We start from the raw sequence: 72,089 nt of genomic DNA, 5'->3' as shown, positions 1-72,089 counted from the left end.
TTTGGTAAGAAGAAATAGAGGCTCAATTTTCCCTACTTGTACTCTAATTCATTAATTTGTGATCACAAAAGATGGATGGTTGTCCTTGTATAAATTCTTGGATCCATACAAAATGGCTATGTCTCATCCTCATTTTTGTGATTCTGAGGGATTTTACAATAATATTTTTAAATCAAGGGCTAAAGTTGGTACCATAAATAATGAGCCTTATTTCCCTAAAGATATAATAAGGAATGAGTTCTCCTTGCAAGAGTAGGAGATTAAAAAGGAAAAATGGAGAGTTTTCTCTAGAGTATTGGAATTTATTCATTATTTTGATAAAGATTATGAACCTCTAGGTAATGAAAAAGCTAAGGTAGGCAAAATAAATAAACACATGGCTAATTTTTCTACAACCATGGAAGTAATGAATGAGAAAAAACAAAGTTTAATCAATTCTTTTCCAGACAAAGCCAGACAAATCATGAGGAGATTGGCATTCACTCCTATAGTTGGAATAGAGGAGTTGATTGTCTGAAAAAGACCTAGCTATAATGTAATTTAGAATAAGGTAGCCACTATTGACAAAGGAAAACAAATAGTAGAGTCAACTAGTGTTGTCCTAGAAGAGAGACTTGATGAACCTTCTCCCAAGAGGTAAAGAATAATAAGAGAATAGACTCCTCACATTGAGCAATATTCAAATATTCACCTAACCAATTCCCATTACAAATTGGAGATGAGAAGCTCACCAAGGAGTAGATAGAGCAATTAGGATCCCAAGGGGGAGTATTCATTACCCAAGGAGAGTTAGATGAGGGAAATTCTTAGGAGCCTCCAATGCCAAGCCTTGAATTGACTGTGAAAAATTATAGAAAAAGCAAATTACACTCTATAATGGAGCAAGCCTACCATGATTTCATATTTGATGATGATTTTATTAAATCTAAAGCCTTTCATCAGTTTTTTTAGAGAAAAAACATGGAAATTTTTGAAGAAAGATGTAATAAATTGAAAGTAGAGCATCTGGAGATGGAAGACGTAGATGCACAGAGTCAGATCAAAGAAGAAATGACATAGGAATTCAAGAACATGACCCCTAAGGAGGGGAGACAAATGATAAAGCATCTAGTTTTTTTCTACTATCAAATTGAGATATAGTAGATGCCTTAGTTTTTAATTCTATTTTAGGAAAATTAAATATAGAGGATCAGTGGAATAAAGAAATAAAAGGTGCCAAATTCAATGAGGACCAAGCCACATTAGTCATTTGGTCAGTAAGGAAAGGATATAGGACTAGGTTCTCCCAGCTTAATAATACTAGATTAATAGGTAGCCTAATTGTGAAAAGGGTGGAGGATACTGCTAATGTAGAATTTGCACATCTGGTTAAGGAAGTATCTGGTTTGAATTTAGCCAGAGCTGAAAGAGAAGAAAAAAAATGTTTGAATTGCAAAATAAATATGAAAAGGTTCTGGAAGCCTATAATAAAGAAGTTCAAAGGAGAATTGAACTTGAGAGTAAGATAATGGGACAGTCTACTAGGCCAAGGATCACATAATCTTGCCCACTAGTGGAGCCTTTTAAATCCACTCCTGTTATTGAGGTTCCTGATACACCGTAGAGGCCACAGTATTGTACAACTAAAGATTTTGAAGAGAAGAGTAAATTGTACATATAGAGTTAAATGTACAATATGAGATAAATTGAGAAAAGATCTCATGTATTTGGTTGATTAGATTGAATGACCTTTGTTTTATGATCAACTAGTAAAGACAGTGAACATATGGGATGAAATAAAGGCAAGTGATGAAGCTTTGAGGCCAATTGTTAATAAGTGGAATAAGAGGAGAAAAAGGTCACCATTTTATCTTTTTCTATCATCAATTTGTTACATGATTATATAGAAAAAACTTATGATGTCATTAATGACCTCTCAGAGTTTGATGATAAAAGAGTTGAGCTACAGAGGAGAATTGTTAGCTACCTAAAAAAATACATGAGTGTTAATTTTGGCTTATTTCTGCATGCTTTAGATAAGAAGAATAAATTGAAAAATAGAGAAGAATAGGCCAAAGAATTAGATGACTTATTTTGTCTAAGGATGAATAGAGTCATAAATGAAAATGGAAATGCATGTTGGTCAACCACTACCAAGGAAATTGTAAAAGCCCAATTATTCTTTGATTCTTTAAAGCAAGATTTTATTAAAATTGACAGTTGAATATGTGATTAAGAAACAACGTGATATTTTGTAGTTCAATTGGCTAGATGACACACTTTTTGACAAGTGGATGGAAAATATTGCTCCTAGTGAACAGTTAGAAAATGTTGAAACTAATAATGATGAGGAGATGGAACAAGATGATATATAGATAATTGATGCACCATCCATAGATCAAAAGGAGGAAGAGAAAAAAGGTGAGAAACAAATTACAATTGTAGGAATAGAGGCCCAAATTGATGACATGGCAATAGAGGAAGAGAAAATAACTATTACTTTAATAGTACATGATGATACAAGTGAAGATTCTAGAGTTGAGGTGAACTTGCAAAGATTAGAGCTAGATACATCACTAGCACACCTAATGGCCACATATTTCGAGGATTTGGAATAGCAAAAAGGCCAATCAACAGCTTTCTTTAGGCAAAGAAAGCATATCACTAGGTGGAATAGAAAAAAAGTCCCACAAAGGAATGTTATGATACAAAATCTTTTCTATTGCACAAAATTTTTTCCTTTATGATAGTATCAAAATGTAGAAATTTTTTTGTCTAAGGATAGCTGTTAGTTCTCTATACCTAAAGCTTGTTGCATCTCACCCTATATAAGTGAGATCCCAAGGTTAGAGAAGGGTCCAAAAATTTGTATAATTTTTCTTTTTGTTTAGGAAAAGTATTGTTAGTCCACTTATGTGTGGTTGTTTTAGAGTTTACTTTCACATTTGGTACTCTCTGATGATATATATCAATGACAGAATTAGCAAGATATTCTAAGTTTCATTGAATTTCTATTACTTATTGTATTAGTCTATTCAAAGGATAATACAAAAGGGTACTTACACTATATCTGTATTATCAGTTTCTATCTCCAATTTATGAGTTTGTTTACTTTGAGATCAATTAAATAAGGATTAATTGATTGAATGTGATTTGGATGCATTGTATACTAATTTTATTATTGCATTTCATTTAAGGAATTAAGGAAGTGATTCAATAAATCAATAGGGTTTGTGAGTTTATAAAAAGAATATTTCATAAGAATAGGAATTGGTGATTACAATTGACAAATTCATTTACAAGTTATTTGAATTAGATTCCCTACTAATAGTTGACTCTATGTAACAATGGACAAGGCACTGGTCATATAAATTAGAGATAAATTGAAGTAAATTCTACTACAACCTACCCAATCTATATTCAAATCTAAATCAGTCAAATATTGTATCCAATGTATAAGGGTGGTCATCATCTATTTGTGGAAGTTCATGAGGTATTGTTAGCCACTATAGTTCATGATTGGTTTCACATATATTAGAGAAATTGGACCATATTTGTAATGTTAGGGATTAAGGGTAAGAGTCAAGAAAATATTGGAATCCCTAAGGTACTCCCACCTTGGTCTTGTAGAGCCAAAAGTGCAAAAATCATTTATACTTTGTGAAGTTGGCCCAAAGACATGATTTATTATGCTAAATATGAGTATTAGCTATCTTTAGGTGTAATGAATTTTTGTCTCTATTGGTGATAATAATCATTGTTAAATCAAGAGCCAAAACCCCCAACCTTTGAATCTAATTCATACTCCAAGGAAAAAGTACCTAAGTCAGCATGGAGAGAAAAATCATCTTCAATTTTGGGCTACTCAATTATTAACTCATTATTATTGAGCTACTTGTATCTATTCATTTCTAGGTAGGATTCTGATGGGGACACAACAGGAAAAGGAAAATTGTATTAACTATGAAAATAAGCTAGTACATTCAGTACAGAGATAATAGACTTCAAAACATGCCCTAAGGGCTTACAATAGCACAAAATTGGAGATAATTTTCTCCTTTTGATACCTCCTCTCAAACTCCACTCCGAATTGCCTTTTACAATGCCAGTAATGTCCTTAAATAGACCCTAGAGGGTTAAGGACTAGGAGTACATTCTAGAAAGTGCTAGTAGGTATCCACCAACCAAGTAGAAGGCTCCAAAAGCTATGTTATAAGTTGGTGCAAATCTAGAAGAATCCAAAAATGGTAACCAAACTTTCAGGAGGCATAACTTTTGAACCATAGCTCCAATTGATGAACCGTTTACATTTTCGAAAAGATCTCGAAGTGCTCTATAGCCCTATGGATGAGCTTTGCTCATCCCCCATTTTTCAGCCCTTTTCAAGGTCATTTAATGCCCCTAACTTGACTTTGAAGCATTCTTAGGAGGTCTCCAAAAAATGAAAAACTGCGATAACCTTCAAACCATGGGGCCTTTTGACCTGATTCTTTTTCTAGAATGCTTAAATTGCAATTAGATTCATCTGGCCAATTTACACCTCCTAGTTCACCAAAATGATGGCTCAATTACATACTCCTATTTTTTTGGCATTTACATGTATCCCAAGGTGTTCAAATACTCTATCCTAGAACACTGATAGTAGAACTATGAGAGTTGGAACCTTTATTTGACCCAAATGGGTATCCAAAAATGAAAACACATGAAATAGAAACTAAGTCTAAGTACATTTTTTTGGGTGACACAAGATTGCCCTTATACCTATGGATGCTCCTACATCAGATTCACCATCACAATCTTCCCTAAGGTGAAATATGCACACATATTTTTCTTCTTGGGAGTTTCCCCAATAGCAAGCTTTTGCTGAGTAGATGGTAATTGCAATAATTTTCCTTCATGTTGCCTTTGGGGAGTGTCTTGATATGGATGTTGGAATGAGGGAACAGTCTTTCCCATTTTCCTTTTCATGGAAATCATTTCATTTGATATATTATGAGGCACTACTTCACTCTTTTTAGTTCTACCAGTGGAAGAGCTTCTTGAAGCTCCACTTTGAATCTCTCTTTTCCATTTCCTATGCTATGAGATCATCTTCCAACTCTATTACTAGGGTTTGAGAAATCTAGAGATTAGCTACATTTACTCATCTAATTTGAAAACTAATGTCAAGGGCATGGAGCTAATGAAGAACATTTTTTGATTGTTCATTGTAGGTCTACTTGCTATAGGGATCTTGTTGACCAACATGCTAAACTTTGCAATAAAGTCTCTCATAGAAACATTGGGTTCTTTCTCTATTTGGGTGAGTTGAGTCAATAGATAGTTTTCATCTTCTGTACTCTTGTAGCATGCTTCAAGTCAATTCCACATGTCATCCTAGGTCATGAAACATCCCACTAGAAGATGTTGAAACTAGTCAGCTACATTCTCAAAAAAGGTTTCCAGAAACATCCTCACTGTGACATCTTCATGCTAAGGAAAATTAGTATTGCATGCAACAAAGAAAGTTGTGATGTTCTCATTAGTCGAGAGCTTCCCATCACCATTAAATTTTGGAAAATTATTGTGGGAAGCTATATGTAGCTCACTATTGGCAACAAGCCAAAAAGGGCCAATAACACTACCCTAGGGCACAACCATTGAAGCAAGAAGAATTGCTGATATGGGCTAATAAGTGACATCAGTAGGGGAAACTATGTTGTAAAGAGTGAGTGCATTACATAATGATGAGATTTGAGTGTGGAAAATAGGAGGAGAAGAGGAATGACTTCATATCTAGGAGATAGGCTAGGGTGGCAAAAATAGAGCTCCACAAATACCTTGAAACACTAGATCCTGTGAGTGAGCTCTTCCTCTTCTTAGAGGATCTTCTAATATAGGAAACTCAACTTTCTTTAGTTCTTCAAACATTGGGTCAATTTTCCCTTTTATATGAGCACTTTAGGCATATTTAAGATCTATGGTGAACTTTCTTATTTTACAATGAGTTCTCTTCTCTTAACCTTCTTTCCCATAAAACTCCCTCCCAATATTCAACATTGGCATCTTCACTTTTGAGGGTGAAGTTCATTCTTCTGTATTGGTCAAGGGACTTTCAGCTATTTTAGGAAAACGTATTAGATTAATTTATAATGTCCTCTTATTCATCCTAATGACCAAGATTAGGTTGTACTACAGGGATTTGTCCCTCATGAGGAAACACCATTTCTCCTTATGAGTTGTTATGCTCAAGTCAACAAATTGAGTGCTATAGAGATAAGCTCTAAGTTATTAAGTAAATCCATACACAAACTTACTAAGAAAACTTAGGATATATGAGTTCATTCCCCACCAGAGTCACCAAAAAATTTTTGTTAACAATTTGTCTCCCTTATCTTTTTTCTTTTTATCTAGACTCTTAAATTGCCCAATGGCTTACGGAGAACAAAGAAGTTAACAATAGAATGGGTTAGTTTTGTAATCTATCAAAGACCCCTAAATTTAAAGGTACAACAACCTTTTGAATACAATATTTACAATGAATTTTTTTTTTTTGGATTTTTGGGGTATATTCTTAGCCAGAGAGTAGAAGAGGAAAATACTAGATTGCTTAATACTTTAAACAACCTATGCAAGTGAAAATTGGGACTAACTCATGAAATGTAATATATTTAGATCTAAATGCAAAATATAAAAACATGCATGATTGACTATGACAAAGAGAGAGTAGGAAGGATGGTAGAATGGATAAATCCTAGATTACAAATTTAATTGATATTTTGATAGTACCCTGATTATCTATCTTTTAGCTACTTCATTAGTTAGTTTTTAGCCCTCTCATGCAATGAACTACAGTACACACATGAGCTATGGTGTATAGTAAAAAGAAAAAATATATACTTATGCTAAAGAAATAGTCTATTGAAAGAAGTAAATAAAAACAAATTCATTTGCATTGATTCAATTTTCAACAATAGCACATTCATTCCACATACTATACTGAAACTAAATGAACACCTAAATAAAAAATGGACTCAAAATCACACACAGTAGTCCTAGCTATAGGGGTTTTCCCAAAACTAATTTTACTGATGTTATTAACTTCTCAAAAATTTACATATATAGGCCTTCTCAAAATGGCCAACTACAATAGATAATTGTATCACAGAGCATCTCTGAATGGAATAAACTAAAAATAGGACACGATTGAATCATTGTCCATTACAGAGATTGGTAGAATGCCATTAATGGTTAGAAAAAGAAGGAAAGAAAGAGAGAATGATATATGTCTAGAAGAATGCCAAAGCATCATGCCTTCTTAGAAGTAATTACCTTACCTCTATAAACTTCCATTGCATCAGTTACTTTGTGCAATTCCTGGATAGCTGGGATGATGATATTGTCAGCTCGAATCATTCAATAGTCATGCATTTCTGTGAGATCATCCACTCTGGCATCCTTTGACTAGAATTTTTTCTATGCCCTCCTTATGATAGATTTTTTTGATCAGAGCTCTTGAATCTTTGACATCTAGAAATTTAATGGATCGAAAAATTCATCAACAAATGCCAAAAACTTTGACTTCATCCTCTCAACATCCACAAGTTTTCCATTAGCAAACACATAGGACTCTATATGTATCACTTTAAGATATTAAAATAACTTTTCAACAACCTAGTGTACCACACCATCCATGTCCTTTAGCTCATTCATGGAGCTCATAGAGCTTACCACTATAAATTCCAAGGATTATTTCCAATGAAAAAATGGCTCTTTTCTTGTTTTGAGGATCATGTGAGAGATGGAAACATTGGTCTTCATGTTGATGATCTCTTGCAACAAGGCCATCTACTCTATTAAGTTATATGTTTCCTTCTGCATGGTCAAATGATGGCTGGAAGTGGCTTCCCTCAACTTGTCAATATTCAACAGAAGACCTCCCAAGTTTTCAATTAATGGGGGACCTTGAGCCTTCATTTGATCTACCCATGTTCAACCAATCTACTCAAATTACCTCTCTTATTGTAGCCTTAGATGTAGATTTTTTTTCTCCTTTTCATTTAGGTCAAATTGGCTGGTTGAGGTGCTCTCAAGTGCAAATCTAATATATTCCATCAACTCTCTATTTGAGACCTTGAGGAGCACCTTCTCCACTCTTAGCTCTTCTAGACTATCCATAATCTTCTCATTGGTGGACTTTCATATATTCACCATGAGTCATGAACAGGGATATCAAGATCTAGCATTCTAATCTAGAAGTCATCTGTAGAAAGCTCATGGAATTTTCCCTCTTTTTGTGGCTTTGCAATCTCTACCAACATGTGGCCAATAGAGGTATCAATGGCCAATCTTGCAATTGATTTCTTCTTTGTTGTCTTCTTGGAGAATTTTTGAGAAGAGGTGACTTGTATGGAAAAATATTTTGATAAAGAATCCTCTTCATATCTTATCTTCTCCCTATCAATGGTCAACTCAAGCCATGAATTAGTAGAGATGACATTGGTAGAAAACTGTATGGTAGTAGGATCAAACAACTTCTTGGGTACTAGCAAAATTTTCTTTCTCTACGAAGTACTAGAGAAGGAAAAAATTTTAGTCACTAAGAGGCCCAAGGTATCCCCTTACTAAGATGTGTCTTTTTTATCCATGGGGTTTGTGTCACCATCTAGGTTGATGACTTCAATAGGATAGGTTGGCTTGGCAAGTGACTTCTCTTATTCTTTCTCCTTTACTTTTTCCTTATCCCCTTCCTTCTCCTCAAATTTTCTAGTGTTTGGAAGAGAGCCACCTCTACAAGTAGGAGTGACTGGCACATTTTTCTAGAGGTCAGTCTCTACCTTGTCTAACAAATTGTGATAGGACTATATATGTTGAAGTAGCAGCTATGTTAGTGGCTGCTCCAATTGACTAGGCATCTCCATAAGATACTCCACCCATAGAAATAGTGCTCCCCATCCTCTTCTTCATTGCTCAAGGCCACTCTACCCATTTTTATTGTCTCTTGATTATTCCATCTATGAGTACCTCCATGCTTTCTATGATGGGATCTAGAGGTGGGGTAGACATAATAGGAGTGCCTTTGATCTTCTCATAAGATGAGGGATACATGTTGGGACCATCATTTGCAAGGTCAAAAACATCAACAGAATCATTATATAGCTTAATTTCATCAATAGTTAATTGGGACCAAAACTTCTCCTAAGTGTGGTATTCATTAAGACACCCAACCCAATAATCTTTGGCATTTGGAACCTATCTATAAGCATATCCTAGCTTTATATGGTCCCTTACAAATTTCCCTAGATCATATGAAGGCCTGAGAACCTTGTAATCAACCAATTTCATTTTCTCTCAAACCACTTCCCTAGATTTTGAGCATCAGATCTAGAAGCACACAAATAGGGTCTGTTGGAGTTTGAAAACACTAAAAGGTTTTCAATTATCCCACTGAGAAAATGATATATCTAGGGGCAACTAATTCCCATTTTCAACATGCCATTTCTGACAACAAGCCAACTATAAGGCATGACCCTTCTTCTACTTCAAGCTCTGCTAAACCTAGGCAGGTAGACCTTAGATTCAATTGATATGGTACTAGTGCAAAAACATATTTTTGAATCTATTAAGTAGATATAAACCCCTTATATTTCCTAATGACTAGTGAAATGACATGGACCTATAGTAGCTAAATGCAAATCTATGACATTCATAAGCTAAGTGAGGGCATCACATTTAAGTTTTTCAACATGAAAGGAGAAAACACATTTGATTAATAATGTTGATTCAACAAAATCTCAAATATGCAGCAGTAAGACCTAATGATCCTATAGCTAACCAGTGCCTAATCCATTGGGAAAATCCATGAATCACATGCATACATATGGATACCTGATACTTATTTATATATTCAGATATATGATCTATCCATTTAGCTTGCAAGTAGACATCTATGCTCAATCTAAACCTCATTCTTACATGATATCCCCATTAGTAAACTTACAACCCTATTGATTTCCCTAAAGCATTTACATAACCCTTTGAGTCATAGGCAACAATGAAATAAAATGCAGCCTTAAGGGACTACAACTACAACCTAAGCTCTTTGTTCAAACATTTTAAAACATTGAAGATCACTGATAAAGGAGACAAGATTCAAGATGAAACTCAACCTGTTGTTCTTTGTATTAATTTCCTTGAAATAATACATTCATATGCATGAAATGAAAACATGAAAAAACCTAACAAATTTGAACTATCTATATTATCTCTCTTACTACTATTTGCATGAGAGAATTATGCTAAACAAAATGGTGTCTTAGTATTGGGAATACATAAAGACTGGAACCAAAACTTGGTATCACATTAATGTGCACATTTTCTCCAAAAAACTAGAACCTCTATAATGAGAAAGAATGAGAAAGATATAGGATGCAGGAATTCTTGAATCTAATTAGGAGATGACAAGTGTCCCTTCATAATTCCTTGCCAAGAAGTAGAAAAAACCTCCCTCTAGTCTCTATCTTCAACTGCTAGAATCAAATCCATTTATTTTAACTCCCAAAGGCATCAAATATCTCAAAAATTTGATTCATCATCATAACTGATTTTTGATGTTAAAATGAACACAAGGTAAAAGTAAAAATTAGTTCAATATGACTTCAAGAAGCCAATATAACCTTTTCTTGGTTATTTTTTCCACATTCAAGCTTAAAAAGGTCTTCAAATCTACCCCATAACCAACTCTGATGCTCAATGATCAAATCTACTCATTCCATTGAGAAGGCCCTGGGAATCAAAAATTGGCTTATAGCACAAACTGGTGAAGGCCTATGCACAAACTAAGTTCAAAAATTAAAAAAAATCAGCTCATTCTAGTTCTGGTGGTATATTGAAGCGTCCATTTTAGATAAAAATAGCTCTTGTTATGGCCTTCTGAAGATTGGAACTCTATTCATGGCTTTGGCAAATAAAAGAATAATATTAAAAAATTTAAAACATTCTATAGTTTAAACTATAGAAATTTATCATTTTAAATCAAAATTTTCATTTTAAGCATGAATGTGTAGGGACAAGATTTTTTAATACCTGAAATCTTCACTTTCCTCCTTTGACCAATTTGACAATGCCACTTGTTAATCTCTAATTAACTCTGACCATCAAACTACACCACAGGCCACTTTGTGATTTGCCATTGGTATCTGAGTGGGACCCACTGGCAAGTCATGTTGATTATCTCATGAGCACCTTTGCTTGGCAAGATAACAAGGACCATCTAATTTTCCAAGTGTCACGATCTAAGCACATCCTTTTTTTTCAGTGTCATGTCAGCTCTCTTGAATTTTTGTCTAAAATTATCCTCAATTTGTGTGCTAGCTAGACGTCCACATCAAGTGGGGCTCTTTACAAGACACTTGCCTCTTTTAAAAGATGTGTCTTTTAAGACATGATGAATAGTGCTTGTTCTTGTATTTAAGATATTAAACAAACTCTCCCATGGTGAATATGGGAGAAATGAGTTTTGCTTCAAACCTTCTCTCTTGCATAGATTTTCTTTGTCGACCGTGCGCTTGGTGTCTAAACATACCTTTTTCTATTCACATTTTCCTACTTGCTTGTTGGGTCTTCATAATGAGTGGGCTAGGTCTTCCCTTGAGTGCGTTGTTTTATATGCAAGGTCTTTCTCATACATTACCAAATACTCTATTGCTTGTTTTCTATGGATTCATGCCTCTTACTTGCGGATTGCATGAGAGCTCCCTCTTGCAAGGCCTTTTCCCTTCATTGATTTGTGAGCTGAGTTTGGCTATGGCTCCTCCCTAGCCTTTTAACTCTATTTTCCTACACATGGTCCCCATTTTTCCTTCACTCTCTTTGGATGTGTGGGGTTTCTTGTTAATGTGTGTGGATCTCTTTATTCCTTTGTCATACATAGAAGCTCTTGAAACTATCCTCTACTCCATTTGCTCATGGCTTTGATGTTTATTACAAGTGTGAATGTTTCTTTGCATGTCTTTGACTTAGGTAGCTATTCCTTGTGTTGGCTAGTAGCTTATTCTTTTTCCTATGCATAAGCTTTTATGCCAGCTTCCTTCTCTATTTTTGTGAGTTCAGTCCATATGCTATGCATGAGTTCCTTTTAAAAAGGTATGGATGGTGTTGCTTAATTCTTGACGTTGCCCTATTCTTTTCTCTCAGTGGCTTCTCCCTTTTTAGCTTGGATAATCTCTTTTGTGCTTCACGTGAATGTTCCTCTTTTATCACGTGGGCTCTCTAACATGGCAGCTTGTATGTTGCTTGGTATTGACTGGATTTTAAGAGACACCCCTATTCAAAAGAAAGTGTAGGTTCCCCTTTTTAATAACTTTCTCTTCTTAAGTCTATCATTGGATTTCAAGGCATGATTTCCTTCATTTGATTGAAGCCAAGGGTTTCTCTCCTTTGATTTACTTTGGCATGGAGTGCATTCTTCAAAACTTTTGAAGCTCCCTTATTTAAAACCCGCAGGCTCCCTATTCATCTTTTATAGACATCTTCCTTTTTAGCTGTGTGAGTTGTTTTCCATACGTGTTGGTGGATTTTTTTTATATGCTGATCCTCTTTTGTCAAACCATGGGTTGTTTCCCTTAACATGGATGCCCCCTTTGTTGCATCTCTTTCATTAACTTATCTCCATCGCCATTAGATGTAATTCTCCCTATAGGAGAATCTAAGCCAGCTTTAGATCGATTTCATTCATATAGAACCATATAAGTGCTATTAAGTTTATCATATTCTTGCAGATCATTTGTTTTGAGGAAGTTATCATACACATCCATGGTATACTTTCCTCCAAAACAATCCCTTTCTAAATCTTTCAGATCATATGGCTGTACTTGCTTATCATCAAATGGCATCCACACTAATAGCTACAAATGCTTCTTCTTTCTCACTTTTATGAGGACATTCATGAAAGATCATCTGCTAATTGGCAAACAGAGTACTCTAATATCCATGGTCAACTGGGTCAAAATTACAACTTGTCAAATAGGGCTTCTCAAAATTTTGTGCAATGTGCATCAACATAAAAATAGTAAATGACCACCTTTGAGGGGTTCGAAACCTAGTCAAAGAAATTTGAAACAACTCAAAATGTGAAACATATACCCTCAAGTATGGACACTGGACACTCCCAAAGTAGAAAGTCATGAAATATATCTGGGTGCAAGATATTTAGATGCAAACATGGCCTTGTGTTAATTTTTGACACTTAGGGTAAAATGCAGATTTGAAACTTGGTTTAAATGGGACTTCATGAACTAGCTTAGAAAGGCAATTTAACTTCATGAAATAGGTAGACACATTAAATGAAAGGTGTTAGAAACATTAAACACCTTAGGGGCTCAAAGGTATAGCCATGTACAATCTCATTTATGGGGCTTGATTTGACTCAAAATTTGAAATAGATGCTCAAAATGAGAATGCAATTTTGGGTGCCAACAGGGTCCAACCACTATGTACAGGGAAATCTTGACTATTATTTTCATGTCTAAACAAAAAGTGTTCACTTCAAGAATTTTTCAATATAATTCAACTAGATCAACCTCATCCTCTAGGTACCTAAGTAGTCTCTTGTGATAACCATCAAAGGAACCTATCCTCATGTATGAGAAGCTTAGAAATTAGATGAATGAGCATCTATCAAAAACATCCTCTTAGGGAATCCTTGTGATTCCCTACATAGCCTCATTTTGAAGGCATCATTTACTACCACATACTCCTCGAAGATTCTTTATAGCTACAAATGAGGGTAAAACTCATATATCTTAGTATGCTCATCATAATTTTGGATGCTAGGAATTTTAGGCAATAAGTAGTGAGTAGCCTAGGCATAAACTAGATAGGAGGACATGTTTAAATGTTTAAATTCTTTGGCCAAATTCATCCATGAGGTGACCTCATCACAAATAATTTGTGCCTAGTCAATTTGGATACTTTTGGCATAGATAGGTTGCACCAGGAAGAAATGGTGGTCAATGAACTCAAGAATCTCCTCTTTTCCCTTTAGTCTAAGTAGAAAAGCAATAATATCTATGATCTCCCTCTTCAAATTAGTATCAAACAAGGTCTTTGGCATTTTTCTCATTTTCAAGTGAGGAGTCTAAAACTATGTCCTCTACATGTCTTCCCTTTTGAGGGTCTTCTTTTCTTAAGTATTGATGTGGAAGAGCCAAAATCAATATCACAATACTCCTCCTTCACAAGAATGTTGAACACAAACTGCATTAAGGATTTGTTGATCGAGAGGAGGATGGATTGATCAAGAAATAAAATTTTCTTTGTTTATGGTTCATATCTCTAGATACATTTCCTTACAAGCTCTAGTGCTTGTACTACCATGGGAAAGCCAATTGCTTCTATCAATCCACTCTCTTTTATCTTTTGAGTGATGGGGTGAATAGGCTGAGAGTTCAATATTCTATAGAGATCACCCAAATCATAAAATTTGAATGACATATTTGTTAACTCTTTCAATTCACTCTCTAGGAAAATTAACTTATCATAACCCATAGCTCTAATTGTCATTTTCTATGATTGCACAAGATGCAGTTCTTGATAAACAGTCACTATAAAATACTTAGGGAAACAAATTTTGAGAAATTCCAATGAAATAGGCATAGGAATCTGAATGGTGGCACCGCATGAATGAAATTAAGTCTTTTCAATGATTATAATGACAAGATTTGCATTTAATTCCATAATCAAGAAATATTTAAATTTGTCATTTTCTTACACATGAAAATATATAAACCCATAAGCTTTTTCACTTCATTTAAAGTAAATTCTTATTACTAAAAGTCACTTACCAAAACAAGTGCTTTAATTTTATAGAAAGTACCTTATTTAACTTTAGAATCTAGATCCCAGATATATTTGATGACTTAACATATGTGGAGGAGAGAGAAACTTAACTTTTTCTATAAGCCCACTTTCCTTAGATTCAAAATCATAGTGCAGGGGCTAATCCTTTGATAGCTAGGGCATTTTTTTCTTGCACTTTTTTCCCTAAGCATTTAACACCTTCTTTCCATTATGTTGAGGTTGCATCTCCACCACTGAATTTTTTGAAAGTTTCTCTTAAGCATTCTGGAGAATATTCACACTTTTAAAGTCACGTATCTTTCCATTTTCAAAGCCTTCAAAAAAGTTGTTTTTCTGATTTCCCAAGGACAAAAAACCCCTTACTAAGAAATATTTTTGGGATGATGTAAAATCAACAACACCTTACCCTTTAATCTCAAACTAATGGCTATAAGGTTAGATCCTTAGCATACCTTACTAATTATGAGCCCGAAATAGTTCATTCAACATCCTACTCACCTTATTTGTACATGATGACTTAGATTTGGCATTATCCATATTAGCTTCCAATGCAGGGTAGAATCCCTTTGCTTCCATTACTAAGTAGCTAAAGACCCATAGACCTACTTCTCGTAAAATTGGACCTTTATCTCTACAACTTGAATGTAATTCTTCTTGGCTTCAATTTTCAACTTTGTGGGTCTCTCCATCATGACATAATTAGTTTCATATCTTGTTGATCATTTCTATGACTTTTCTCCTTGGGAACGAAATTGATGAATTTCTCCAAAGTGGAAAACTAACTCGATTACTCAGAATCTATAGGAAATAGAATGTTGGTGCAATATAGAAGTCATTAAAATATATAAAACTTACTTATTATTAGGAAGATTCCAAAACACATCCCAACCATACATAAGTCATCTAGACCTCAAACACGTTAGAAAATTAGAAAACCTACATGAAAGAATTAGGTAAAGGAAATACAAGGAAGACCCAGAAAACATAAGAAATGAGATACTCAAGAAAGATGAGAAGTAAGTAACCTAAAGGATACGTAGACATCAACTTTGGATAGAGACTCATACAAATACTAGTCACTTGAACTTGACAAGGGAATAACTAAAATCTAGCAACAATCATCATTACCTTTACATTCAATGTTAGTTTCTTCTCCAATAATATAACAAGATTTCTTAACTTTTTCATCCTTGTTCTTCTTGTAATCTTGGCCATGTCTTCTTCCTTTGTACTTTCTTTCCTTTCTTTCATCCTTGTCTTCCTTTTTAGGACATCTTACAGCTATATAACCAACCTTGTTTCATGAAAAATAAATAACAGGTAATTTACCCTTGTATTTACCTCTACCTCTTCCAAATCCTTTTTCAATAAGTGGTTCAAGCTCATCCTCATAAATGTCACTATCACTTTTCACATGTTTTCATTTCCTTTTGCTAAGAACCAATTGTGACTTAAAAGGAGATTTAATAGTAGCAGGTGTACAATTATCAAAGTTAGACATCTCATGAAAAGCAATAAGTCTACCAATTACACCTTTTAGAGTCAAAGTGTTACCTAGAGTGCATCTCAACTCTTGTATTGAAAAAACTCTAATGACATATATAGCGAGTAGATTCCTCAATACCTTTCTTATCACTATTTCATCTTTGATTTCTCCATTTGCACCTCAAATAGTATAGACAAATTCTTTGATTCTTGTATAATATTGTACTATGTTCACACCTTCCATAATTCTAATTTCATCAAATTCACCCCTTAGGCTTTCTGATTTATCTCTCAAGACATTGGCATCTCCTCCTTATATGGTCTTTATTTTGTCCCACATCTTTTTTACACTATCATATTCTTTTATATTATCAAACTTGACATAGCTTAGGGCCAAGGAAATCTCCAACATTGCTTGATTATGTTATTTTTTTTCTTTTAGTTGTTGAGCAGTCAAAGAAACACTTGTTAGCTTCACATATCCATTGTCCACAAATTTTATTTCAGTATCACAAATAATAGATATATGCAAGATCACCAATGTTTTCCATCTAGGAAAGTTCTTCCTATTCAGCTTTGGTACCTCCCTTTTGTGAGTCATGAAATTTAGCATTAAGTACCTTCAAACTTCTCTTTATAAGTCTAGACACCCTAAAATTGGCAAAGACCTAAAACAACATAAATTTTCATCAAACAAAAAAATTAAAGACAAAAATAGATAAATGAGGAAATTAAACGACTTCAAATAAATTGCAACATCAAATCATTTGAGTGGTTGATTAGTTAGTCACCTATCAAATTCAAAAAGGACAAAAGTCACTATTAAAGTGGAAAAAAAATTCATAAAATGAAATAAAAAAGGAAAAAGGAAAAAGGTAAAACAGTAGTTGAAAAAAAAATGCAATATTGAATAAATCAACAAAAAGACATTTATCCTCCCAAAAGTGAAATTCACCTTTTCAAAATTTTAAAGAATTGAAAATTCCTATTTATCCTCACAAACCAAGTCTGTTGCAGTGTTCCTCTTGGGGTCTTATGAGATATTTTCAATTTCACCATTACCCCCAGTAAAAGGTAAAATTTAGATTCTTACCCCAACCCTCTTCTAAAATCCTATAAATAGAAGGGAAAATCAAGAGCAAAGAGATATGCATCCATAATATAGGCATGTTAGAGCTATCATTTTGATCATCCATTTAGCATCATTTTTGTAGAGATTTAATTTCATTTTAGTGCCATTCTAGTACTCATTAGCATTACTTAACATTGTTTAGTCTCATGCATGCACTTATTTTAGCATTTTCATATAGATGTCATATATACATTCATAGATTTGCATCAATATCATACTCCTATTCTAGAACCATCACTAAGATGTTGATCTAAGAATAATTTTAGTAGTTACAGTTAGGAAAACATGAAATTTTTGTAGATTCATTATTTGACAAAATTTTATTGGGTCTAGATTAGTTCATTTTAATTCTAATTGCACTCTACACCAAGGTATCATGAATACACAATTCCACTATGTACAAACTAGTGCCCACCGTGGGGATAAGTTCTAAAGCCTCATTATTCTTTAATCTTTCATTCTAATCTTTGAATCCCCTTGTAGGTCTATGTGTTGCTCTTATTTATTGTGAAGATATAACTAATTGTAAGATTAATAGCATTTGAGAAGACTCATAACTAGAGATGGAACCTTTCAAAGATGTTTTCAAATGCACAAATATTATGTTTGAAATTTATCTAACATTCTAGCTGATCTGATTAGGATCTAGGACTATTACAGAGGAATGCTTAACATTATTTCATAAAGTAAAATTTCATAGCATTAATTAGAAAATTAACACAACTTAAATGCTTAAATGAACAAAGCATAAAAAGGTAATCACTGAAAGAAAGAGAGTAGAGACATAAGACAAAACACGATTGATAACAGAGTTCGTCCAAGAAGGACTACGTCTCCGAGTCCAGCTCCAATAGGGGGACCAATCTGATTTGATCCAAAATCAATTACAAGTGTTCAAGATCTTCCCTTCAAGCACTTGACTCTACAAAGCTAGATCCTACTACCATTGGTATTGCTAGAAACTATTCAAAAGATAGCTTGATACTTCATCATAACTTGGTCTAAAACAAATTCTTCATCACAACATGAAAGAACAAAAGTATTAAATGGTTTTTTATTTATCTCTCATGCCATTGTGTAAAATTAGTGCATGCACTAAACAAAAGGAACCACAAAGATTGTCCATATGAGTAAGTGTCAAAATAGTAAAGAAAACAATAAAATCTACACAATCCTCGAGAACCATTAATCCTATAACACCCACTGACTTCTTGTTAGCCACCATTTCCAAAGAACCACCCTTGTTCAAACACTAGACACCATAACTTGCTAAAAAGATGAGTTCATCCCATATCTGGGATGAGAACACCCTTGACTCAAAGATTGAATATTTTCAACAAAACTTAGAACTTGTTGGTATCGTGAAGAAACTATTAGAAAAACATAAAGAATGTTACTTTTTATCATTGGCACAATAAGGTACAAAAATTTCTAGAAATTTTGATATATCTAACCTTAGAAGGGATTAGGAAGATTCACCCTTAGAGGTTGTTACCAAAAGCTCCAAGACCTACAAATAGAAATGGAAAAGATGAAATGAGGGAAAGTCCAACTAGTCATATTTAATCTAAAGAGGATATTTCATCTCCCCTTTGATTGAAGTGTCATCTCGACACCTTTTCCCCAAAATATGAAAATACCAAAATATCAAAAATATTTTGGTACATCTAATCCCCAAGATCATCTTTGCCAATTCTATACTTTAAGTATGAAGTTCATGCATGATAGAACCTACCTTATGTTGAAAATTCGCTAATGAGGATATGTAATTATTATCATTTATGGAAACACATTATGTACATGCTTATAGGAAACCTCAAAGATAAAGATACTTAGCTTTTGGTACTTAGAAAATTGTTTAAGTACGAATTTGGTATACAACAATGTATTATTTTGTTTGTAACATGTTGCTAATGTCATATTATGACTAGGAAAGTTAGATGGAGATAGTATACATGTTGATGATGATGATCTATATAACCTCAAAAGTTAGTATAGATTGTATAGAAAAGAGATATTTGTGCTTTAATAAAATAGGACAATGAAATTAAAGGAAATGAATTATTTTGTTTACAAAATAACTACTTGTCTAATTAGGGCCGACATCCTAGATGGTTACTCTAAGTTGCAAAATTGTGTAAAGGCATGGTATTTATGCAAATGACATCTTGTGAATTCAAGTGTCCTATCTTGGATAAATTGTGTTGAGAACTTTTGTGATAACAATATATGCAAAGTTTGTGAAGCTATTTTGTGATCCAAGATCGAATTGAGAAAGAGTCTATATTTTAGAAGTCTGATTACTTGTTTGGGTAGTGAGCTCTTCTTGTAATAGGAAGTGCATGTTTAGACAATGGGCTCATCTTGCATCTACTCTACTACAACTCCTAATAGGGTTGGAATCTCCTAACAAGAATTCAAAGTCCCCTAACAGGGACTCTCTATACTAAATTTTCTCATTGACTTCTAACAAGGTTCATCATCTAATAAGGAACCTACATATTAGTATATTATCTAGTGGAAGTCATCCCTACTAGGGTTTTCCCTTGGCGAGGATTTTCCCAATTAACAAAATATGGTGTTATGAGTTGTCTTTGTGCATGGTTACTATTACTATTTACCATTAATTTATTATTTTTCTATGTATGGTTTAAAGCAAGAAATAATATATAGTTGGTGATTAAATTTTATAGATTATTGATTCAGCCCACTCCCCCCAATAATCCCTATTTCTAAAACCTTATGTGTTAATTCCCTAGAAGTTTGGGAGGACAAGCCATGGAGTGATTCTCAAAGCTTCCCTCCAATATTAAATCATTTGATCAAATAGCATCTATCTTCATTACACATTACTCATATAAAATTGAGAGAGAGGTCACTATGATTGACTTATACAACACAAAACAACTCCCAAGGGATACTTTGAAGGTTTTCTTACAAAGATGGAGGCATACCTTTGCCAAATACCATCAAGATATCCTAGAAAAATAAAAAAATTTGATATCTTCATCAATAGCCTCTTTGAACCTATGAATTGTTGTCTACAACTCCAAGGTCCTAAATATTTTAAAACCACATTGAAAAATGTAGAAAAAGTGGAAGAAACCTTGCTAAGAAATGATATCATTAAACTATCAAAAGATGGAAAAGGTTTCTCCAACAACTTCCCACAACCACACAATTCATCTGATCAATCAAACAATAAACATAAATCATGGTGGAGGAATAATAATAAAAACATGGTAAATGATGGGATAGTAGAAGCAAATAATGGTAAACCATAGCTTTATCCCTCCCCAAATAAACAATATCCAACTATTAACAACATCAATACGCTTTCTTGCCAGGACACACAAAGGCAAGACCATACTCAACCATTCTATCAATAGAACACAACTACTCCTCGAACATAGAATATCCCCAACTAACAAGTGGCATATAACTAAGCTATTAGCATGAATGTTGATGTTGATGTTAATTCTATGTTAATGTTGATTAGATTCAAAGTCTCCTAACAAGGACAATTTGTACTAAGTGTTGTAATAGACTCCTCATAGGGTCCATCCTCTAACAAGGAACATTCAGATTAGTACATTATTTTGTGGGCATCATTCCCATAGGATTTTTCCCTCTAATAAAGGGTTTCCCTAGTCAACATATCTAGTGTAATTGTGCATGTGCATTTCTTTATGGTTGTCATTTCCTTTGGTTCAATGATTAAGAATTGTTTAACAGGTTTAATTTTTAGATTACTATATAACTGATTCACCCCCCCTCTTAGATATACTAGTGGACTACTATTTCTAAAAATTGGTATCAAAGAATCAAGTTCTTGAAGGGAAGTTTAACAACTTTGGGAGATTCATGGAGAACATGTTCAAGAAGCAAAGTCCTAGATTTGATGGCACAAACTATGATAGTTGGAAAGACAAAATGAAGATTCATCTCTTGTGCATGGGTCTAGGTTATTGGCTTGTAACCAAGACATCTAAGAACATTACAGAAGAAGACAATCTTGAAACCTACACTAAGGAACATAGAGAAGTGTTTATGTGCAACATAGGGGTAAGAGAAGCAATATTGTTAGCATTAGCTAAAAGTGAGTACAGTCAAGTAAAACAACTTAAAATATCTCATCAAATTTGAAAAACTTTAGAGGCTAACTATGAAGGTGATACACATGCAAAGAGGGTTAGATTGCAAAATCTATATTGTGCATTCCAAGATGCTAAAATGATGGAAGATGAATCTATAAGAAGTTATGTTGGCATAATATCTAAGATTGTTGCAGGAATCAAATCTCTCGATGGAAAGAAATCTGATGATGAAGTAAAATGGAAGATCTTGAACAGTCTAACCCCACCCTTCAAGATAGTAACATAGATTATTTGAGTAATGTTACCTTGCACCACTAACTTCACCAAAGAAAAATCTCTTGGGAGATTGGAAGCTAAAGAATTTGATCTAAAATAATTCAGAGAATTAGCAAAGGTTGAGACAACATTCAGTGCATTAAACATCAAACCTAGTTTAGCAAGGAACACAAATGCATAGGTAGACATTGCCAACAATAGCAAGTCCATTGAGGAAAAGATCCAAGAGGGAGTAGCTCTTCTTTTGGAAAGAGAAAAAGATGGTAAGAATATCTTCAAATGTTAGACATGTAATGAATATGGTCATTATGCATCTAAGTGTCCTAAAAGAGAAAGAAAGTTTAAGGGAAGGTTCAAGTCAAGAAGATCCAAAAATTGCTTATATGCTAATGAAGAAGAAGAAGACAAAGAAGAGGAATCTGATCAAAACATGAATGAAGATGAATTAGGGTTCATAGCTATAAAGGAGTATGATCTTGACAAAGAAATTAGAGAACAAAGTGCACTAATCTCACAAGTTGAGAATAAATATTGGATCATTGATAGTGGTTGTTCACATCACATTACTGGCAATATGAGCAAATTTGTCAAATTCAAAAAATATGATGGAGGAATTTTTAGAGTAGGGAACAATGTAACCTATCACATTATGAGAATTAGATCTATCACTCTCAATGGTAAAACATACATTGACGATGTTTACTTTGTTGATGGACTAAAGAATAACTTGTTAAGTGTTGGATAGCTTATGGACAAGGGCTATCAATTGCAGTTCAGTAATGACACATGCATTATCAAAAATAATGAAGGAAGACTACTTGGTAGTGGCACAAAAACTAGAGATAATGTATTTCAGTTAAATTCCACTGAAATAACATGTTTAGTAGCAAAGATTGACAATAGTTGGTTATGGCATTAGAAGATTTTGTCACATTAACTTTGATAACATTGTAAAGGCTAGTAATACACTTGTTGTAAGAGATTTACCCAAGATCACTAAGCCCACTAACACTATTTGTAAGGAATGTATTTTGGCTAAGTAGAAGAGAGTCTCATTTCGTAGTAAGCAATTTTGTACTACATAAAAGCTAGAATTGGTTTATACAGATCTGAGTGGTCCTACAAGAACAAGAGGATTTTATGGAGAAAGGTACTTTATTATTTTTGTTGATGATTTCACTGGGTAGCTTTTCTTAAAGAAAAATCAAAGTCATTTGAGAAATTCAAGATATTTAAGTACAAAGTTGAGAATGAATCTAGAGTTAAAATCAACAGTTTAAGATTAGATAGAGGAGGAGAATTCACCTCTAGAGGATTCTATATCTATTGTAAAGAGCATGGCATCAAAAGACAACTATCCTCACCCCATACACCTAAGCAAAATGGAATTACTGAAAGAAGAAGAAAATTAATTGTTGAAGTAGCAAGAGAAATATTATTTGAGAATGATGTACCAAAGACCTTTTGGAGAGAAGTAGTCAATACAGTAGTATACATACTGAACAAAGTGTAGATTAGGAAAGGCATTGACAAAACACCCTATCAATTATGGTTTGGTCACTCACTATCAATCAAGTACTTCAAGATATTTGGAAGAAAATGTTACATCAAAAGAGATGATGATATTGGTAAGTTTGATCCAGGGAGCGATGAAGGTATGTTTCTTGGCTATTCATTAAAAAGAAAAGCCTATAGATTTTACAATTACAGAACAAACACTATAGTAGAGTGCACAAATGTTAAAATTGATGAAAATTTTGGCACTAAGGAATTGATAATGGATTATAACTCTAATGGAGATGATTACTCTGGAATGACTAATAGAAGTAATGAGTTATTTCTCAAGACTAACAATGACTTGTAGAATAATGTGCAAGTTGAAGATGTGAGAGAAGAATAGAGTGTAGTACCAAAAATAAGATTTGAAGTGGCAACTCCTACCCCAAATAGGAACTTGATAAGAAATCATCCTACTGATTAGATAATAGGAAGCAAGGAAAAAGGAGTAACGACAAGGAGCAAAATTAATGAAGAACTATGTTTGATATCTCAAGTAGAACCAAGAAGCATAGATGAAGAAATCAAAGATGCTCATTGGATAAAGGCAATGAAGGAAAAACTCTAGTAGATAATTAAAAATGACACATGGGAATTGGTTCCTAAACCTAAGAAAAAAAATGCGATTGGCACAAAGTGGGTATTCAGAAATAAAATGAATGAAAAGGGAAAAGTAATAAGGAACAAATCAAGACTTGTATGCAAAGGTTACTCTCAGCACAAAGGAATTGATTATGAAGAAACATATGCACCTCTAGCAAGAATGGAAGTAGTTAGAATGTTCCTAGCATATGCGGCAAATAAGGATTTTAAAGTATATCAAATGGATGTTAAGTTAGCATTCTTGAATGGAGAACTTGAAGAAGAAGTTTACATTGAACAACTAGAAGATTTTCCTTTAATAGAAGAGAAAGATATGGTTTGTAGAATAAAGAAAGAATTGTATGGATTAAAGAAAGCACCAAGAACTTGGTATGAAAGGTTGGACAAATGAAAAGCTTGGATTTGCTACAGGAACAATAGATAGTAACTTGTACTTGAAGAAATTTGGAGATGATTTGCTAATAATCATTGTATTTGTTGATGACATCATTTTTGGTGGTAATAATGAAGCCAGTAAAAAATTCTCAAAAGAAATGAAGAATGAGTTTGATATGAGCATGATAGGAGAAATGAAATTCTTCTTAGGATTGCAGATTGTTTAGAACAAAGAAGGTATCTTTATCTCTTAGACCAAGTACTTAAAAGATTTGGTTTAGAAAATTGTGAACTTGTTGGAACTCCTATGGTAATTGGTCATAAGTTATCAAGTAAAGATGAGACCTCTATTATTGAAAAAAAGAAGTAAAGTTTTATGATTGGAGGATTGTAGTATCTGACTCATAGCAAACTAGATATAGCTAATGTAGTTGGAATGGTGGTAAGATTTCAAGTTGATCCTAAAGAATATCACTATGCAACAGTAAATAGGATATTTGGATATCTAAAAGGAACATCAGATTATGGCATTTGGTATGATAGAAGCAATGACTTCACTCTTTGTACTTATATAGATGTTGATTGGGTTGGAGATAGGGATGATAGAAAAGTACTAGTGGAGGAGTATTTTTCCTTGAAGGAAGACTAGTTTCTTGGCTCAACAAGAAGCAATATTGTACCTCACAAAGTATTGCAGAAGCATAATATGTTACAACAACAAACAAGTGTAATCAAGTCATATGGATGAAGTAGATGATGAAGGATATTGGAATTACATTCATAGAACCTATTATCATTTACTATGATAACACAAGTATTGTTGATATGTCTAAGAATCATATTTTGCACTCCAAAACTAAGCACATAGAAATAAAATATCATATTTTGAAAGAGAAAGTCATAGAAAAAGAAATCAGACTAGAGTACATTAACACTAAGGAATAGATTGCAGACATTTTCAAAAAGGCCTTGCCAAAGGATACCTTTGAGTACCTGAGAGGAATGCTTGGGGTTACGCCCCTACCTAGCTCAGAGTAGAAGATGCAAAAGTGCATTAGTCCAAGGTACATAGCACCATTATTAGACTAGACTGAATGCTAATGCTTCCTCTATGGGGGAGTATCTATGATAAAAAAAGTCAACAAGGACTCTTGGTAAATGATAATTGGTGTACAATAGTGTCTTTAGACAATTGTTTGTTTATAGAATTATATGCAAAAGTTGTAAAGCAATAGACTAGCTTGTGGTTGTGCTGATAGATTGTTATATGTTCAATTTTTGTACTGCCTTTGATATTGATGTCAATGGGGGAGAGAGTGACATGAAAAACATTAGAAAGAGTTTGTACTATGGGGGAGAATTGGTGCAATAAAAGATTTGGATTAATATTTGAGTGATGAAGAAAAATTGTTAGTATTCTTAGAACTAGATGTTTTTCATCTATGTTTCCATCAATGCCAAAGGGGGAGATTGTTAGCATGAATGTTGATGTTGATGCTATGGGGGAGCATTGTAGAATATAAGATCGTATAAGACTATCAGAGTAGCTAACTAAGACTTATGTATTACAGAAATCACATTGCATATCTACCTATACACAGTTACCAACATATACTACAACATGTATTTGACATGTGGGAAAGTGTGTAGAACCTAAATTGATAGTGTACGAGAGATATTGATAATTTATAGAGAACCACAGGAAAATAAAGCAATGGAAAAATAATTTATATTGTATGACCAATATAGAGCATTGTATTTGGAATTAAGGGTTACATAGTTAACTGAAGGTAGCACACTAACTACTAATGATGTCAGCAAGTGTGTAGGTACAGAAGTTGCACATGTAAAATTTTGTGTATAACTATTAGCCAACAACATTAGTTAAATGTGTATATCATTTAATTAACTTATAATAAATTATGGATCCAACTCAAGGAATTAATATTGAGCATGGTATAAAGGAAATTTGTTTTCCAAGTTTTAATTATCAAGATTGTGATCAAGAAGCAAAGAGAACTTACAAATTGCAAAGTAGAGGAGCAGAGCAATCTACTAATACATGTAAGTGACTTTAAGGGTTACTATTAATATATACATAGTTCCAGATCTAATCGCATGATCTGAAGGTGAAGTAGTCTGACATAATGGGTTAGAAAAAGAGTATCACACACCTATTATTTTGAAAGGAATAGTACTGAGATCAATTGGATAGTGAGTTTATTGGTCTAATCCTGAAGCTATTTGGATAGTGGGTATAGTTGCCTTCCACAACTCCTAACAAGGTTGGGATCTCCTAACAAAGATTCAAAGTCTCCTAAAAAGTACTCTTTGTACTAAGTGTTGTAATAGACTCTTCATAGGGTTCATCCTCTAAGAAGGAATATTTAGATTAGTACATTATTTTGTGGGCATCATTCCCACTAGGGTTTTCCCTTTGATCAAGGGTTTACCTAGTCAACATATCTAGTGTAATTATGTATGCACATTTCTTTATGATTGCCATTTTCTTTGGTTGAATGATTAAGAATTGTTTAAGAGGTTTAATTTTTAGATTACTATATAACTTATTCTCCCCCCCCCCCCACCTCTTAGTTATACTGGTGGACTACTATTTCTAACACAAGCTCCTCCACCAAAAGGATATAAGTTTTTTAACACACCTAAAGTATACACTCCTATAGGTGAAACATTTAAAAGATTATTGCAGTATATGAGTTTATTGTATTACTAAAAGACAAACCCTATGAAGCACAAGTTAAACCTCCATGGTGGAGTGACAAAAAAAGTTGTGCCTTCCATCAAAATAGGGGACATCTTACCAACAATTGCTACACCCTTAAGGGAGCCATTCAAAAATTAATCAATAATGGGACCATTGAGGTACATAATCTTCATAACAACAAGGACCATGTGACCTTTAAAAATCCCTTCATGAGCCATGAAAAGGGTGAATCTTCCAAAAACAACTAGACCACATCCTCCAATTACAAGGTCAATTATACCCACAATTATGACAATATAATCAACATGAACTTGGGATTTCATGACATTGTTAATGTCATCTTTATCAAAGACAAGCACAAGAAACAACCCTTGAATTCCATTACCCAGAGTCAAGCCCCTAAAGTGTTTCTATTGGGGGTAACCACTAGTTTAGAACAAGAAACCACAAGCTCCACCATATCCAAATATATATTGGTTAATCAGCTATTAAAAAATCTTGTCCATATCTCAATCTTTGAATTTTTAAAAATATCTCTATAGCACAAAGAGATCTTACCCAAAGCCTTAGTGCCAAATGATCTTGATGTTAGTAGATTTCAAAATATGGTAAGAAACTTTGTTGCACCTTATTCTGTATCCTTCTTAGTAAAATATGTCATTTCCTTCACTCATCCACAAAATTACCCATTACATTTTGAAGTCTTTATACACAGAAATAGAGTAAAGAGAGCTTTGGTTGATGGTAGGGCCAATCTAAACATCTGCACTTGAAAACTAGTAAAAGCTCTAGGGTATATAGAAGATTTTTTTGACTCGCAAGAAAAAATTACAATTAAGGATTATGATGATGAGGAAAGGTCCTCTAAGGGTATGGTCATTTTACCAATAAGGGTTGGCTTGGTCATGAAAGAAATCATCTATTGAATTCTAGACCTAAAACTAACATACAACATCCTATTAGGTAGGTTGTGCATCCATGACATGCAAGTGGTTCCCTCCACTTATCAACAATGTTTCAATTTTCCATATATGGATCAAGAGATAACCATACATAGGGACCAAAACTACATTCAATATTGTAGTTCCCTTATTCCTCGTAAAAAAGAAGAAATCACCACCCTGAAAAGTAATTCCATCCAATCTATACTAGTAGAAACTTCAAACTCCACCAGCCAAGACAACAACCTCTTTTCCACAATGACTAAGGGAAAAGAGAAAGTGGGTTGTTCCAATTCTTCTACCTTATCACCACTACTACCAGAAGACTCCAAATAGAAACAAAAATGAGTTGTTTAATAAAAGAGTTTGAAATAAAGTGCAAAATGAAATGCAAAGGGGTATGGGAGTATTCAATTTCTTTGTTCAACCAACCACTATCTCCTAAATCTCATGGCAAACCAACTTCAACTACTCTCCCTAGACCCTACAATGAACATTTTGTTAAAGGAAGTGATATACCTCTAAATATCAAAGAAGAGGAAAACAAGAGGATTTGGTAAGGGTTATGACCTAATGAAGAAAATGGGTTATCTTGGAGAAGGCCATTTGGGAAGAGGCAAAAGTACTGTTGAGCCACTAGAAGCATAGTTTAGACCTATTAAACTAAAGATAGAAGAAGGCTATTCAGAACAAGAAAATGAAGGTTTTCCACTTTATCCTAAGCTAGCACACCTTGATAAGTCACTACCTAGATATGGAGTTTCCTCCTCCTCTACTTTGGCTTGGGTACCAAAAGAGAAAGACATTGTAGATTAGAGCACATCCCATCTAAAGAATGTAAACCTATCTATACTTAATCTACATGTTGTGAAAGAAACATTCATTGATGTCATTAATGATAGAGATGACGACGACTCTACCAAATGAGAATTTGATTCTCTATTTGAGGAATATGATAGCCCTTATTTTCACCATGCTAAAAATTTGAATTTTTTTATGAAAATACTTTTAACTATGTTTCATTGTTAGGACTTGTGCTTTATTTGTTATTAATTTCCAAAAGCAACCCTAACCTAGTTAATTTTTCCCTAGCCCAATCTTGAAAATCTTGCCCTAGTGGAATAATGTGATATCCTAAGGTTGTGTCTTCACCATTTTCATAAAAAACTCATTAAAATCCAATTTCATGTTTACCCTTACCCTAGTTTTTATTTCAAGTGGGAGATTATATGTCATTCAAATCATGTGATACAATCTTACAATCAAGATTTAGGCATCTATTCATAATCTTAAAATCTCCCTCTCCCAATTTTATGATGTAAGTCTTAGCAGAGAATTGTAGTGGTAATTTTTTGAGTCTCCCAATCTTAAGATATGTTATGGTTGTAGCATCACAAGTGTTCAAAAAGAAGTCTCTAATCTTATGACTCCCCTTCTATCATATCATCTTAAGTGTTTGATAAAAGGGTTTAAAAATCAAGGTGTACAATGTTACGACAAATAGGTGATTGTGGGATCGTAAAGGTAGAAATGGAGGCTCTAGACCATGGAATAAAGTGGTGGTCATAAGATTGCAAGGACATAAAAGTGAAAATGGTTGTGGAGAGTTCTAATCTTTCAATAAAAGTGGAGATCAAGACATCATCAAAGCATTCAAGGAGACCTCTAAAGATAAAAAAAAGCTTATGATTGCAAGAGAAAAATATGAGGTGTTTGATAACATGATAAAGTATAAATAATACGATTGTAAGTATCAAATGATAAAGCAAGGTGGGGTAAGGTGCATTTACATAAAGTTTTGGGACACATGGTAGTTCATATCTTCTGATGCTATGAGAGGCAATAGATCATAAGATCTCAAGGGAAAGTCAAGAGTCTTCAAAAGCTACAAAGTAGTGTCTCATGAGATCGTGATGATAAAAATTGATGCTTCCAAGGCTAAGATTAAAAAAAAAGGATAATCATTATCATATCATCATATGTCAATGATGGCAGCTAAAGGTAACCTCTAATGTTATGAAGTCAATTTAGAGATTGTGATCAAGAGGTCACAAGTAACTAAAAGTTGAGACATGATGTTACACCAAAGTTGTGCTCGTAACATCGTAAGGGTGTGAAAGATAACTACTTAAGTTATGAAAAGGTCTAGTTATCGATGATTGTAAGATCGTAAGGCAAGTGAAGGAAAGATAAGATACTATGGCGAGGCTTATAAAATGTGTCTTGTGAGGTTGTAAGAGATTTAAGGGTAAGTTATAAGGACATGATAAATGGTATATCATAGGATCATAAAAGCCATTTTCAAGTCTTAAAATAATGAGATAAAGGTTTCATTTCAAAGGATCATAAGATCATAGAGTCAAATTTCCCCACGTAAGATGATATTAAGAGCTCATCTTTATAAGTGTATCATAAGATCATAAACCTTGGTTTGACATGAAAAAGTAAAATTTACTTTTATGAGCTAGAATAATGATAGAATGCCCATTACCAATGAAATTTGATTAAATTAAAAAGGTTCCTGAGTTGGATAGTTATGTGGACAGTCCATCTAAAGTGATCAAAAAAACTAAATTTAAAGCTTGAGCATGCATAATATCTATGCATAGAGAAGGTTGTTGAAAGTACACACAACATAAAATATTCCATAATCAAGTAATCTATTACCATTTGTAGAGCTAATAGATTTCATAGCACTTGCATAAATTTTAGTGTGAGAAGATTATTGTTTTTTAGAGCTATGTGCAAAATTTTTCTAGTTTTTCAGTCTACTCTCAAGATGTCTAACAAAGAAGTAGAAGAGATACAAGCTTCAAACATGGAAGTTACACAAACTTCAACATCCAAGGGAGGTGAAACCAGGTAGAAAAAACCTAATAGGTCTATTGAAGAATGGATCAACTTATTTCCTAAATCCTCTAATGCTATCAATGAAAAATGACCATGATTTTAGAGACCCTTCAGAGATGATACATTCCTTAGAGTCACTAGTTATGAATTATTTAGATATTTCTACTGTAACTGAGATGAGAAGATCCCCATTTGCGATCCCTGGAAGAAGAATCTAGCAAAACTTATCTTTCTAGAGATTTTTGTAGACATTGACTTGGTAAAGGCCCTAATCAAATCATACAACTTGGTCACCAAGTCATTCCACAAGTAGGATGGAACCATTCTATGCACACTGGATTGTGCCTTTTTTATTGAAACATTTGGATTGGATGGTACTATGAGCAAATCAATAAACCTATTTGAACTGCAAGAGAAATTTGAAACAAACACCAAATCTTACATAGGGAAATTTATGCTACAACATATTCCCATGGACCTAAAGAAATTGGGTGATTACCCTAAAAAGATGAACAAGAAGATGCCTTTGGACAAGTTCAAGAACTATTTCATGAAAAAAGTATATGGTGTACATAAGGTAGCTGACATAGATGGAACTAAGATGGTGTATGGAGCTCAATTTATCATTTTCAAACATGTGCAAGGCTCCTACAATAGTGGAGAATATGACTATGTTGAGTATATTCTAGAGAAAATGAAGGATAATATTGGACTAACATAGAGTGGAGATATGAGAAACTTCAAATTCCATCATTACTCATTGTTGATGCACCTGATCTTGTACAAGAATGTGGGCTATATAAGCCAAGATTTCATTGATCACATTTTTGATGCAAATGGAGATTTGCTAGTTCAACTGCGGACATAGGTATGGGATAGTTCCTATCATTACTCTAATTCTATTTCATTTTTTAATAATTTCAGTTAGTTATAATGAAAATGTTAGACTTGGGATATTTTAGGGCCCGTAAGATTTTGAAGAGTCTTTTAAGACCAACCCTACTTCCAAAAAATAAAAGATTAGGTCACAATTGGGGAGATATCTCTCTGTTTCCAACCTTTTCCATTATGAGAGTTTATGCTTATCCACAACCACTCCATATATTGCCAAAATTCATTCCTCCTAGATTGGCTATCATTAAATTCATGTGGGAATTTTTTATGGTAAAATAAGGAGTATATAGGACCAAAGGTGCATAGAGGCACATTCTTAAGTAGATGCTTTAGGGTAGGGGATCTCTCAATTGGAAAAGAATTCCTAGATCAAATTCATTCTTTCCTCCAACATTATAATCTATCAATTAGCCCACATAGGATGTATGACCATGATAACTAGATGAGGAAGACCATTAAGGAAATTAGAAACTATGTATTACCAAGTACCAAAGAATTGCCCCATGAAAACCTCATTCCCAATATTGTTGCTAAGGCAGAGGTAGCTGACAAACTATCCAAATTTGATGATGTGTTGAGGGTAGAAAGGAAATTGAAGAGAATAGATCCCAACTTCAAAGTTTTTTACCTAGATGTCCCTTACCCACACAGGATAAGGAAAATGGTTGTCAACCATGCTGAAATTATGGTAAACAAGGAGTATATAGGACCAAAGGTGCATAGAGGCACATTCTTAAGTAGATGCTTTAGGGTAGGGGATCTCTCAATTGGAAAAGAATCGCTAGATAAAATTCATTCTTTCCTCCAACATTATAATCTATCAATTAGCCTACATAGGATGTATGACCCTAATAACTAGATGAGGAAGACCATTAAGGAAATTAGAAACTATGTATTACCAAGTACCAAAGAATTGCCTCATTAAACCTCATTCCCAATATTGTTGCTAAGGTAGAGGTAGCTCAAAAACTATCCAAATTTGATGATGTCTTGAGAGTAGAAAGGAAATTGAAGAGAATAGATCCCAACTTCAAATTTTTTTACCTAGATGTCCCTTACCCACATAGGATAAGGGAGATGGTTGTCAACCATGTTGAAATTATGGTACAAATGCTAGAGGTTCCAATAGGAGAAGAAGAGAGGGTGAACCCTGATAGCCCTAAACCATATGTGACTTTAGAAATAGAGGAGGATGAGCCTATTGAGGCATCATGGGTCACCAAGGGAAATAAGAGGTAGAAGGTTGTGGACATCCTTGAGAAAGTAAAACAAAAAACTCTGCAGATCTTGCCCAGTAAAAGTCAGTATTTTGCTGACTTAAGATAGAGTTACATCCAAGATAGAGTTACTACAATAGAGAACACATTGGCTGACTTAGAAATATCAGTAGCAAGATTGGATGATAGGATCATCCAAGCCCAACAATTCACGGAAGATGATAATTTTATCAAATCTGCTAAATTTAAGAGCTTCTTGTATAAAATTAAATAGAGTAGACTAGTATTAAAGATGAAACCAAGGGAATTAGATGAAAAGAAGTGGGAATTAATTGAGAAACTACATGCTTATGATCTAGAAAGTGAAGTAATGACTCTTGAGGAGGAAAGGGATCTAGTGTAGAGGAGTAAAATTCTATTGGTGCCTAGTTGGGATTTAGAATAGTTATTTATGCTTGACCAAATTAGAAGAAAAGACAATGCCATCTCATATGAGGTATATGGTAAAGGTGGACTGCAAAGACGATCTAAATTTAACATTGAAACCAAGTCTCTAGCAATTGGAGCATGGCTCCTATAACCAAAAAGCCCAAACTAATGGATGTGTAGAGCATAGATCAGGGCAACATGAGAGTATGGACATTACAAGGTACCTCAGGTACAAAGATCTCCAAGGCTATAAAACACTTCTCATTTATGAATGAGGCTAAGGTAGAGTACATAGAGACAAAGTTATCCAAAGGATTCTATGACTACATTGATGTTAGGAAGCTCTATGAGGATGAGATCAAGAAGAGCCATATTTACAAGGAGAAGATAGAAGAGCTTGAGGCTAAGATTCAAGCATTATAACCTAAAGTTGCATCTCTCAGAGAGAAACTATCAAATGTAGAGCAAATGGCCACTATAGAATAGATCATGAAATAGGATGTTCAAGAACAATCAACGAGGGTCATGATAGAGACAACAACACAGATAGATGAGCTAGAGGTAGAGGATACACAACCTAGAAGAATGAGCATTGATGCTCTACCAACAGAGCAATGTAATGAGGTAAGGACAACTATCCTTAGATGTATGATAGACCATAGAGTTGAAACTCTAAAGAATATCTCTTAACTAGCCCATACATTCTATATTTCTTTAAAGGATGCTAAGAACTTTTGCAATGAAGCACTTGCATGGATATCACCCGCATTCAATCTTTGGGTGCCATACATTCAATTCTTAGAGAGGCTTATTATATTGATAGCTAAAAGGATAGATTTTCCTAATAAGATTATTATAGTAAAGGAGGGCTTAGAGATGGTGAAGGAATTAATTGGCTTCTTTGTTGGAAAAATGAAAATAATAAAAGAAAAATTAAAAGTTTCATCTCTGGGAATTGAGCTCTATATTCTACCCATTTTGGATGCAAATAGTAAGTTGAGAGATTAGCAAGAGTGGTCCGATTCCTTAAATACAACATTAACTCTGGAAGCCACATCAGCAATTTTTGAAGATAATAGTGATGTCCCATTCAAAAATTTGATTGACTCCTTGTTCAAAGTTGAAATAGATTTAAATAAGTTTTCCATGGATTCAAAATCCATAACAAATGCTAGGTGGATTAAAGCCACAAAGGAATTAGAAGAAGTTAAATGAACCAAGTGGTCCACTAAAAGGGAGATCTATGTTTGGGAAGTGGTGGGAGATATTAAAGCTCTATCTGTAGGAGGTAGTTGAATATTTACTCACTAATGATAGTAGAAGACAAAAGGATTAAAGTAAAGCTCCAACAATAAATAGTCACCTACTAACTTTACAACTACTTCCTATTTTTGGTTCAAGCATAGAGGAATGTTTTAACTATAACTTTTTGTACATGTCTTGCCACCTTTCTCTTCCATTATGGTTTTGACTTGTGTCCTCCTCCCATATGAAACTTTTTGCAATCCTCTTATATAAGGATTTCCAAGATGTCGAGTAGAGGTCGAAAGTCTGTAGAATTTTCAATTTTTATGCCATTTATAGTTTTTCCAATTTTGTTAATTGTATGAATGCATTTAATCTTGTAAACTTGAAGATATAGTGAATATGAATGATCAAGTTGTCAAGTTTTGAGTTTTATTTTGAATATATATCAATATTGTGTTCATTTTCGAAGAGAATTAATACAAAAGGAAGTCTTTCATATATGTGTATCTAAGTTTTATCTCCTTTCTTTGTATATCTATGATCTTGGGATTGAAGTGAATAAAGTTCTTTTAGTTTAATACAATTTGGATGAATTGTATGTCTCTTATTGATTGCTTTTAATTCAGAGAGTTAAGTAATTTCTTTCATTAATTGATAGGGTTTAGGGTATATGAGAGGGATATGATAAGAATGAAATTCAGAGTTAACTATTGACAAATTTAATTGCAAGACAATTAAATAGGTCTAAAGTTTCTGGTCTTGACTCTATAAAACAATGGATAAGGTGTTGATTAATTAATTATGGTTGTAAATTGATGGTTCATATGGTTGCAAAATACATATATAAATCAAAAATCAATTTTTTGGATTTATGTAATGAAGAAATAAAGTTGCTAGTTTGTTAGAGTAAATAATTAATAATTATTTATTTATTCTATTTACTTAAGCTTACTTAGGTTAATGCATTTATTTAATATTTATTATTATAATTGTAGTGGTTAGTTGTTGACAACATGGGAGTTTGTTCCCTTCTAGCATGTTCCACCTTTTTGTGGAAGTGTGCTTAGTTGTCAACCTTATCTTCTACCTCCTTCTAGCTTGTTCTACAAGCTTCCATGAGGCCTTTATATTTGGTCTCTCTCATTGTAAATTCATCTATTCACATAGCAATTTTATTTTCCTATTGTGAAATATTTTCTCTTGCTTTGTTTCCTTTAAGCTCTTGCTCCTTAGGTTTCTCTTTGGCAAGCTATTTGCACTGCAAGTGATCTTGGCAACTATGGAGTTCAATTTCATCAACTCCTACATGGTATTAGGGCCTACTTACTACTTCTTGGTTGAAAGATTTTTGAAGTTGCGATTTGGAGAAACAAACCCTAGTTTGTTTGTGATTTTGTCTTCAATCGAGAGGAAGAGCATTTTTTTAGTATTTGGAGAAAAATGAGAAAGATGGTTTGACATAACATATCTATCATTTTTTGGGCTTTTTTCTTTATTTTTTGGAGGTGTGATGGCAGCAATTCAAAAAAAATAACTATAGAGGTGATTTCAAACAGTGATATCTCCCTCATATGAACTCATTTTTTTGAGCAATTATTTTTGTTTTAGGGTAGAATTTTGTGATCTACACATTGGTGCAGGTGGTTTGACATTTATGTTCCTAAATTTTTCTGTAACTCACAAATCTTAATTGCTACCACTTTAAATGCTTTTTATGGGCTCATCTGGACACAAATTAGGTTCCATTTTTTTGAAAGTGCATTTTTTTTGTCTACTTTCTAGATCTACAATTAGATTATAGGTTCTGCGGACAAAAATATTACTTTTAGAAATAGGCCCTTAATTGGTTATTATAGTCACACTAAGTATAGACTTCCCAAATCATACATTGGGAGCATAAATTTATCTCTTTTTCATTTTGGGGGACCATTTTATTTTCTATAATTTTCTTCAAATAAGACCCTTCTACTTTTGTCTTTTTCTTTCTCTTAATGGCAGATCCATCTGTGACTCATCTACCACACAACTACCACACCTGGAAGGCAGAAATGAGTATGCTTCTCATGTCAACAGGCTTATGGTCTTGTCTGGATTATAACCAACATGCTCTTACATGCCCTTTTGAGGTTCTATGGCATAGGAACAAAATGGATGCCTTGGGTGACAAACATAGTATGCCTTCATTTGAGTTCTTTTGTGATCGATTAACTTGTGAATAGTCCAAGATCAATCATATGGACTAACTTTCATATTCACAACTACAAGCTTTGCTTACCAAGGATATACAAGAGCAGAAGCTAAAGTAGATATCAAATTCCTCTGGCTCATCATCTTCTAGGAAGAAGGAGAAAAAGAAGATTGAGACTCCTATCCATCCCTATTGTAAGAAGGGACCTCATGATGAGTCATGTTTTTTTCAAAATAAATTTGACGGCTATGAGAAATAGATTGCAGATTTGCAAGCTCTCCTTCAGAAGAGCACTATTTCCTCTTCATCCTCTTCTACTTCGTAGGGGTCTACTTTTCAGTCTTCTACATCTTTGACATCTACACATGATCTTGGACAAGGTCATGCATTACAGGCATCCTTAGCATCCCCTTTATAGGTCCCTTGGATACTGGATTCAAGTGCTTCTCACCATATGACATCTTCTCAAGGTGTCTTCTCTACTCTTGCGGCTTCTCCTATTCCTCATATTCTCATGGGGAATAATGTTGCTCTACCAGTCTATGGGAAAGGTTTAGTTTGCATCCATGATGGTATATTCAATGATGTATTGTATGTTCCATCTCTTTTTGCTAACCTTCTCTCAATTTCTCATATTATAAGTAGTGTATTAAGGAAGATAGTTGAGTTCACTATTGATTTAGTATTCATTCGAGATCGTGTCATAAGAGGTCTTATTGCTATAGGGATAGTTGATTCTTCCACCTATCTCTACACCTTCAAGCACTTTTTCCCATCATCTCCATTTTTAGAGCATGGCTCTCCTCTTTTGTAGGAGCATCATGTGGTGTAGTTAGGATACTTGAACCTTTGTATTGTTCCTGAGATCCCTATTTTGACTGCCACACAACATCCAATTGAGGGCTTTTCTCTTCTATAGGATTTTGCTTCCACTTTTCTTGATCCTCCAACTTCATTCATCAAGCCTCTAGATGCACTTGTTGTAGATACACCTTCCTTGGGGGTTCCCTTTCTGATTCCTCATACATTCTCCTCTAGGCATCAACTAGGCTTTCTAGTTTCACCTCTCATTCAGGGATTCACTTGTTATGTACCCTTGTTTCTTCCACATTGTAGTTGCATTGGTTTGATCCCTCCTTTAGGGGATCCTTTATTTTGGAGAGGCTTTAGTATCTCTCATGGGGGGGCTACTTGTACTTATGGTTCTTAGCAAGTCTCTTGACTCTTTTTCGGTGGAAGTTGTCCTTGGGGGGATTGTTTGAGGCCTTCCTTCCTTCCTTCACTTCATGGTTTTTTTTAGTATGTTGTTTTTACCTCTTTTTGGGGGAGGGTTTTTTCCACGTGGTTTTCTCTCTTTCCACATTTGTAGAGATTACATTTTCTTGCATTGTACATGGGTACCTAACATGGCCTTGTTACTAGGACCCATTCTGCATTTCATCTTAGTTTTGTGAGCTTAAGGCATTCCCCTAAGTTGCACTTAAGGGGTGTGTTAGAGTAAATAATTAATGATTATTTATTTATTCTATTTACTTAAGCTTACTTATGTTAATTCATTTATTTAATGTTTAGTATTTAATAGTTGTAGTGGTTAGTTTTTGACAACACATGAGTTTGTTCCCTTCTAGCATCTTCCACCTTTTTGTGGAAGTGTGCTTGGTTTTCAACCTTATCTTCTACCTCCTTCCAACATTTTCTACAAGCTTCCGTGAGGATTTTATATTTGGTCTCTCTCTCATTGTAAATACATCCATTCACATAGCAATTTTATTTTCTTATTGTGAAATATTTTCTCTTGCTTTGTTTCCTTCAAGCTCTTGCTCCTTAGGTTTCTCTTTGGCAAGCTATTTGCACTGCAGGTGATCTTGGCGACTACGGAGTTGGATTTCATCAACTCCTACATGGTCAACACTTATTTTTGATAGTTTTTGTTTTTGTTATAAATTGCTATTGTAATCATGGAATCTATTACAAATCTAAGAATAAATTGTGACCAATATATATTGTAGGGGATAGTTTTGAAAGAATAAGCATTAGTGAGAAAGTTTCTAAAGAAAAAATCAAAATAACTAGCCACATTCATATTCCCAAGGTGCACCTGCCTTGGCCCTATAGAGCCTAAAGCATACAGAGTCTAGTGTACTGTATTGAATTTAGTTTAGAGGTGAAATTAATCTTGTTAAGTATGGGACCTAGCTATTCCTTAGGCTTATTTTCATCTTTTTCCTTTGATATTGAGTTTAGAGAAACTTGGTAGTCTAAGAAACACCAATAGAATCTACTCATGATAAAGAATGTAATGTAATCTAGATTTCTACATAGAACACTAGCATAGTACAATAATTTTCCTCTAGCTCAAACTCCCCTTTATTATGCTCTCTATAAGAACATCCTTCAACTTTTTGTCTTGGTTATTCCACCTTTTAAGTATTAAAAAACATGTTAGACTCATAAATGAACTAAAGCTACCTTTAATATAGTTCAAGAAATGGATGAAAAGGAAAAATATTCTACCAATGATATGAAATCAAAATAGTGGCTTGGGATTTTAGTTAGGATATGATGTTCCACCAGGTATGCAGGGTGGGCCTGAATATTTGCAAACACTCATCACTGAGTTTTTTCCAAAAAAAATCATTCCCTACAAAAGAATCATGGGATCATTAGTCAATGAAGAGTGATCAAAAACTAAATTACTATTATATCACTATAGAATAATAATAACTTTAAAGTACCTGGAACTTTGGCTACTTTTAATGGAATGCCTTCATCATCGCTAACGATCAATATGACATGCTTCACCGTTCCCATGCTAGGAACATAGGAACATCCAGGAAATGATGTTGTAGCTCCTATTACAAAAAGTTTCATAAGTCTTTGTCACGAAGTATGAAAGAACAAATGATAATTGATGTTAAAAAGTTGTAAAAAAAAAAATTGTTTGTTGTTGTCATAAGACAATTATGAAGGGTAGTTGGCATCTAAGGAGTCTTTGTTCAGTTTGATGAGTTAGTTAGATGGGAAAAAAGCTTGAAAAGCACGGTCTTTATAAGACACAAGTGTTGTAGTCGAGAAAATGGGTGTGTGTGTGTATGAAGAAAAGATATAAATAAAAGAATTCTGCACTTCACTGTCACAGCGACAATTTTCTAATTTGCAAGATTCAGACTAGTAACTCAATAAGGTTCTTGCCATTCAAAAGATACTATTTTGCTTCTTGAAGAGATTTTCATGTTTGGTTAACTTTGTGCAAGGGTTTTGTAAGTTATTCTCAAGCAAAACTACTTTTTAGATCTCTACTGTCATAGGAAATGTGACAGTCTGTCACTATTTTGAAGTAATTTGGGAAAATGTGCCTCTCCCACTTTCTATGATTAAAATGTAACTTGTGGGAGAGGTACTAAGGCTTGTAAATATGATGAATTTAACATGATTTAGATATAGGTGATAGTGAACAAAGAAAGGAATGACAGGGTGACCGTTGAACCAAATAGTGAAGGTGCATTTGCTAGGCAGCACACGGTGAATATGATGATCTGAGGGTTGGAATGACTAAATACTGCTTGAAAACATCTGAGAGGTTTTTTTAAAAGTGTTTGAGCCATTAGAAAGATTTTATAAGTTGATTTAGGTTCTTTTCTAGGAAGCCCTAGCCTAGAAACCCTTAAAGGGAGGGTTTGATGGAAAAGTATCTAGAAATTCATGGAGGGTTAAACAAGTTGAGGAATCCTACTATTTATTAGATGCCTTAAGGTTATGTAAAGGTTTGGGAGGTTGATAATAAGCACAAAAGGTAGTTTCTTTGTTAGGCAAGGGCTAATTAAGCCTAATTGATTGTAGAGATGACCATAGAAGGGTTCATTAGTCACAAGTTGAAAGGTTGATATTTGTAGGGGTTTAAGAAATCATTAAAGGGTATTTGAAGAGGTGGAGAAGTTACCATGGTGATTGAGAAATTTGGAAGAAAAATGCAATTTTCTTGCAAGACATGGCTAATAGGACAGGCCTACAAAAGGCAATTTTGAAGATTGGTATAGAGTTGATGCTTGGTAAGGGTTGGAACTCCTTAGTTATGTTGTTTGAAGATTATTGAGGCATTGGAAGGATTAGGAGAATCCTTGAAGACAGAGATTAAGTATTGATTGCATGAAGGGTGAATTAGGAGTGTTCCCAATGAAAGGGAAGTTGAAACATGGACAAAGTGAATTGAAAGTTGTTCAAAAAGAATCAAGGTAGTGAACCTATTACAGAGGAGTGTCTGATTGATATCCTAAAGTTAGGGACTTCTTATTGATCCTTGAGTTGAACTCTAGTTCCTTGAGTTGATTCCAAGACATTTTTGAATCCTCGAGTAACTTATGAAGGGTGACTATTGGGAAGATGACAAATCAGATATAGATCAGAGCCAATAATTACAACATAGTTTTGGAAATGGATATATATATATATATAAATTGAAGATGATGAAAGCATTGATTACTACTAAGGAAGATCAAAGAAAGACAACTCCATTTATCATGAAGTAACTCATACACATTAGAAATGGAATCATACTTGATGTAAGTTTATAAGGCTCATCTGAAATATCAACTACATCACTATAGATTTATTATCCCATTAACCATTCTATGAAATCAAGGACATTATATTAGACAATTATTTCATCAATAAAAGAAATATTTATTCACATCTCATTGGATGATCAAGCACATGAATATGGTGCAAGGCAGCTAACCTAGGAGGTAGGGGAACAAGTAGGGAACAAGTACCTAGGAGGCAGAACACCTACCCACTCCATGGAAGGGTGGATTCAAGAAATCTAGGAAGTTTTAACAAGGTTTGGTCCACAATTTAGTAAGTTGGCCCATGTTTGGTAATATTTTGTAATAAAGGCACATGTAAGGCCCATTAGTACTTTGGTGTGGTTATAAATTGAGTGACTCAAATGGGACCAAAAGGCCTTAAAATAGGGTGTTTGAGTCAATATAAGCCTAGAGAAATGACCATGCACTTGTTAAATTCATTAGACTTACTAATTTGCAAAAAATGGAAAAATTTCCTAAAAGTTGCTGACAACTTTTAAAATGCTGATCGGTAATTACAAAAAGTTGTTGTTTGTTTGTTTCATGGTTGGAAATGGCTATTTGGTTGTTCCAATGGTCATATAGGCCTACAAATATATCATTTGAGGTCTCAGTTGGAGGGAGGGATTAGGTTGTAGCAAATGCTTGGAGAAAATAAATAAAAACCTCTAATTTACTAGTAAAATTGTTGTTATAGTGGGTTGTACGGTTCTGTACAGTACTTTCATGATGTGTTCAGAAGGATTTGGCTTTGATTTGGTCCAATTTGCAATTGTGGTTTGTGATTTATTAGTATTTTTGTCTTGAGAGGTCTGAATAGCATAGGTCTGAATAGTAGATTAGCGGTGGATGTGTGTTCAGAAGGTTTTGGCTTTGATTTCATTCAATTTGCAATTGTGGTTTGTGAGTTATTAGCATTTTTGTCCTGAGAGGTCTGAATAGCCCTATTTTCTATGGCCTTGTGCAAATGCAGCCCTAACTTGCAAATCCACTGGTAGCAATCTCTAAAACTGATGGATATGCACGTTAAGGGACCTATCTACGTGATTCCAAGAGTTGGAGGCATGGTGAGTAGCGCAAGTATTATTCCAAGCCAACCCCTAGGTCAAGCAAGACCATGTGCTTGACTAGTTTTTGCTGTTATTGTGGTGATAGTCATGTTTGGAGACACTTTTGATCTATGTGGCTTCTTAAGTTAGATGCATGGAGTTGAAATTATCTTTGTCGTATTGGTCTAGACACATCATACATAGTGACACCATTCCATAACTCCACCAACTCATCGATAAGAGGCTCAATATATACATTCATATCTTTTACTTGATATTTACCTACTTGAATGAGCAGTAACATTACATAATTATTGTGACCATTTTACTACAATATTTGTAAGTACATGTAAATTAATAACTATCAAATGATAAGATACCTACAACAATCATTGTTAACATAATGTGCTCCCTCTTTATTGACATCCATGGAGGAATGTTATTGTTGATAACAAAAACATGCCACATCAAGTAAATAGATCTCATCTCTCCAAATGGATTGACACCGTCCACTGCTAATGTAAGCCTAAGATTATGAGGTTCTTCTTTGAAGTGTTGCCACTTTTCCTCTATGTGCATAAATGTCAAACCATGTGCAGGGATTTGAATAATGTCATCTCAACTTCCATTGCGTGCATGATAATCCATAAATTGAGCCAAGCTACTACACCTAAACAATTTTTGCATCCATGGAATAATGGGGATGTAATGAAGAACCTTTTTAGGCACCTTTTTTGTTAGTCAATCTATTCAATATCTACTCGTATGACATATAGGGAATTATGTTGCAAATTCATGTTCTTTATAATATATAATATGATCATTGAGACAAGCATGTATTTCTTCATACTCCATTCCAATATCTTTCATAATAGTAGATAATTCCTTATATGAGCAAGGTAGAATATTTGATGGTGGTAATAGAAACTCACTTATCAATCTACAGCAAAAAATATAAGTTGTTAATATAAACAATATTAGGGGTACATTATTCACCCTTTGTTAACTATAAAGACATATATGACATACCTTAACATACGTGACATTGTTATGTTGGATAAACCATTCATAACCTTCAAGTTCAACAACAACAATACAATAGAGAGAAGAGTTGTTTGGGAGTCTTTGTATAGGGGCTCATATGCCTTCTCAAGTAGAGGCACATCGAGGCTATCATCATCATCATCATGATCAAATATGCTTGGACAAAATGTGGCATGGATCAATGTATTTATAACATCATCTTCAATTATTTTTTTTGGTGCATGATTCTCATCTTCCATGGGATCATTATCTTCACCTTGGATATTCACACCTCCATGATCCTCCACTTCGAAAACCATATTCTTTGGATTGATGTGGTTCATATCATGTACTTCCCTGGGGAGATCAACCTATATAAAATTGATTAACATAAATAAACCATGATCATCAACTCATCATCAAGTGATTTTATATGTATATAAATTGTTAAAATGATATAATGAACAACTTACCAGTGCATGATAGTCATGCCCCCCTTCAATGTGACCATTCTCCCTACAATGTCTCTTAACTGTTTTGATTTGCAATCTTCTACAGTTTAAGCCCTTACAAATTTTGCAAGGACAATCAAATTTTCCATCACTTTTTCTTTTCAAGTTAGACCACAATCTAGCAATTGTCTCCCTATTTTTTTCCTCACTTATATTATCTGACATGATCATTCTTCGTAGGAAGCGAAAATCGGGCTATAAAAACTTCGGTCTACAACTTTCACAAACTAAGCAAAACTGTCGAAAGTTAACAAATATTCTTAGACCTAGCTAAATACTTTAATATTTTAAAAATACTTTCTTTGACTTTATTCCTAAGACATTTAACCCAATCACCTTTTATAACATTCAGTCAATTGCTCTAGGAAAATTTGTGGATAAGATTATTTGTAAAACTTTGACCAACTACCTAAAGGTTTTATTTCAAGAGACCTTACAACATTAAGCCACTAAAAGAAATTTCAAAATATATAAGCTAAAATTCTAGTTAAAATATACATTAGATTAAAAAATATACAATTTTCATACCCGAGCACGTGGCTATAACTCATGCAACGGCCTTCTTGCTTAGCTGTAGAAGCTCTCCAACAATCAAATTATACAAGCTACAAGGCATAATAGCAATTTCAAAACATATAAGCTACAAGGCAAGACATATTACATGACATGGCAAAAGGAACAAAATTTACAAGCTTTAGCAAGACATATTAAATGACATCATAGCGCTAGAGAGATCACAATTATATGAGTCAAACATAGTCATGAAAAAGCACATAAATTAGTTATTACATGCAATTAAAAGATATATAGTTAGATAGGGACATCCATAGGGCATATTGAAGAAATGAAATGGTCATATAGATTTCATATAGGATTTCGAAGATGATAGTGTTCTAAGGCAAAGAATCCATTCATATAACCATAATGATATTAAATGTTTAAGCATGGACAATCATCAAATACCAAAATAGAGCAGTGATAAATCATTAGCAATAGTATTTGCTTGAAAGTTTCTAAAGCCTTTTCAAAAAATCCATTTTGTACATATCATGCAATCATGGCATTCCATGATACCACATTTCTTAGATGAATTTTTTCAAAGAGTTCACGTGGCTCGTCTATATTTCCACATTTTGACAATAATTACAACATAGTTTTGACAATAGATCAGAACCTATTACTACTAAGGAAGATCAAAGCAAGACAACTCCATTTATCATGAATTAAATCATACACATTAGAAATGGAATCATACTTGATGTAAGTTTATAAGGCTAATCTAAAATATCAACTACATCACTATAGATTTATTATCCCATTAACCATTCTATGAAATCAAGGACATTATATTAGACAATTATTTCATCAATAAAAGCAATATTTATTCACATCTCATTGCATGATCAAGCACATGAATATTGTGCAGGGCACCTAACCTAGGAGGTAGGGGAACAAGTACCTAGGAGGCAAGACACCTACCCACTCCATGGAAGGGTGGATTCAAGCAATTTAGGAAGTTTTAACAAGGTTTGGTCCATACTTTAGTAAGTTGGCCCATGTTTGGTAATATTTTGTAATAGAGGCACATGTAAGGCCCATTAGCACTTTGGTGTGGTTATAAACTGAGTGACTCAAATGGGACCAAAAGGCCTTAGAATAGGGTTTTTGACTCAATATAGGCATAGAGAAATGGCTATGCACTTGTTAAGTCCATTAGACTTACTGATTTTCAAAAAATGTAAAAATTGCCTAAAAGTTGCTGACAACTTTTAAAATGCTAATCAGTAATTACAAAAAGTGGTTGTTTGTTTGTTTAATCATTGGAAATGGCTATTTGGTTGTTCCAATGGTCATATAGGCCTACAAATATGTCATTTGAGGTCTCAGTTGGAGGGAGAGATCAGGTTGTTGTAGATGCTTGGAGAAAATGAATAAAAACTTCTAATTTATTGGTAAAATTGTTGTTACAATGGGTTGTATGGTTTTGTATAGTAATTTCATGATTATTTTGCAAGTGGATTAGTGGTGGATGTGTGTTAAGAAGGTTTTGGCTTTGATTTGATTCAATTTGCAATTGTGGTTTGTGAGTTATTAGCATTTTTGTCCTGAGAGGTATGAATAGCCCTGTTTTGTAGGGCCTTGTACAAATGCAGCCCTAACTTGCAAATCCACTAGTAGAAATCTCTAAAACTATGGGATATGCAAGTTGAGGGACCTATCTACATGATTCCAAGAGTTGGAGGTGTGATGAGCAGGGCAATTATTTTTCCAAGCCGGCCCTAGGTCAAGCAAGACCATGTGCTTGACTAGTTTTTGTTGTTATTGTGGTGACAGTCATGTTTGGAGGCACTTCTGATCTATGTGAGTGCTAAAGTTAGGTGCATTTAATGTGTTTATGATTTCCATAAGTGATTGGGGTCTTGGGAACCCACCTAGTCCATCCTTCCTTGAAGCCCTATCCTAACTTGATCAACTAGGCCTAGGTACCAATAATTAGCAATAGTATTTGCTTGAAAGTTTCTAAAGCCTTCTCAAAAAATCCATTTTGTACATATCATACAATCATGACATTCCATCATACCACATTTATTAAATGAATTTGTTCAAAGAGTTCATGTGCCTCATATATATTTCCACATTTTGCATACATGTCGCAATTGGTTTTGGTTCTATGATGACTACTAAGGGGGATGTTGGTCTCAACACAAGAACTAAAGATACCATAAAGAAAAATGATAAGTGTGGTGATAAAAAATGTTAAGACCATTAGGAACTTTAACAAAACTTCTTCCAAGTGGAATTGGAAGCTAGTAGTACCCTCAATAGAGTTAATATGTGATCAAAATCTTTTAATTATTCTCATGTGATCAATGCATACTTATGTAGCTTTTATTTGATTAGTTTATTGTGTTTTTGAAGTTTATTTGGTAAAACGTGCTTGAGACAAATTTTACATCCTTAGAAATCTAAAGATTTCTATAAAGGAAATGTTGACAGTATCATATGTTTATTTTCTAATGTACTGCTCCTTATATGTTGCACTCATTCTTCTTTATCTGTCTGATCATAATATAAACATTGTTGTATATGTTTATTTGCTGATGTACTACTCCTTATATGCTACACTCATTCTTCTTTATCTGTCTGATCATAATATAAACATTTTTGTATATGCTTTGGTTATACAGTTGGGGTTTATTTGAAGTAGCTAATGTAGCAAGACTCAAACTCAAAACATATATTTTGAGTTTTAGGAACATGCATATTGCTAAAACTCAAAACACAAATGTTACAATGTATATCAGTGCACTCTATCAAAAATGTTCCAAAGCAGCATAAGCATTTGTCTATGGGCAATAACGCATGTATCAATCAGCTTTTTCATGAATTGGAAATAGCAACTCTGTCACAATGCTTGTGGCTGACGTTGCAATTGTGACGGACACCCTGGTAATTGTGACACTAGTTGGCATCGCCGCTATAGCAACCCCATCGCAATACTTGTGGCTAACATTGCAATTGTGATAGAACCCCTGGAAATTGTGATGGTAATTGGCATCACTGCTATAGCAACCCCATCGCAATGCTTGTTTCTGATGTTGCAATTGCGATGGATACAAAGTAAAACAAAAACAAAAATTGCTGCCTTCCAGCTATGTCAAACCAAATCAAACCTCCTAAACCCTACATAACTTCATTTGGTCACATCTTATATTTGAGCAGGATGGTGTCTTATTAGTGCTCCTTCCATTATTTCATGATATATTATTATCAAGCCATCCAATTGGCTATAGGAAAAAGATGATTCCTAAACAATCAAATTAGCAATATGGTCAATCTGTATTGTATTTGGACACTTGGTTTGAGGTTCATCTCGTCGATTCCCATTCATCATAGGATCTTTATCTGATTAGACCTCAATAGAAAACATTGAGATTTCTTGAGCTCCAAGCCCAAATCATGCAGGCTTCAATCTCCACATATCATAAAGCCTGTATGTAGAGTTGGGCATCCCGTAGTTGGAAGCTTCACCTGCATCAGCTCTCAGATGGTGTGAGAATGCTCAGCTCTATATACAAGCTTTATGATATGTGGAGATTGAAGCTTGCACGATTTGGGCTTATTGCTTGGAAAATCTCAATGTTTTCTATTCAGGTCTAATCAGATAAAGATCTTGTGATGAATGGGAATCAATGAGATGAACCTCAAACCAAGTGTCCAAATGCAATGCAGATCAACCATATTGCTAATCTATTTGTTTAGGAATCATCTTTGTCCTATAGCCAATTGGATGGCATGATAATAATATATCATGAAATAATGGAAGGAGCACCAATACGACACCATCCTGCTCAAATATAAGATTTGACTAAATGAAGTTACATAGGGTTTAAGAGTCTTGATTTGGTTTGATTTTGGAGGTAGTTGAGAATGATGTAGCTAGAAGCTTCACCTCCCTTGTCTCCTCCCTTTGTCTCACTCCTTCTCAGGCCTTAATATGTCATACTTATGTTGCTTAAATCATTGAGTACTGACAATTTTGCTAAAACTGATTCCTTACATTTCTCTTTTCAAAAGCTTTCTTATAAAGATAAACTATGATAGAAACAATCTCTTGAACATGCACACACTTTTTTGGCTATGGTGGACTAGGAATGTGCAATATATATTTTGTGCACTACAATATCATGTAGTGAAACTAATTATACAAATATAGAAGTAGTGAAACCATGGAAGAAAAAGCCAGTAAAATTGGGAAGGTTCAATGAAAACAAATATTATGAAGAAAGATTGCAATGATGTGGCATTAGATTGAATACATCGATATATGTAATTGGATAAAAAATATCTCTAGATATTAATGCCAGTAAAGTAGCATCATAATTTTCTGAGATGTGCATATTGATCTCATCATTTTTTATTTAATTAACATTACTTGAATGATTTGAACAAAAACTTACACAAAAACTTACTAGGAAAGATGCCTACTATGTAAATGTATTGCATGCATACACATATGAAGTTGCTACAGAGTGAAAGGCTACAAGTTTCCTCCCTCTAGTAACAAATGCTTAGTTGTCCTTTATGCAAGATATTACCAATGTGCATCAAGCAATTGTTTGTGTTTCACTAGCCATGGAGGTCATCTTGAGATGTCCTTGATACAATGGTTAAGATTGCTCATAATTTAAAATCTAAAAAATAAAGCTTCTTACTCAATTCAATTAAGCATTAAAGTGCCTAAACTTTTAGGCCATGTTTTACAATGCTATAAATAATCTTGATCTAAGATGGAGTACTATCAAGCATGGGAATCCCATGAAACTAATTATCAGTTTATAGACATACTTCAGTTATTTTGTATCATGTGCATGTGTGCTACCCATATGTTGCTTCTCTTGGCAATGTAATGATGAGAAGAGTTCACTAACATGGGGAGTCAAACTTATAGAGAGAAATGACCCCTGACAGATATATACTACACCCAAGGCAAGGTCCCTAAAGATGGAAACCAGATATTTGAGACATACTGCTTCAATTGGAAATCTTCCAAATAGGGAAAAACAGAAATATATACTTAAGTATTATAAACAAGATAAAAGTTTCTCGCACCCTGGTAAATTCTAATATAGATTGTATGAGGAAGATTTTGTAGGAGACAACTATTAATGTCAGTACATTTACACCAAAGTTTAGGGAATGTGCATTATGTAGAAAATTCATGACTTCTTGAGTAGAGTCAAAAAAATCCTTATGTACGAATAAGAATAGCTAAAGATTTGTTAAGCATTTGAGAGTCATTCAAAAGTATTCCATACTTCAGAATTTCAATTAGAGAAGGAAAAAATGTTTAATAGTTTATAAAGCCTGTGCTGTAAATAATCAAATAGATACAATCAACAATTCTAAAAGATGAGATAGGTAAACATTCTACCTTATGAATACATTATTTCTAGAGCAATATAATTAGATTGGAAATTTTAAAAATAGTATGCTTTTCTACTTGGATAAGGAAAATTGAGCATGAAGATAATACTTACCTTACCCATAATACTATGATGTCGACTTATTCCCACCCATTCATAAGTTTTCCCATCAAAATAGTGCACAGTTTTCATACCTACCCATATACCTTCACAAGAAAAACCAATAATGACATTAGGACTAGATTTGTATACTGCTTAAACAATCCATGATACAAAAAAGTGGAAATCAAACTAAGGTTTGCAATTTTTTTTGAAGATTGAACTCTCCAATTTAGGCTCAGTTACAATGAGGTGAGATGTTGAGTATGACATTTGTGGCCCTGATTATATTATTCATAAGCTTTCTTGTCTTTTCCACATTCCATGAGCATTCTATATTATTTGTCACAACCCATTTTATTAACTCATTATGTGAATAAACAATTTGATTATTAACTAACTATTTATCTGTGTGCATTTGATGTTTCGATACAATGAACTAAATGTGACGACACTAAATACAAATTTATGTCAATTAGTATTTTATTATTTTAGGAATATCCATGACTTGTTATCTTGTTAGTCTAAATATTTTCCATAGGTCCTCCTATTCGAATAATTTATAAATAAGATTGGTAAAATTGATTGTGTTTTGCAAATCATATATAGGCAATATTTTAATTATTTCTATTGACTTGAATTATGATCTTTTGATTTTGACATTGTCTAACTACAATCTATTGGCATGAGGTGGATGCTGGTCAATTTTTTTCCCCTCTCACTTGTTGAGTTAGGCATCATCTAGAAAAGGGAGGTTGATCATGATAGTGAGGAAATTGTACTATAAATTTTAATAACTTGTACACATGCATCAATCGTAAGTTGATTGTATGATAATGCAAAGTAGACATGCAAAGTTTTCTCAAGTGTCATCACAAGTATCTATACTCTCATTGCCTTTCTATCATTGCATGAGATCCAATGAAACATATGGACTCATTGTTTCCCTAGTTAATTATGATAATCGTATCATTGGTGATAACACAGTCCCAAGATAGTGTTGAGATCAAAGGATGCAATAAAAAGATACAAGTTTATAACTTCATGATAGTTCAAAGCATGAAGCCTTAGATGCATAGGACAACAGTCTAAACATAGGACAAAATAGAGAAATATTTAGTATCTTATTGAGCTTCACTTTGTTTCAAGAATAGTTTAATATTCTCTACTAAATAAGGCCAACCACATGAAGGTGGAAGCTCATTTGGCCCCACCCCCTTCCCCCTAACATCACTCTACATTCTCTGTTAATATCTAACATTCATTATTTCTTTCAACCATTAATAAAATGTAACATTCAATGAATATCACATGATAACATTCAATCAATATCACATGATAACATTCATTAACACATTAGATTCATTAACATACAATAGTAATCAATATTTTGCATTAACACATAATTCATGAACATTCATTAGAACATAATTAAATTCATTGAGACATAAAATTCAGTCATTATCAATTAAGGTATGTAGATGAAAATCATTTCTTTTTTTTCTTTCTATTTCTTTTTTCTATGTAAGCTCTAAGAGGAGCATCAGTGTCATCATCAATTCCCCCCTCATCAGTTGTTCTATTCTTTGTTCTTGATGATCTTAAATTCCTATGTTGTTGCAAAGGGGGGTCCTCTGCAATAACAAATAAAAGAGTTAAATTAAAAATAATTTATTATAATTGTTACAAGTATTTAATTATTTTAAATAACATAATTGTGGCACTCTTTAGCTAATCTGACCACATCATTTTGTTTGGACTCAACATCAACACACTCATGAATATCGACCCCTTGATCCTCTACAGTTGCTATACAAAATGTTACATTAATCTGAACAAAAATTGCAATTACATATAAAAAATTTAATAGCAAATGTATACCTCCACCACTTGGATGTACATCATGCAAACCTTTAGCATCCATAAATTGTGTAGAAGGATTGTCAGGCTACATTCCAACATCCTACACATTGTTATCATTGCTTGCTTAAAATAGATATACTCACTTTATATTGGAAATTAACATCAAATAGACTAATTGGTAAAGTATTCAATTTGAAATAAATTTCACTTAGCTTATTTACATGTGGCTCAAATGCATCATTATTAGAACCTTCCATAGTGATTTCAGCTCGTAGCCATTCAGTCATGGCTCTATAGACTTGTTGGAAGCCAATTCTCTTATCCTCTTCTATGAGGCATCTCTTGAACTTTGAGCGTTGCATTTTTGTGTGATATGGTGAATTTTACTTGCATTATTTCATCAACCAATGGAGGATAGTTAAAATATCAAAAGGAAATACAAAAGTTGCCAAAATAGTTGGTGTCAAGGTTGGGTGTATGAGGCCTTGAATGGTACAAGGGAGAAGTAACTAGTATGCAGCCTTATGTGATGAGTTGGGTCCATGAATTAAAGGAGCAGTTGTAACAGCAGATTCGTTCCTTTTTTGAAGGTGAATCAAGCCTTGAATGTTCTTGTGGAGAATAGAGGATTGGGGTGATAACTTGAATTGCTTAGTTGTTCCAAGGTGCTAGGAGTTTGTCGGTGCTTCCAAAGCATGTTACTCTACATCATATATTGGTGTGGAGGAACACTGAGATCCAAGTTGAGGATCAAGAGCATAGACAAGCTAGTCTATCCTAGCATTTCCCATCACAATATATAAAAAAATTGATACAATTTTTCATTTACTAATACTTACAACTCGTGCTTGAAGTTTCAAAAAACCACCAGAGCTGAGCTTGTGTGTTTCGTGCTTTTCTAGTCTTACCTTTGTTGCCTTTGATGTGTCAAGCAATCTATGAAAAGTTTGAAATATGTTAGATAGTATAAATATAGAGGTTAATTAGTACATAATTACATTCTCAATAGTATCACATACATTTCTATACTCTCTATTGGTATAATATTATTTTTCTTGTCAGCTTTATACTTTCCATCCAAAATTAGAGCCTGCCACTCAGCCTCAGGATCATAGGACAGACGCTCGTACCTAGGGTTATCCTGTAAATTTTTTCTATACTGGTCCCTAATATACTTCAAACATGAACCAACTTTTTCAAGGAGCTTGTTTCTCTCAAATGCATGAGGTCCACAGAGTTCATTCATGCTCTCTATAAGATCATCCTTCAACTTTTTGTCTTGGTTATTCCACCTTTTAAGTAAAAAAAAACATGTTAGAATCATAAATGAAGTGAAGCTACATTTAATATAGTTCAAGAAATGGATGAAAAGGAAAACTATTCTAGAAATGATATGAAATCAAAATAGTGGTTTGGATTTTTAGTTAGGATATGATGTTCCACTAGGTACGTAGGGTGGGCCCGAATATTCACAAACACTCATCACCAAGTTTTTTCCAAAAAACATCATTCCCTACAAAAGAATCATGGGATCATTAGTCGATGAAGAGTTATCAAAAACTAAATTACTATTATATCACTATAGAATAATAATAACTTTAAAGTACCTGGAACTTTGGCTACTTTTAATGGAATGCCTTCATCGTTGCTGACGATCAATATGACATCCTTCACTGTTCCCGTACTAGGAACATAGGAACATCCAGGAAATGATGTTGCAAATCCTATTACAAAAAGTTTCATAACTTTCATAAGTCTTTGTCATGAAATATAAAAGAACAAATGATAATTGATGTTAAAAAGTTGTAAAAAAAAAACTGTTTGTTGCTGTCATAAGATAGTTATGAAGGGTAGTTGGCATCCAAGGAGTCTTTGTTTAGTTTGATGAGTTAGCTAGATGGGAAAAGGGCTTGAAAAGCAAGGTCTTTATAAGACACAATTGTTGTAGTCGAGAAAAGGGGTGTGTGTGTGTACGAAGAAAAGATATAAATAAAAGAATTCTGCACTTCACTGTCACAGGGACAGTTTTCTAATTTGCAAAATTCAAACTAGTAACTCAATAAGGTTCTTGCCATTCAAAAGTTACTATTTTGCTTCTTGAAGAGATTTTCATGTTTGGTTAACTTTGTGCAAAGGTTTTGTAAGTTATTCTCAAGAAAAACTACTTTTTAGATCTTTGTTGTCACAGGAAATGTGACAGTCTGTAAGTGTTTTGAAGTAATTTGGGAAAATGTGCCTCTCCCTCTTTCTGTGATTAAAATGTAACTTTTGGGAGAGGTACTAAGGCTTGTAAATATGATGAATTTAACATGATATAGATGCAGGTGATAGTGATCAAAGAAAGGAACAACAGGGTGACCGTTGAACCAAATAGTGAAGGTGCATTTGCAAGGCACCACATGGTGAATATGATGATCTGAGGGTTGGATTGACTAAATACTACTTGAAAACATCTAAGAGGGTTTGTTTAAAATTTTTTGAGCCATTAGAAAGATTTTATAAGTTGATTTAGGGTCTTTTCTAAGAAGCCCTAGGCTAGAAACCCTTAAAGGGAGTGCTTGATGGAAAAGTATCTAGAAATGCATGGAGGGTTAAACAAGTTGAGGAATCCTACTATTTATTAGATGCCTTAAGGTTGTGTAAAGGTTTGGGAGGTTGATAATAAGAAAAAAAGGTAGTTTCTTTGTTAGCAAGGGTTAATTAGGCCTAATTGATTATAGAGACAGCCATAGAAGGGTCCATCAATCACAAGTTGAAAGGTTGATATTTGCAGAGGTTTAAGAACTCATTAAAGGGTATTTGAAGAGGTGGAGAAGTTACCATGGTGTTTGAGAAATTTGGAAGAAAAATGCAATTTTCTTGCAAGACAGGGCTAATAGGACAGTCCTACAAAAGGTAGTTTTGAAGATTCGTATAGAGTTGATGCTTGGTAGGGGTTGGAACTCCTTAGTTATGTTGTTTGAAGGTTATTGAAGCATTGGAAGGATCAGGAGAATCCTTGAAGATAGAGATTAAGTTTTGATTGCATGAAGGGTGAATTAGGAGTGTTCCCAATGAAAGGGAAGTTGAAACATGGACAAAGTGAATTGAAAGTTGTTCAAAATGAATCAAAGCAGTGAACCTATTACAGAGGAGTGTTTGGTTGATATCCTAAAGTTAGGGACTTCTTATTGATCCTTGAGTTGAACTCTAGTTCCTTGAGTGGATTCCAAGACATTGTTGAATCCTCAAGTAACTTATGAAGGGTGACTATTGGGAAGACGAAAAATCAGATATAGATCAGAGCCAATAATTACAACATAGTTTTGGCAATGGATCAGAACCTATTACTACTAAGGAAGATCAAAGCAAGACAACTCCATTTATCATGAAGTAAATCATACACATTAGAAATGGAATCATACTTGATGTAAGTTTATAAGGCTAATCTAAAATATCAACTACATCACTATAGATTTATTATCCCATTAACCATTCTATGATCAAGGACATTATATTAGACAATTATTTCATCAATAAAAGCAATATTTATTCACATCTCATTGCATGATCAAGCACATGAATATGGTGCAGGGCACCTAACCTAGGAGGTAGGGGAACAAGTACCTAGGAGGCAAGACACCTACCCACTCCATGGAAGGGTGGATTCAAGCAATTTAGGAAGTTTTAACAAGGTTTGGTCCATACTTTAGTAAGTTGGCCCATGTTTGGTAATATTTTGTAATAGAGGCACATGTAAGGCCCATTAGCACTTTGGTGTGGTTATAAACTGAGTGACTCAAATGGGACCAAAAGGCCTTAGAATAGGGTGTTTGAGTCAATATATGCATAGAGAAATGGCTATGCACTTGTTAAGTCCATTAGACTTACTGATTTTCAAAAAATGTAAAAATTGCCTAAAAGTTGCTGACAACTTTTAAAATGCTGATCAGTAATTACAAAAAGTGGTTGTTTGTTTGTTTAATCATTGGAAATGGCTATTTGGTTGTTCCAATGGTCATATAGGCCTACAAATATGTCATTTGAGGTCTCAGTTGGAGGGAGAGATCAGGTTGTTGTAGATGCTTGGAGAAAATGAATAAAAACTTCTAATTTATTGGTAAAATTGTTGTTACAATGGGTTGTATGGTTTTGTACAGTAATTTCATGATTATTTTGCAAGTGGATTAGTGGTGGACGTGTGTTAAGAAGGTTTTGGCTTTGATTTGATTCAATTTGCAATTGTGGTTTGTGAGTTATTAGCATTTTTGTCTTGAGAGGTCTGAATAGCCCTGTTTTGTAGGGCCTTGTACAAATGCAGCCCTAACTTGCAAATCCACTAGTAGAAATCTCTAAAAATATGGGATATGCAAGTTGAGGGACCTATCTACATGATTCCAAGATTTGGAGGTGTGATGAGCAGGGCAATTATTTTTCCAAGCCGGCCCTAGGTCAAGCAAGACCATGTGCTTGACTAGTTTTTGTTGTTATTGTGGTGACAGTCATGTTTGGAGGCACTTCTAATCTATGCGAGTGCTAAAGTTAGGTGCATTGAATGTGTTTAGGATTTCCATAAGTGATTGGGGTCTTGGGAACCCACCTAGTCCATCCTTCCTTGAAGCCCTATCCTAACTTGATCAACTAGGCCTAGGTATCAAGCAGCAGTTTGGAGGGTGCTGGAGCAATATCATCCTAGAAAATTTTGGGATTCTGGAAAGTGACTTAAGAGGTGCCTAAAATAGTGGAGAAATCCCTATGCCATAGAGGGATAGTTGGTGAAAATACAAGAAAATGGATTGGAAAGGCTACAAGGATTGTAGGCCTAGAAGTGCAAAGGATTATTGTGGATTTTGTAGATTCCAAACAAACTAAGGATTGTGGTTGGACTAAAGGTCCTTATTTTTCTTACCATTTCTTGTGTCAGTGAGTGAAGTTTTTGAAGTGGATTGTCCCATTTGTGCTCAGAAATTGTGTATACCCAGTGTGGGTAAGGGGACTTATACCAAGTCCTAGATCCAAAATTTGGATTGTGAAAGCCTTCTAAAGGCTTGTAGAAGAAGTGGCTACTAGACTCTGATCAAATTATAATTGCAATAATATACTACAAGAGAAGATGATCTTCAATATTACAATCTTTCATAACTAAAGATAGCTAATTGAAGTTTGACCTATAACATAACCTTGTATATCCAAGCTATGAATGGAGTCGAGTTCTTATGGTTTGGAATCATAAAATTGTGAAAAAGTTTAAACGTCGAGTGACTACCAAAGGGAGGTCATTACAATCTACATCGTAAACACATAACACTTAAACACATAACAAAAGAGAGAAAAAGAGGGATTTGTGTACCAGTAGATGGTGCAACAGTCAATGCCTATAAGCTATGTGTTGTCGACTCAGCAATTAGAAAGAGATTTGTGGTTGTCCTAGATGGAGGCAGCATCATCATAGGATATAATTGATTTGAATTCAAAGAATAAAATTGTTAGAGAGTGCATAAATATAGAACACATGGACTAGTATGGAAAAGATTGTTAGAGCATTAAAAAAAGGATTGTTCGAGCATGTATTGTCAATGATTATGATCATTCCTATATATATTCAGTGGAAAACACAAGTGGGGAACGGAACATGCAATCTACTTGAACCACCTATAGCACCCTCATCATGGGAATGGGGCTCAAAATCATGCAAAAAACTCTGTAAAGACAATGCATCCATATTTTAATTAATGCCACAAAGGAGCATAACATAAAACCGTTATTGAACTCTTGTTATAATTAAAAATTTCATTAATACTTACTTTTAAGGTTTTAGAGGTGTGCAACAATTCAAATCCCCTATATTTTATTTCTTGAGTAGTAGGCTTTATGGTTGCCAAATGTATAATTTCTCTGCCAATTTTCTTTAGCACCTTTTTAACCAAACCGATTGGGTCATCGGTCTCTGCTAAATCAATATAAAAAATGTCCTCCTCAGGGGGGGGCTGCTGAGGGACTACAAGTTCCTTTCCCTTCCTCTAACCACTGGCCCTCTATGACAACAATAGTATTAATATTATCAAAATTACTCCAAAACAATAAAGAAAACAACATTAAAAAAATAAAATTTTGCTTCTATCTAGTTTGGACAATTACAATGAGTTTTACCTGCTCATGTGTAGATGAGCCGGGAACATTGCCAGCATCCCCTACAGGCGGTTCCTCCATATTGTGCCCCTGTGTCAAAGATCAAGTATAAAAATGTTAGCCAAAAATTTATTGACTAAATGATATGTTGGAGTCATTGATTAGAAGTTGGTTTAATAGTATGTACCAACCCCATGATAGTAGCCTCATTTGTATCTATGCAGTTCAAATTGTAATCAATAAGAAGCTCTTCCCTTGCACGTATTGATTTTATCGCATAGATGAATACATGATTTCCCTCGCATGCCTCAAATATGCAATTGGGTTGCTTTATAGTTTACCCAAGTCATGTACTATTTATAAAACCTAAAATATTTCTTTTTTCTTTTGGCCTTCCATCAATGTATATAGCCACACTTTTATTTTGATTATTGTCTTGCTGTTGTATATAATTTGCTGAGAGGGCATACCTACACATACTTTTTTTTTATTGAACAATATGCATCCAACTTTTGTAATCATAGCATGGTCCAACATACTCCATCAATTCAAAAACTTTGTTATAAGACACCTTTATGTTGTCCATAGAAAATAGGCCAAAATCATGTAATGATGATGGTGCTATGCGATATATCCTCTTGTTAACACAAAAAATAGTGTTTATTGGAGGAATTTTCTTGGGTACCCAATGATTCTGTAGATGTTGGTACCTCAAGGGCACCTCGATTTCACCTTCCATCACATCATCATAAGAACATGACCCCCTTTAGCAAGGGAAAATTTCATGCATTTATTGAATTTCCTTCTAGTCCTTTGAACTTTAGTTAATCTCCCTGTTCCAGATAAACTACATGTCTCACTTTCCTCTTCTATTCCTATATTTCCCTCACTCGAGGAAGACACTTTTGACAAATACCTATTCGCTTGTACCTTCAAATGGGAGAGATCTTAGAAGACATCAATCTTACTATTGATAAGTGTATTAAATAGACTATCTATAAGGAGTATTGACTTATACCTGCCGATCCATGAGACTGTGCGGGATGCTCCTGAAAGGGGTTCAATTTCTTGCAAATGTAATTCAATTATTGTGAGCATAATCACATCCATCATAAGCATCACATAAAAATTAAAAACATTAAAAGGTACACAATATAACACTTAAATTAGGCTCACATTATAAGCCTACTAGGGAAGTAGGCCTAGTGAAGAGCTAAAATTGGGTTTTTGTATCAGCTGATGAGTTGAGGGCTTAGTCACCTTGGGGACATGCTATTTGAAGTTTCTTTGATGTGTGTGGAGGTGGAGGAAACACCTAGTTAAGGTGAAGTCAAGTTTGGCACCTATTGAGACATTGTGAGCATTTGATAGTTTGTTGATTAGATTGCTTGGATGAATCCATTGGTTGGATTGAGGGACATTCATGGGATTATTCCAAAGATGTAAAACCTAAGGTGGCATAAGGATTGTGTGTGCACTCTAATAGGTTATGGAGTTGGCTTGGATCAAGGAAAGGGATCTTATGAAGATGCTTGGTTGGTGTTGTGAGAACACTATGGAAGTCCCTCTTGTTATGAATGATTGCAAGTCCACCTAGGGTCTCTGCATCACCCATAGAGGTAGAATTATTAACTAAAAAATTGGGTAAGCACTTATATTATGTTTTCCCTATGAATTTTATTCTAGGTACAACTCCCTTTTATAGATATTTAATGAATTCCCTTTTCTAAACTAAACACTTACAAATGCTTTTGACCTAAAAGAAAATAAGGCTCAATACATTTGTGAATCAATATGTGTTTTAAATAGTTTTATTTAATTAATTTAGATTAATAGTTAATTTAGATTAGCAGTATTCTATTTTTAGTTGAAACTTGTAGCTTTTAAATAGATAATGAATAAACTATGTAACCATATAAGACAAATATATTTCTATCAAGAAATGAATATTAAATAGATTAAGGATTGATGGCATACCTCTAAATTTCATCATCATCATCCTCATCCTCATCATCATCATCATCATCATCATCATCATCATCCTTGTCATCATCATCATCATCATCATCCTTGCCATCATCATTATTGTCATTGTCATCATCATCGTCATCATCAACATCATCATCATCAACATCAACATCATCTTCATCATCATCATTAGTAGTAGCATCATTGTCATCATCTTCTTCTTCTTCTTCATGAAAATTTGTGTCAGGAACATCATCTAATAACTATCGATCGTGATCACCATCTACATCATCTTCTACTTCTTTAGTATCTTCTTCTTCCATCACATTATACTTTATTGACCTTCCTCTCAGTTCATGTCTAACAACAAATGACCAACACAGTTTATGTGGAACCTCTGAGTAAAATACCTGCTCACATTGGCTTGGAAGAACATAGGTCTCATCCCCAACTAGCTCAAATGACCTTGTATTAACCATTGTAAATCCGTTATCATGTTCAATAACAGTTCTATTAGGATCATTTGGATTAAGTTGTATCTTGTACCATTTGACAACAAAGAGTACTAATTTGAAGGAACTAAAGTCACGCTCAAGTATATCATCCAAAATGCCATAGTATCAATTTTCAAACTCTTGAGGATGTAAGTCATTTCTAGATGAAATATTAGTCACTTGAAAGACTACAGTTATTCCTGAATCACAAGTTTTCTTCATGTCATCCAACACTTTGATGCAAAATTTTTAACCATTACAGAACATAGCCTTGTGGTGTTTAACCTGCAATAATCTGTGAAACATGTCAAAATTATTGTATCGTGAGTTGTTAAACATATGTGTGATTAATAAATTTGTACATACCTAGAAATCTCTTAAACCATGCGCTAAATCTATTTCGCTTTGTGTAACATTGGAATCTCCATTACGATGAGCTTCTTTAACCAATGAAGATACACCTTCCCATGTTAATGTGCGACCAAAATGTTGACATCATTCAATCCATACCGTCATCCAATCAAGATTTTTTGCAATATACAAATGTAGTGCATCCCACTCTCGAGCACCTGTACAAAAAAAAAATAGACAACTTACAACTGATTTATTTTGAAGATTAAGAAATAATTTATTACAATAACATCTTATAATTTATTACCTCTCACTTTCCTCAATGTACCTTTCCCCATAAAGTACTCCCCTTCTAATTTTTTAAAAGGCTCAAGATCCCAAATGCGATCTACATGGATATATGATGCAAACTTAAGAAGATATTTAGTAATGTACACCATAGTCTGGTATACCATATATCCCTCTACCATAGAACCCTCAGGATGTGCTCTTTGTCGAATCAAAACCTTCAAAGATTTCAAGTGCCTCTCAACCATCCAAATTGACCTAGTGTGTATAGGTCCACACAACTCAATCTCCTCAGCTAGGTGTATGAGATAGTGTTCCTGTGCACTGAAAAAAGTTGGAGGTAGACACTTTTGCATTTCACACAGTAAATGAGGAATTCTTCTCTTCCAATAGTTTATATTTTCTTTATGGATTTATTTAGATGACAACCACCTACATTAAGAGATTCAAGTCACAAAAAATATATAGATATGAGACTTTACAAAATAATATAAAATAGATTACATAGAAAAAAAAAAATTTGCAAATATAATAAATGTATACAAAAAATTGAACAGATATTACTGCTTACCTCATGTATTTTCCAAGATCGTATATCACTTGTTGGATGTTATTGTTGAAGTGCTCTGGGAGAGATAGAGGAAGCAAGTACTACAGTAATTATAAACTAATCATTTCATTGTTTTCTAACATAAAATAATGAACAGTACACATAGTTTATGAATATATTGTAAATACAGAAGAACATAACTTACCTTGATGAAAGTATGCCAATCATGTGTTTTGAGCTCTAGCCCAAATTCACTTTTTTTTTTATATGAGATTGTTTATGTTCACAGCAAATCTTGTGGGAAATCAAATTTTTCGTATGACTTCTTTTATGCCATCACTTTGCTGCTCCATTAATAACCAAGGAAGGGCACTTATATTAATTTGATCTCTATTGCTATTTGAGTGAATGAAATGCTTCAATGCATGATTGGATTCATGAATGTCATTACAAATTTTGACAATTTTTTCTTTGTCATGCCTTCCATCCAATATTTTCTATAATGTCTCTATTATATTCTTTCCAATATGCATAGTATCAAACAAATGCACAATTTGTAAGTGCTCGTAGTAGGGCAACCTACTAAATTGTCTGGGATAGCTTTTTAGTCCCTTTGGAAGGTTGTCAATACTACCTTGATGACCTTCAACACCTTGACAATTAATTCTATTATATTCCAACTTCCATAGGCGAGGTGTCATTCTTTGTGGCTTTGATTTAGTCTCTTCTTTCCCATTGAAAAGATATTTTTCCATACTTCGATACTTATGATTTCTGTGGAGGAAGTGTCTACACTCATCAAACACCTGCTTTCCTAAACTTTTTGAATGACGAGATTTCATCTTTGAACCAAAAACTAGACATGCAAATTTTCCCTTTGTTTGAAAACCTACAAGATAATGATATAATTGGATTATTAAATATGTTTATTTTTATAATTAGAATTATCATGCGCAACTTGAATTCACTATAACATACCACAAAAATGTGTTAGCCTTGGGGCATCATGTATTGTCCATGCAAGTATTTCATGGAATTGAAATTGTCTTTGTCCTATTGGTCTAGATATGTCATACATAGTGACACCATTCCATAACTCCACCAACTCATTGATAAGAGGCTCAATATATACATTCATATCTTTTATGTGAGATTTACCTACTTCAATGAATAGTAACATTACATAATTATTGTGACCGTTTTACTACAAGATTTGTAAGTACATGTAAATTAATAACTATCAAATGATAAGATACCTAGAAAAATCATTTCCAACATAATGTGCTCCCTCTTTACTGATATCCACAGAGGAATGTTATTGTTGATAAAAAAAATAGGCCACATCGAGTAAACAGATCTCATCTCTCCAAATGGATTAACACCATCTACTGCCAATGAAAGCCTGAGATTATGAGTTTCTTCTTTGAAGTGTTGCCACTTTGTGTCTATGTGCATAAATACCGAACCATCCACAGGGATTCGAATAATGTCATCTCAACTTCTATTGCATGCATGATAATCCATAAATTGAGCCAAGCTACTACACTTGAATAATTGTCGCATCCGTGGAATAGTGGGGATGTAACAAAGAACCTTTTGAGGCACCTTTTTTGTTAGTCAATCTATTCGATATCTACTCATATGACATATAAGGCATTTTGTTGCAAATTCATGTTCTTTATAATATATAATATGATCATTGGGATAAGCATGTATTGCTTCATACTCCATTCCAATATCTTTCATAATAGTATATAATTCTCGATATGAGTGAGGTAGAATATTTAATGGTGGTAACAGAAAATCGCCTGTCAATCTACAGCAAAAAATATAAGTTGTTAATATAAACAATATTAGTGGTACATTATTCACCCTTTGTTAACTATAAAGACATATATGACATACCTTAACATACGTGACATTATTATGTTGGATAAACCATTCATAACCTTCAAGTTCAACAACAACAATACAATAGAGAGAAGAGTTGTTTGGGAGTCTTTGTATAGGGGCTTGTATGCCTTCTCAAGTAGAGGTACACCAAGGCTATCATCATCATCATGATCAGACACACTTGGACTAAATGTGTCATGGATCAATGTATTTATAACATCATCTTCAATTGTGTTTTCTGGCGCATGATCATCATCTTTCATGGGATCATTATCTTCACCTTGGATATTCGCACCTCCATGTTCCTCCACTTTGAAAACCATATTCTTTGGATTGTTGTGGTTCATATCATGTACTTCCCTGGGGAGATCAACCTATATAAAATTGATTAACATAAATAAACCATGATCATCAAATCATCATCAATTGATTTCATATGTATACAAATTGTTAAAATGATATAATGAACAACTTACTAGTGGATGATAGTCATGCCCCCCTTCAATGTGACCATTCTCCCTATAATGTCTCTTATTTGTTTTGATTAGCAGTCTTCTACGGTTTAAGCCCTTACAAATTTTGCAAGGACAATAACATCTTCAATCAAATTTTCTTTTCAAGTTAGACCACAATCTAGCGATTGTCTCCCTATTTTGTTCTTCACTTATATTATCTGACATGATCGTTCTTCGCAGAAAGCAAAAATCAAGCTATGAAAACTTCGGTCTACAAATTTCACAAATTAAGAAAAATTGTTGAAAGTACAAAAATCTTCTTAGACCTAGCTAAATAATTTAATATTTTAAAAATACTTTCTTTGACTTTATTCCTAAGACATTTAACCCAATCACCTTTTGTAACATTCAGTCAATTGCTCTAGGCAAGTTTGTGGATAAGATTATTTGTAAAACTTTGACCAACTACCTAAAGGTTTTATTTCAAGAGACCTTACAACATTAAGCCACTAAAAGCAATTTCAAAATATATAAGCTAAAATTCTAGTTAAAATATACATTAGATTAAAAAATATACAATTTTCATACCCGAGCATGTGGCTATAACTCATGCAACGGCCTTCTTGCTTAGTTGTAGAAGCTCTGCAACAATCAAATTATACAAGCTACAAGGCCTAATAGCAATTTCAAAACATATAAGCTACAAGGCAAGACATATTACATGACATGGCAAAAGGAACAAAATTTACAAGCTTTAGCAAGACATATTAAATGACATCATAGTGCTAGAGAGATCACAATTATATGAGTCAAATATAGTCATGAAAAAGCACATAAATTAGTTATTATATGCAATTAAAAGATATATAGTTAGATAGGGACATCCATAGGGCATATTGAAGAAATGAAATGGTCATATAGATTTCATATAGGATTTTGAAGATGATAGTGTTCTAAGGCAAAGAATCCATTCATATAACCATAATGACATTAAATGTTTAACCATGGACAATCATCAAATACCAAAATAGAGCAGCGATAAATCATTAGCAATAGTATTTGCTTGAAAGTTTCTAAAGCCTTTTCAAAAAATCCATTTTGTACATATCATGCAATCATGGCATTCCATGATGCCACATTTCTTAGATGAATTTGTTCAAAGAGTTCATGTGGCTCATCTATATTTCCACATTTTGCATACATGTCGCAATTGGCTTTGGTTCTATAATGACTACTAGGGGATGTTGGTCTCAACACAAGAACTAGAGATACCATAAAGAAAAATGATAAGTGTGGTGATAAGCAATGTCAAGACCATTAGGAACTTTAACAAAACTTCTTCCAAGTGGAATTGGAAGCTAGTAGTACCCTCAATAGAGTTAATATGTGAACAAAATATTTTAATTATTCTCATGTGATCAATGCATACTTATGTAGCTTTTATTTGATTAGTTTATTGTGTTTTCGAAGTTTATTTGGTAAAAGGTTCTTGAGAAAAATTTTACATCCTTAGAAATCTAAAGAATTCTATAAAGGAAATGTTGACAGTATCATATGTTTATTTTCTAATGTATTGCTCCTTATATGTTGCACTCATTCTTCTTTATCTATCTGATCATAATATAAACATTGCTGTATATGTTTATTTGCTGATGTACTACTCCTTATATGCTGCACTAATTCTTCTTTATCTGTCTAATCATAATATAAACATTGTTGTATATGTTTATTTGCTGATGTACTAGTCCTTATATGCTGCACTAATTCTTCTTTATCTATCTGATCATAATATAAACATTGTTGTATATGTTTTGGTTATCCAGTTGGGGTTTATTTGAAGTAGCTAATGTAGCAAGACTCAAACTCAAAACATATATTTTGAGTTTTAGCAACATGATTAAGGCATGTTGGTAAAACTCAAAACACAAATGTTACAATGTATATCAGTGTACTCTGTCAAAAATGTTCCAAAGTAGCATAAGCATTTGTCTATGGGCAATAACGCATGTATCAATTAGCTTTTTCATGAACTAGAAACAAAAATATAAATTTATATTGTCTTGTCCCTCTATTGTTAAATCCAACACTGATATAGTTAACAATCAAATTATTTGAGGCCAATGTCAACAACATTTCCATGTCTATTGTGAATTTCACTAATTTATTTAGAAAATAATACTATTTTCATTTTTAAAAATACATCATGTTGGTGCAAACAACTGCCTAATGTTTGAGATACATTTAAAGTATGTCTATTTTTCTAATATAACACAGAGCCAATATACCTGGAAAGAGATTCAACAAGAGTCAAAGCCGATCCATTGTACTATTCAGATAGATGTTCAAGCTGCAAAATATTGGAAGACAAGAAATCAGATTGCTTCCATTCTTTTGTTTGGACTATTTGTGCAACACCCCGCTAAGGAACCCAAGACGATGACACTAATCTAGCCAAAACAAAGGTGAAATATTTTGTTTAAACAATCAACTACATATTCATTAAATATGATTAGAGCTTCTATTTTAACATTAAGTTCAATTTACATTCTAAGAAAGTGGAATTATGGATATATCATCACATAACATAACTATTCATAAAACATAAATAGAAAATAATTAACTTAATCCTAGGTCCTTTATGGGTTTGTTAAAGTCACTACCTGAGCAACACTACTATAACATATCTAAACCATCTAGGTACATTAATGAATCACATAATAAGAACCTTAAATATCATTTGCTTAAACTACAGGTTCATTTTATAGCACCAAACCCAAATGTTTCTAGATTATTTTCATCGTCATCATGTAATGACATAGTTCACTAACTCTAACTATCATTTAATGATTTCTTATCAATGTATCAAATAACTATGCAACAAAAACAATTACAATATCATCTTATCCTACCATTACAATTTGTAATGACATAAATTTTATACCCCTGTGTAGAATGCCTTTTTCGCATCTAGCCAAACAGAAAAACTCACCAACCCATGATCCTTGTCATTTACCACCTCATTGCTCAACTCAAAATCTTGCAATGAAGCCCTAGCAAGGAGACATTCATGCAACGTGCTCTTGTCTGCAAATCTATAAATATGTAAAGGGTTATTAAAATTAGTAGTTTACATCATTATTTGTCAGGCATTCATTTGTCTCTATATCTGTATTTATAAATGGAAAAAATGGATTACATCAGCCGAGAGTTTGTAAAAATATGGCATTCCAGATAAACGTGTAAAATAAATTGAGTAAAAAAAAAAGAGAATAAAACAATATACTATATTCTTTTTATGAAAATCAGTAGTTTTTAAGAAATCAATTTGGAGGTTTTCAATTACCATGAATTGGATTGAGAAAGCCTAAACACCTATATATTATGAGACTACATATAAAAGGTGTCAAGAATCTACCTCCAATCAACCAAATTAGAGGTTCCTACAGGATCCTAGGAAAGTATGGAGAATTTTTTTACAAGTTGTTGTAACCACCTTATATAGGTCTTTCTCCTATATTCAATATCTAAGATTTGACCATGTTCAAAGATTTTATGGATGAAGATGTTAAACAAGCATATTCAACTCTAAATGATGAAGACTAGGCATCTAAATTACCATTGACAAAGGAAACATAGATTAAAGCTATTGTGGATACTAGAGAATCCAAAATGACAAGGCACAAGGTGTAATGGGAAAAAATAATTGATAATGGATCAAACTATAAAACTTGGAAGCCACATGGATGCTAGAGGAAGAAATTAGGAAGAAATGTATTGATTTGGGTCAATTTTTCTCTAAGAGGACTTTAGACTTCTTCTCTTCGGGAGTATCATGCAAGAACACCTCAAGCTTAGATTGAAGGCCAAAACTAATTAAGTTCCTAGCAAGGCATAACAAGTATAATAAATTACATCGATAATTTAGACCAATGATGTAATGGAAAACAATATTTTTAAGCCAAAGTTGGCATGGATTTATACTTTAGGACCAACTAGGCAGCATTGTGCATATTTGGTCAAAGAGAGTCGAATGTGATAAAAACCATATCATCATGTTTTTCATGATATTCAAGGTCATCATCACCATTTTATATTTTCTTGGGCCTTAGAGTGCATATGAATCTTCATATTGCAAAACTACAAAAATGTTACAATTTTGTCAATGATAACATTGAAAATATTTGTGTTGGTCTTTTGGATCCTGTTGGCTTTTGGGATTCTACTAGTGTTGAGCCTTTTACAAATGCTAGAGGTGATTTTCCCTGGGTTTCTCTACCTATTGGCTCTATGTTAAGGGCTGGGGTCCTAGCTACGGTTGTTGTTTCAACTAGGGTTAAGTCTAATGCATCTTCTCCTTGGATTTTTCTTCTATTCCCATGTTATCATATTCGACTACTGGTGTGACTAGAGTTTCTATCTTTGCTAGTGACTAGGGTTTATTACCTATTAGGTTGGTGCATCTTTAGAGAGTGTCATGATCCAAATCCTAAAGAGAATTTCACATGAAAACAGGTATTTATTAAGCTATAGTCTATTTATTGCAAGTGATCTACACACCCATGTAGAAAAAAAATGGTCAGTAATTACTAAATCAATTGGAAAACAAAGCAATAGAAAAAAAAACTCATCGTTCCAAGCAAGAAAGTAGGGTGAGGGAGGCACGGTGAAGATAGCTAAGCTTCATGCAAAATGCAAGGATGTTACAATTTGTTCACTGATATCAAACAAAAAGTACACTCACATTGTGCCTTCGGCATAAAAATTCATAGGAGATTAAAGGGGCTCCTAATTAAAGGAGTTTGAATTGTGGCTCTAAAAATGGGTTCATCTTTTGTTTCAACCCAGTTTTCCTTGGGATAATAATCTCCTGAAAAGGGATAGTGAATCCGGCTCAAAATTGTGAAATCAAAAATCAAAATACACGAGTTTTATATTCTTCAATATATTTCAGATCATATTTAGTTTAGGTAATTTTCAGCAATATAGTACACACAAAATAGCCACATACACCACATTGACATTTTTTATCCATGGTTCCAAGTAATATGGCAGGCTTTGATAACACTTGAAGAACCCTAAAAAGTATCCTATGCAATGAGTTCAAGATGGTGCATCAGGCTCTAAAGTCCAATTAGGAAGTTGTGTGGAAAATTCCTATCCTTTTATAATTCTAAATATTGTGTCAAGATCTAATACTGCATTTGGAACCCATGCAAAATGCTGATGCCTTTTTTTGACATTTCTTCCTCTTGCCACTACTGCCACCTTTACATGCATAAGTCACTACATTAACACCTTTTATTTTAACCTTTGGTCGAGCTATGCTTCTATATACTTTCATTTTGCATTAATGTTCCTATGACAAAGCTCACATTTTCCATCAAAAGTCTTGGGTATCAATATTGTTCCATTTACCACTAGGTATGACACCAATGGTTTTATTGACTAAGGATTTAAAATAAAAAATGGTCATGTATATTGTAGCTTTAACCATTGCTTCAACTTAGATTGCTGGAGCTTGCTGGCGGTTCTTGAACTATACCTCAGGCCTAAATATTAATGAGTCCTTATAATTGCCATCAGATTTGGGACTTTTTCAAAATGTTACTTGCTCCCAACTCTCCATTTATCATTATAATCACTACAAAAACCACCTAATTTCATCACGTATTTGTTAATCAAAAGAACTTTTTTTTTGTATATTTGCTTTTCCATGGCTCTACCATAAGGTATGTATTGTAGCTTCGATCCGAGAGAAAAAAAAAAGTGAGATTCAAAACAAGAGCTATCTTGAAAATATGCTATTCCATTCCATTTTAAAGCATGATAAGCATTCCATCCTTAGTTTGAACAAGGTATATTATCCAAATCCTCAAATTATCCAGTTACATTACAGTGGATTACCAAACCTTAAAATCATAAATAGCTTTCTAATCCTCACAAATTGTAGAAACCTAAGCTGACAAACCTCATTTCATTACTATGAATCATATAAGAAAAGAGAAAAAGGAAACAAAAAACCTCACTTGAACTCTGAAAACCTTCTGAAAACCTTGTGCGCTCTATAGGGCATAATGACCAATGCGCTTTTTTTTTTTTTTCTTATATCTTGTTAGTGTCGCAATTGCAATGTTGTCGGGTTATAATTGAAAAAAAAAAGCCAAAAATACATTACATTTTTCTACCGTCACAAATTCACCTCTAATGTATTAGTGAATGAAACTGTATCTAACAAACCTTGTGTTACAGATTGTTGGTTGATACATTTTATAGGAAAGGTTTAGATGGAACTTTATTGAGGTGTCTAGAAATTGATGAGTCTAGGGTTGCTCGAAAAGAGGTTCACACTGGTATTTGTGGGTCACATTCTAGTGGATTCACCTTACCAAAAAACTCATTAGAATGGGTTATTTCTAGCCCACCATGGAAAAGGATTCTATGAACTATGTCAAATCTTGCAAGAAATGGCAATTCCATGGTAATCTAACTAATACACTATCTCATGAACTTAACCTCTTGGCCACACCATGGTTTTTTTTATTAGTGGGGTTTTGTCTTGATAGGTGGCATTAACCCACATTCCTCTAGTAGACATAAGTGGATTATCACAGTGACATAATATTTACCAAATGGGTTAAACCAGTATCACTCATAGATACCATCAGCAAAAAAATCTCCTTATTTTTCCTTAATCACATAATATGTTAATTTGAGATAGCTCATATTATTCTAATGAATAATTTCTTGTATTTAAAAAACCAAATAGTTGATGACTTGTGTGATAAGTTTCACATCATTCACCATTCCATGTCAATCTGTTATCCCTAGGGTAATGGACAAGCAAAGGCAACCAATAAAAACATCATCAGTATCCTCAAAAAGATCATCAATGACACTGGTCAGGATTTACATCTATATATAAATCCTACACTTTATGCTTATAGAATAAGTGTTCAGACACCTGCGGCTACAACCCTCTTCTCTTTGGTCTACAATAGTGAAGTAATTCTTCTCCTAGAGGTTGAAATCCCATCTTTGAGATTCACCTTACATGATGTTATGATAGATGAAGACCATAGAGTGGCCCATTTAGAAAAACTAGAATTCCTAGAGGAACATCACACACAACCTACGAATATTTCAAAGTATATCAGAATACATTTTCCAGATACTATAACAAGTGTTGGAATTCTTTAGAATAATTGAGAGGGAGGTTGAATCAATTATCCAAGGTCTATATGTACATTTAAAACTTTCCACAACTTAGTGAATCCATATACACAAAACATTTTCATCATGCATGTATCCATTAGATCATACAATCACTTAAACTTGTAGGTTATTGTCAAATCAACTTTCTAGAAATGTAAGCATGAAACACAATAGATTCAACAACACATTTGACATAATGATTTAACATGGAAATCAAATTTAGGAAAGCCACCAATAACATGCTACTCATTCTCACTCTTCTAAAGTGATACCCTGTGAAAGACCAACCTTGTTAAAGGTTACAATGTACACTAGTTAAAGAATTTCAATCACCTTATTAGGAGTGAGCCTTGTTAGAGGACTTTAGATCATTCACTTGGAATATCATCCAGTTAAAGGATTTACAAATAACTGTTAGGTCAACCTTAATCCAAATGATTTACCCTAGACTAGTACAATGATTAGAGATTAACAGTAAGGCTTGATCTGATAACAACTTACAACACACTTGCAAATTGCAAATCTCTATTTCAATCCTCCATTCTACTTGGATTTTACACACATTAGCTTAGATAACTTGTTCACCTTTCAAACATCCATACCCTTAAGCCTTCTTTCTTTGCTTGCCAATGTAGTCTCTTCTCTTAAGTTATTGAATGAAGTAATACCCTAGATTCCTATTCTTCCTTAGGTTCTCGCACATGAAAACCTTTGCTTATGACCAGCCATCTCTATAAATAGAGAATTAAGATCTTTTTTTATTCATCCTACATCATCCATTCTAGGATTAGGTTACATTAGGTAGGATTCAATGAATCTACCCATCATCTCATTTGATTCTCTTCTAGAAACTTCTCCTTCAATTCTCTTTGAATTTGCC

Source organism: Cupressus sempervirens, chromosome 2 (genome assembly GCF_028749045.1).
Source record: "Cupressus sempervirens isolate cs-2001-9-10 chromosome 2, ASM2874904v1, whole genome shotgun sequence".
Classification (NCBI taxonomy): domain Eukaryota; kingdom Viridiplantae; phylum Streptophyta; class Pinopsida; order Cupressales; family Cupressaceae; genus Cupressus; species Cupressus sempervirens.
The sequence above is the reverse complement of the archived record's forward strand: the minus strand, read 5'-3'. Positions refer to the sequence as shown.